Source organism: Anabrus simplex, chromosome 12, assembly GCF_040414725.1.
Source record: "Anabrus simplex isolate iqAnaSimp1 chromosome 12, ASM4041472v1, whole genome shotgun sequence".
Classification (NCBI taxonomy): domain Eukaryota; kingdom Metazoa; phylum Arthropoda; class Insecta; order Orthoptera; family Tettigoniidae; genus Anabrus; species Anabrus simplex.
Window position 1 is genome coordinate 77,373,376 of NC_090276.1, and position 72,089 is coordinate 77,445,464.

General features: G+C 38.2%; 1 protein-coding gene across 1 annotated transcript; it reads right to left on the minus strand.

The window, feature by feature from the left end:
* Window positions 1-19,195: 19,195 nt before the first annotated feature.
* Window positions 19,196-55,599, minus strand: Lsm12a (LSM12 homolog a). The gene is made up of 5 exons (XM_067156566.2): window positions 55,434-55,599; window positions 49,212-49,345; window positions 37,186-37,295; window positions 27,580-27,709; window positions 19,196-19,502 (listed from the first exon to the last, which is right to left on the minus strand). The coding sequence occupies exons 1-5, from the start codon at window positions 55,564-55,566 to the stop codon at window positions 19,431-19,433; spliced, it is 579 nt and encodes a 192-aa protein (XP_067012667.2). The 5' UTR covers window positions 55,567-55,599; the 3' UTR covers window positions 19,196-19,430.
* Window positions 55,600-72,089: the final 16,490 nt, after the last annotated feature.

Sequence of the window (72,089 nt, forward strand, 5' to 3'; positions counted from 1 at the left end):
ATATTTTTGTCAGTGGATGATTGCACAAACACTATATAGGGACCGTAGTGGAACTTATTATAGTACTCTGGCATATTTGACGACTGGGTTACATCACTAAGTTGAGTACCTTTTTGATCAGTTGAAATTTCCTTATTCTGCGGAGTTTGCCCGCGTTGATCACTCGGTGGTAATTGGGTTTGCGTCTGATTCTGAAGGAGAACTATCCATAGATTCATCGTCCATATGCACTTCAACCTCTTTACTGACAATTAACTGATCACTTGTAAGGGGCCGATGGCCCCCGCTGGAGGCGGCCATCCTTCACTTTGCACTCACTATACACCACTAGCAACTGACACGCCGCTCACAATATCACTAACCAAGGTCTGTCTAGGGAGGTCTGGTCACGCTACCACAATCCTTTGCGGTGGCGGCCATATTGGGTCTCAAATATCGTATTATCGTAAGTATCATTAAAGTCTTTGGGCGTGCCCGATGTAATGATGTGAGTTATTACTTGTATTTTGAAAGAAAATGGGATACTGCGCCGCACTAAATTGTCAAAATAAGACCTCTGACGGAATTAGAGTGTTTCGCTTCCCGAGAGATAAGCAAAGGAGAGCTCAGTGGGTACAAAATTCTAGGCGTGACAAATGGCAACCTACAGATAATTCCGTCTTGTGCGAGGTTAGTGAAGTTATACATTCGTATTATTCCTGAAGAATAGTATGTTTATATGAACGATGTTTTATATTTATAGGTCTTATTATGTATTTTCTTCTAGCATCATTTTGAAGAATCGCAATTTGATCTAAAAAGGATGGATGGACGGAAACTACTCAAGTGGAATTCCGTCCCAACAATTTTCAACGTCCCTAATCCACCCAAGTCTTTGACATATAATAGGAAACATTCCAAAGAAAGAGAATTGTCTTTCAAAACAAGCAAGAAAAGTAACAGGAAATGTGTAATAGTAGTACTGATGTTTATGAACATTTCCCTTTCATGTCCGGCTCCATGGCTAAAAGGTTAGCGTGCTGGACTTTGGTCACAGGGGTCCCGGGTTCGATTCCTGGCAGGTTCAGGAATTTTAACCATAGGCCCTAACTGGTCAATTTCGCTGGCACGCGGGCCGGGTGTATGTGTCGTCGTCATCATCATTTAATCCTCATCACGACGCGCAGGTCGCCTACGGGAGTCAAATCAAAAGACCTGCACCTGGCGAGCTGAACTTGTCCTCAGACGCTCCCGGCACTAAAATCCATACGCCATTTCATTCTATTCCTTTTCATGTAAAACTACAGACAGTAATCTTTCTAACCCTACATGCAACGTGTAAATGTTTCACAGATATTTGAAATGCTTGTTCCTGTTCATTTACCAATTACAATCACAACAAACAATAGGCCTATCACTTCAAACCAACAATTTATGTCCAGCTTGCCATCATTAAAAGAAATTCATTGATAATAGCAGTCTTATACTGTACTGTAGTTATTAATTACAGCTAAATTGCACTCATCATAAATATTCTATAGAGTAAATTATATGGCTGGACAAATACTTATAGATCACAACACTCGCTTCTAACGCACTAACCAACTACTGTGATTTAACGTATTGTAGCCTAACATAATATTCTAATGTAATCCCTAAAATAGCCTAACCTAGGTTAACTCAACTTAATAGTGACTGAATTTCTATTTCTTATGGAATCGTGTCTACCAATGGCTTTAATTTTCTTAACCATTATTATTATTATTATTATTATTATTATTACTATTATTATTATTATTATTATTATTATTATTATTATTATGTGCATAAATATTAGGACTCAGCTAAGAGCCCCGTGGTCGCCAACCCACGCTCCCTAGTTAGGAGCTCCTGACGCCCCTTTCAGTCGCCTCTTATGACAGGTAGCGGATACCGTGGGTGTTGTTCTATTGCCCCCACCCACAGGGGAAATCTATTTTGGGTTGTGACCACGAGGCCTTTAGCTGAGTCTTGACATTACTTTCACTATTCTAGCCCACCCGAACTCCCCTGGTGAACACTTGTTCTTTTCCGACCGCGACGGCATTAGCGCATTCGAGGCCTAGGAAGTTTTTCATTTCCACGCACTTTGTGGTCTTCATCTTTCTTTTGCCGATACCTTCATTTTTCGAAGTGTTGGACCCCTTCCATTTGTTTCCTTCTGATTAGTGTTTATAGAGGATGGTTGTCCAGTTGTACTTCCTCTTAAAACAATAATCACCACCACCACTTTTTACTATATAGCTGCATGGGTTATCAATAAAACAGTTAAGAGTAGCTAAGAACATCACTCTTGTTGCATATGTGCAGAATATTTTTGTCTTAGAACCCAAAGAAATACCACATGCATGGATAAGAAGAGTAACCATACCGGTACATAATTTAATGCACTCAACTCAAGAGGCATTCAGCGTTTGTCAACGTACTGGGGTAACCTTTTAGAAACGCAGTATCGGTAATTACTTTCTTAATAAAGAAAACGCTGAAGGTAATTTATTACAACTGTATTTTAGTACCTTAATTACAGTACTTCAAGTTCAGTATTTCATGTACCGATAATCATAATATAAGACAGGTACTGTACAGATTTCTAAGTTTCTGTCAATAAGATTACGTATTTGACAGATGATATTAATATGAAACACAGTAAGACCAAGTTGTAAGGAAGTAAAAGAGAAGAACATGAGCTTTTCTGTTGATTCTTGTTTCTCAAAAAAGAAAATTAACAAAAAACAGGCTCTGTTAATTATCTCCCTATTCAAATAGCTGTGAATGTATTCATATCATTTAAGTGTTATACAGTTATATATACATAACCAGTAGATGGCCAGTTAAATTCTTTATGAAAAATAGTTGGTATTTTGTTTTTCTTTCAATGTATGGCACCGAAATCCTCTAAATTCGAATACACTTGCCTTTGGTTACGCTCCCTTAAAGACCCAATATGGCGGCTCCATAAGTAGCATTCGTGACCTGACCTCCCTAGACAGACCTTGTCACTAACACACGACCGTCGTGCCTCACGGCGAGCAAGCAACTGAACTATATAAATCGATCAATCATCACCGATCTGCATTTTACTACCATGAGTTACCTTTGTTCAAAGTGGCTCTGCATAATCGACAGAATCATAGACATGAAGTCTTTATGACGAAGTAGTTAGGAACGCTGTCACTAGATAGTGCACAGTATCTTTTTTTAAACGAGGTAGTTAAGAGAGTTGTCGCTAGATGCCAGGCACGGTATGACGTTTTATTTTATTCTTCTGGTGAGTTGCTTATTACACGATGTCCTTCTGTTAAAATCCACACCTACCAATGCCCTCCTCGTTGAAGCCTGCGAAGCTCCCTTACAAGTACGTAGAAAAATACTTGCAACGAAATATTTACTTAAAAAGTTTTCATTCACAAGTCATCCTCTAATTCCGAAGTTACAGTTACTCTCGGAGTATTATTCAGTTAGGCGCCAGGGTTTAAGCAGATTGCCTGCATTGTTTCATGCATTTAATACATTAAAGTCGAAGCAGTGTACCTTAATACACAGTGCTACTTTACTACCCTATACTTTACCCTATCCGGTTTCTCATTTTAAGCCTCAAATCATTTGGCCTATGCGTCCTGGCTCTACTACATTTCCTTGTCTGCAGGGGATCGAGATATGTCCAGTTAAACGAGTGAAATTTTCTCATATTCCACGAAGCATAAACATTTTTACAGATGGGGCAAAGAACATTAATGGAGTCGGTTCCGCTTATTATATACCTTCTCTAAATTTTAGTGAACAATATGGTTTGCCTAGTGACTGTTCGATTTTTACGGCGGAGCTATTTGCCATACAGCAAGCCTTACTTTTTGTTCAGCGAAAGGGATATACGCGAGCTACAATCTATACGGATTCGCTGAGTGCATTACAATCTTTGGTTTCTGATGAGTTATCCAATAATTGGTATATTTACAATGTCAAGAGTATCCTTTATATGCTTGACAATGTCGGTATTTCCATAACTTTAGTATGGGTACCAGGTCACGTGGGTATCGCCGGTAATGAAAAAGCAGACTGTTTTGCAAAACAAGCTTCTCGTCTTCCTGTTCCGAATACTAACAATATGGTTCCAGCTTCTGATTATGTAGTTATTTTTCGACAGGAGGGACGTTCAGACTGGCAGAATTTCTTCCGACAAACTGCACAAGTCAAAGGTAAATTTTATTATCATTTACAACCAAGCCTTTTAGTTAAACCTTGGTTTATACGAGGATCTTATACTAGACGACATATTATTAACATCATTCGGTTACGGTTTAATCATGCCCTCACACCACAATATCGATCACGGTTCCATTTAACGCAAGATACCAACTGTTTGTGTGGTACAGATATCCGTAATGGCGATTCTAATCACATCCTCTTTGAATGTTCTTTGTATGCTAACCAACGTAAAAAACTTATGGCTAACCTCCAGCGACTTAAGCAGGTTTTTCCTACCAGTGTTTCTTGTTTGCTCTGTAATCCTACAGAAGAGATTATTAGAGTGCTAAATTTGTTTCTAGATGAAGCCAAGATCGTGTTATAATTTTGTCTATAATATCCAGTGAGAATTACTCATGCTTTCTCAGGTTCCATTTGAGTGATTCCTCATATCATTAGTGTATTACTTGTGAGTGCTATTTTGGATTCTTCGTGTGGGTGACGCTTTAAACGCAGTGTGATTGCAAGATTGGAAGTTTCCCGTATGACAACAGTCTATACTAGCAAAATGGGGTAGTTATGTGATATAGTGAAGTTTCGTGTTTTGTGTTTTTCTACTTGCAAGTTCAGGCATCAATTATTGAATTGAAGTGTTTTCATTTAGACTAGTGTGTTTACATGCGTAAGCGAGTATTGACTGGGTGAAATGTCGTAGACACAGCCCAATAAGCATCAGCAAGCAAGCAAGCAAGATGTCCTTCTGTTCGTAGTATGTGTATCTTGAAGTGATCTGGACACTGTCTATGAAGAAATAGGTCGTAGTTTAATGTTTGGTTCGATGCATTGTCTATGTACTATATTCATAGTATATACTAAATGCTGAGTTAATAGTAATGCGTGTTGTAAGTATAACAGTTTTGTTTAGTTTGCGACGTGCACCTTAATGTGACGTTATATGCTATGGTAAGTGTCAAATGGTTTACATTTTTAATGTCTTAAATGATAGCGTGTAGGCTTCTTCCTATATGTTGTAGGCTGTGATATCTGTAAATAGAAATGAATTGTGTAAGAAACGGCGTTTAATAGATTTGTAAAAAGTAAAGTTTTTGTATGTTGTACTTACACTGGGTTTTGACACTATGTGCGTTGCACGGCAGCACGTCGAGTTCTGTTACGTGTTAGTCTAGGGCTGCTGCTCGCGGCTGTAGGGGGGAGTAGGATTAGTTTGGGAGGTATCTTTGGGCGGTTCTTTTATATGTATTGGATGTTGTTTCTTAACTCTTTTTAGATAATTGCTTTTTAGGAGGGGAATAACTGCATCAAAAAGAATTGTTTTTTTTCTGTAATTTCATTCAAGTTAAAATTTGGATTGACGTATTGGTCTAGGTTTATGTAAAATTCTTCCATGATAATGAGTAAGGGGCTCTTGGGGTTAGTACTTAGGATTTGCATGCCATTTTCAATATTGTAAATTTGTGTTTATGGTCTTCGATATGTTGTCCTATGGCTGAAAAATGTCTATGTTTTATTGCATTGATGTGTTCGTTATATCGTATCTGGAAGTTCCTCCTAGTATGTCCTATGTAACTGGCTTGGCAGTCGTTACATTTCATGCGATAGACTCCTGAGTGGTTGTATCGATTTTTATTGTTAACCGATTTAGAATTATGTAAGATATTGGCATTGCTGCGTGTGGTTTTATAAGCTATTTTTAGGCCTCGTTTTTTAAAGATGTTCGTTATGGGATGTATATTGCTGTTATTATAGGTGAATAGTACGTAGTCCTTTTTGGTTTTTTCAGTTCTGATCAATTTGGATTGATTTTTTATTTTGTATATGATCTTACTGATCATTTCTTTTTTATACCCATTCTGTCTGGCTATTTCATGGATTAAATTAAGTTCTTTATTCAGTTCTTTTTTTTGTTAGTGGTATGTTGTAAGCTCTATATATCATACTATAATATGCGCTTTCTTGTGTGTGTTAGGGTGGGTAGAGTCTATTTTTATTGTATTGGATGTGTGATTGGGCTTTCTATATATTTTGTATGTTAAATGGTCATTGTGCCTGGTTATAGATATGTCTAGATAGTTTATGGTGTAATTGTTTTCTGTTTCCGTGGTGAATTTTATATGGGGATCTATTCCATTTAATTGTTCTAAAATTTTGGTTTCATTAGTGTGTCTATTGTCTATTATAACAAATACATCATCTACAAATCTACACCAGAAGAGGATATTATCTAGTTTTTGGATTTCTTGGTGTTCCATGTGATCTATATAGATTTCAGCCAATATACCTGATGTTGGGGATCCTATAGGTAATCCTTTTTGGAGATATATAGTGTCATGAAATTTGAAATAATTGTTGTTGATAGCAAAGTGAAGTAATTTTATGAACTCTATTTCTAAATTACCGAGTTTGCTGTTGGGGTACATATTTATTATGTCATATGATGCTAGTCTATGGTGTTGTTCTATTTTTATTTCTTTAGTGATATTGCAGAATTCTATTGAGTTTCTTATTGTTTTCTTAAGCTAAAAATACATAATGTTTTTTGAGAAATGCTTGGATAAATTGTGATAATTTGTAAGTAGGACTTGGTTTATAGTTTATTATGGGCCTCATTGGAATATTGTCTTTATGAATCTTTGGGTATGCTTTAGCAGTAGGTAGTCCTGGGTTCATTGTGATGAGTTTCATAGTTTCTTGTTCGTTTAAAAGAAAATGGGTATTTTTTAGTAAAGTTTTTAGATTTCTTTGGATGCTGTTAGTAGGGTCTTTGTTTTTAACTTGAAAAGTTTTATCTTGGAAACAAGTTTTGGTTTTGGTTATGTATTCGTCTTTATCCATGATGACAGTCTCAAACTAAACAAAATTTTTATACTTACAACACGCATTACTATTAACTCAGCATTTAGTATATACTATGAATATAGTACATAGACAATCTATCGAACCGAACATTAAACTACGACCTATTTCTTCATAGACAGTGTCCAGATCACTTCAAGATACACATACTACCAACAGAAGGACATCATGTAATATGCAACATAATCACCAGAAGAATAAAATTTTGAAATGTTTTTAATAATTAATTATAAGTTTTAACATAAAATAGTGATTACTCTATGAACATCAATGCATATACAATAGTAAAAATCTTAGTTTACGCTTATCAAATCAACAGGAACATTGTAGTGTCATGCCTCTCACATTACATAATCTTTTTATAACTGAAGAAGAGAGGATCTATTTTACCATTTTAACATACAACTTATTTTAAACGGCCTGTCAAATTGGGTCAATTTTCATGTACGTACAACACCTTCCAATGTGATGTTTTAATAATTATATTTGTATATGACAGCTGAGGATGACCCTCGAGGGGTCGAAACCGGTACTGTGATGTTGCTCTAATACAGTCGGGGTCGGAAAAGAACAAGAGTTGACCAACGGAGGTCGGACAGGATAGACGAAAGTGAGGAGCCGGGCACAAGTGGAAGCAATGCCAAGACTCAGCTAAGGGCCCCGTGGTCGCCAATCCACACCCCCAAGTTGAGAGCACCTTGTAGTCGCCTCTTACAACAGGCAGGGAATACCGCGGGTGTATTCTACAGGTGCGTCCCCCACCCTCAGGGGGACAAGCAGGAGCAAGGCCACTTGATGTTGGAATGTATTGCTGATGAACGTACAAAGTGTCCACGGTTCTCGAGTTAGGAAATTACATGGAATGACTATACTTGAAGGAGCTATGGTAATCCAAACTAGAATCTGAAGTAATTCAAATGAATCTCTTACTCTTTTTGAAAGGATAATACACAAAACCTGTCCGAGGGAAGAACAGAGACAGTAATCGCAGAACTTCTGAGACAGGTAGGTCTACTGGATGTTCACAGCGTACAGTATAGAAGTACCCCAACCAAGTTATGAGTCTGTCTTAGTTTTATGGAGAATGGAAAAGATCTGTGCTCTTCTGCTCCTAAGTAATATTTTTAGTGCACCAAGAGAAAAGTCTTGAGCCCGGCAATTCCAAGTTATATCTGTTCCCGTTGCATATATTGGCTACAATTTGTCATTTGGAGAGCCATGAGACATTTCAAAGGAATCAAGCATCGGCTGGTAGCTCTTCTACTTTGCAGGCTGTGATTGTAGCTTACACTATGTTATGTTTTTCTCCATTCCCCCTTTTGCGATAAGTGGTTATAATTCTACAGTTAAATACTAAGGAATAATAACACCCAATTTGTACTGAATTGCAAATAAACAAATAATCATGTTTTTATGTTGGCCTGGATTAATTTGTAATGAAATAATTATCCTACTGTCCCCAATCACAAGTTTTATTAATTTGTAATATGTTTCTATTATCCGGTGGTGAAAGTAGGTGAGGTGACAGAACTGCAAGAAAAAAGGAGACAGAAAGATTCAAAAGGAGAAATAATGATTAAGTTGCTCTACAAAATTCCATGCAGATTCCACAAGCTTTGGGCACATATTTTTAAGTTAATTATGAATCCACACTATCAAGTTTTGCAAATACCCCCTATTGGCCTCTCTGAGACACGAATATTGTTCTCTCTTTTTAGAAGTATGACAAAGAGAAAAATTTTGATGTCACCAGCTGGAAACCTCTTCCTCAACTCACCACCATTATTTCATTGCTGCGCCTAGAAAAACCACCATGTGATAATATTATAGCTCTCAACATCCTCACATAATGGTATTTCGAGACGCAATGAAGATTTGTATGTAGCCTACCATCCATCTACTCCTGGTCCTCCACGAGTGAAACACCCCAAAACATCGTCGTCAAGGGATGTTTTACAGTCTGTTGTAAACGTGCTCAAGTTGTTGCCCCTGCACTTCAAAGGGATGCATTCTCCACACATTTCTCCTGTTAGGTGGTGTCCTTCCAGCTGCCACACCTGCGCATTCAGAGCCTGACGTATTTTGTTTTTGTGAGGAGAAAATATTCATCAGTTGGTGAAGTCAGTCCCCCCCTTCGACAATGACCGTTTTCTTCTTTGAAACTGAGCCAGTCTGTTTGTGCCGCTGATTAATTCTATTTATATTACCTACACTGACATGTTGTGGAAGTATTCTGAGATAATGCTACGCTTCCTGGTAGTCATACACATACCGCCAAACGGGGCAACTTTGTTCGTTATAATATTAAAATTGTTCACTCCACATGGAGAAAAACTGCTGCATTACCTTAATCATGATCTTAACTTACATGTTGTAATCTTCAACAAATTAGTGCACTGAAATTAGAAATAATTTTTTTTATTAGTGTCCACTGCTACCCCTAACATTGGACATTGGTACATTATAAAACACATGATAGCTGTCTGTACACACACTGGGATAAGTTTGGACATGCTAGTATAGAGAAATAAGTTAGAAAAGTTAGCTAAAACAAATTTTAAATGAAAACACAAAAACAATATTCTTGATAATTATAATTGTATAAACCAGATACATAAATCAAAGTCAATTTTATATGTTTTAATATTCAATTTAAAGTATTTCACCACACGAGAAAAATGGCTATCTTTTCTAAAGGAAATAGTCTTGATTTAGCAGTATTATCATTTAAAATAGCAAACTTACAACTAAAATGACGAAAGATGGATAAAATGACATTTCTAGGTTAATACATTTTTAGCCCATTCATCTTTTATGCAGAGAATATAATGCATATTACTCTGTCATTCTTCATGTGAATGGAAGGTTTGCTCAATTTAGAATAAACACAGTCTATGTTCACTGTGTCTACATCCTCAGGGTCTGCCCACCGAAATCTGTTTTCTGCAATATGCCAGAGAAACATTTTTGGTGATGATCTGGCCAGCATAACTCCTTGTTTCCTTAGGACAATCACCCAGTCACCTGCTTCATATGCTTGGCTGGAGGATGTACGAATGTGCTGTTTTGGCCGAGCAGCAGTTGGCGGAGGTGTCATTGGCAGGCTTTCTGGTGGTAGCAATTGCAGGTTCTGGCAGTGTAATACTCTTTCCAGGCTGGATATTAATTTTCTTCCTTGTTGGTGTCTCTCATCGCAACTTTTCAAACATATCTACCACAGCAAAGGAAGCATACCGGTCCTCTCTTCTGGCATCTTTTCTAGCACTCTCCCTTCATCAAGAGGATGTACTCCACAAGCCCTGAATCAAAACTTCATCCTCCTTCATGTAATCTGAACATAAGCCGGTCTAAAAGCTCAGGAAAACAGTCTTTAGGAAGAAAAAAATACTTTCCAATCCGTTAGTATATCTTGTCAGTATCTGTTAAGTGGTCCAAAGTTTGGAGTAAATGTGTGGAGTTTGGGGGAAGACAGATAAACAAAATGTTCAAAGACAAACAGGTGCCAGCTTGGAAAAATGGGAAGATAAATTGACACCTACCTTCAAGCTTTTTTGCCCAAGGTACAAGAATGGCATTAAACCACCCAGATAATGCTTGATTGTATCTAGCCCCTGGCACCAGTGGTCCAATATTTCCCGTGCTTTGTGAGGAGGCAATGGATTCCCATCTGCTGATCCGGGAAATGGCAGTCTTAGTGGTATTTAAAACCCATTCAGTGTATTTGATTCCCCTTCTAGAGATAAGATTCTGTCGTCCTGGCTAATCCGATAAATTTGTCTCGTCATAGTTCAGAATGTGCGAGGCTGGCACATCATCAAGACTTTCGTTTAGGTTTTCAAAAAACAGTCTGACAACGTCAGATGAAATCTTTGCACATTCTGTTGAAATATCTGATGATAACTTATCAACACTGCTTTTCAGAAAGCTTGTTGCCCAATCAACACCTGGTAGGTTGTTCTCAAAACCTAGGAACATCTCTTCCTGAGCTGTCCAAACTCGCTTTCATGAGATAACTGAGATCCAGTTTAAAAAACTGGAAAGCATAACATAAGATGCTGAACGAATACCAGTTCCTCTTCAGCGCTGAAGATGCTCGGCCGTCCAAACACAGGAACATCATTTTCTGGCAGATTTACCCTGTGACAAATAGTAGGAGATATTTTGAAATGTGCTGCCGCCTCCCGTAATGACACTTTTTCCTTCCTGACTCCTTCAATAGCAGCAGCCACTGTACATTCTGCAAAGTTTTTATACTTCCTCTTCCCACCAGGAGAATAATATCTTGGAATTCTTCAAAGAAAAAGATGAAGAAAGAAGAGTACAATTGACAATGAGTACCCAGTAGAGGTTATGTGGATATTTCAAATTCTAACCTATTCCTGATTCTTAACCTCAAAATTGGAAGAGAACACACAAAATTATCTGCTAACTTGATAATCAACAACAGTGCAGTGAGTAAAATATAAATGTGAAATAGCATTAATGATGTGGGATTTGTGTGTGGTAACTGCCCAAAATTGCCCCCCCAAAATTAACCTCCATTATTAGGAAAGCCAACGTTTGCACAAATTTCATTACTGTTGCAAATTTATCTCAACAATATCAACAATGTATTTGTAGGATAAAACAGACAATTTTAAGCTACATTGGGGAGATAGTATAGAAAGTTTGACATACCTTCCAAAAACAGCAGAAACAATCCTGGATTCTCCTTTCCCTCCAACAACTGAACACAACAGGAAGTGATGTAAACTCATTAGTCATGTTCCTAGCAACATGACAAAACCAAAACTACCTTTTGCCATGATGAATTAGAGACCAGAGAAACACATACACACAAAAAAAAAAAAAGAAAGACCTGCATTGTGTCCAAAGTAACCCTGTCAGCATTTTCCGGGCTTGTAGGCCGTGGTCCAGGAGCGAGTGAATGTCCCGACGTTTCACCGAAGACTGCGTTCGGCATTGTCAAGGGTTCCGACTGACTTCGATAGCAGCGAAGCTCTCAGTGGAATGAAGTGCTGTTGTAATACCACCTATTTATATAGTGCAGGATACGGTACGCTGCTCGCCTATTGGCCGCCGTGGTGGGGGGGCGGTCGCTGATTGGCTGTTCTTCGGCCAATAGTTGAAGCGTTAGGGAGCCCGGTGTACATCAACCTGCCTTGGCGGAGACAGGCAGCTGATCACCCGCTGCTTTCTTCTGGCCTGCCACGGCTATCGTGTCCTTCAGGATTTAGAGCTTTCAAGACTGGAAACCAGGCTTTGTTTACCCGTTCAGATTCCTCGTTACGGTTGAAGCTGTTGGTGTGCTTTAGGATTTCAATGGCTTCCCTCTGTAGCCGGGCGTGATAAGACACAGTAGTTGACAGTACTTCGGTGTTGCTGTACTTTATGTCACGGCCTGTGAAACGTCGGGACATTCACTCGCTCCTGGACCAGGGCCTACAAGTCCGGAAAACGCTGACATGATTTGTAACGCCGGCTGTGAAAGCTTCAATTGCTACAAAGTAACCCTGTTTGATGGTATGTATTACTTATCAAACAAGGAAACCTTGAAATTCCTCAAAAGCGATACACATCGAAATAGATACAATTAAACCTGAAACAATTGTCACAGAGATTAATTACCAATGAATAACAAGAGCAAAGAAAGCATGGGGAGTGTGGGATACAAGAATTAAGCACACTGTTGCGAACCGTTGGATCCCTGCGCCCTAATTTTAGGAAGGATCATTTTGAAAAAAAATGAAATGAACTAAAATTCCTTTCATTGAAGGAGTAAGGTAGGCATAAACACAAATGTGAACGTGTAAATTTACGAATATAGCTGCTCTGCCCGAACATATTTGAGATGATAAAAATACATTATCACTGCTATAAAATATATTTGCCATGAAAATTAGCAAGTAGGCCTAGGTATTTCATTAATCTGAACTTGCAATAGGCTCGATTCCCTGTAGATCGGAAGATTCGTCGCCTCTTGCATCACTAGAATCCTCACTTACAAATTCGTCACACTCCACGTCTAAAACACTTTTAAAGATAAAAATTTCATTGTTCCGTATTGAAATTATTGATGTTAAAAATTAACATTAAAACACTTTTCACACGCGGTCTCTTTTTACTCGAATTAACACGACCGGTGGTGGATAATTCTTTTAGTGAAATGCAAACAATGCGAACACTGATGTTAGTTTTGTGATACAGTAAAACCTCGTTAATTCAAACTCTTTGGGACGCAAAAATCTAACTTCGAATAATGTGATTTCAAATTAACTGCCAACTCGTGCTTCAGAAATAACAACCCTTGCCGCGTCACAAGGACAAATTACGCTGCCTCCCCTGTGCAAGAGCCTTATAGTTTGGTTTACTGTACCGTTTACATTTTTAGATGCCTTGTACTTGGACGGAAAATACCCGACGCCCTTAAAACATCGTGGCTTATCGAGCTTTCCTATGACGGAGGAAGTGTTTCGCTTCCGTCTGCATTGCAACAGAGTACACTGATCCCATCCCCGTTTTGGCTACGCATGAAAAATAATGCAGTTTCACTGGCATTAACAGTATTGTTTCGTGTATACAAACTGATTATAATTATGAGCCACGCTTTTTCAGCAACTGTTGGTATTGTCAGTGTTCGCGGATTCTGCTTCTCCGCACACTGCCTGGTTCATGATATTGTGGCGTTCCTTAAAAACGCTGAATACAAAAGAATGACAATTTCACTCGAACTTAGCAACTGTCGACACACCGAAGTGAAAGAAAGTTCCGGAAGACTCATTCTATCGTAACATGGAGAAATTTTGAATTTAAATTACTCTGTAAAATGCTATTTAAAAAAAAAATAAACATAGTTTTAAATTAAAAGTCTGAATTGTTTTCTGTTTAAATATGACACGAGAGCAGTTTTCTTCCATCTGCGGTTACACAAAGCGTAACTGTACAACATCAAAGACTTGCCAACCTTGATTCAAATAAAAGTTGCACCCCAATTTCGTGCCTCATTTTGTTTTAAAAAATATGCAAGGATTATTCGCGTAAATACGGTATATTGCCTCATTTTTATTTGCACGGTACTGTACATACAGGGTGAGGGATATTCAGGCCACATAGAGGAGCTTCCCGCTAGCTGCACACGTGAGGTGTGTTACAATGAAAATATAAACAACACACATTTCATAGACATTGCCCACCCACCAAAAAGTAATGTGCTGTACTTGTTCCTGAAAAGGCTAGAAACAGAATCCATTTCCTTTACGCGTGTTCAGGAATGATCTTCACACTTCTTCACACTTCTTCACGCTCTCCAAGTAACACGAAGTATAAGGCAAGATGTAAAAGACAACAACAACAGCTAACTAATGCAGCTGTTTGGATTCCCCACAAGATCTCAATTGATCACACAACAGAAGGTAAGCGGCCTCAGGCCCACTCCTTGGTTTCTTGGTCCAATGACCAAAGCAACACGTTACACAGGCTCACAACACCCAGAATGAACCTTCATCACTACTTGCCCATGAAAATAGCTTTATTATTATTATTATTTACATTTTATGGCCTTCATTGGACTACTCTATCCAACTTTATACAAAGAATTTTTCAGTTTCTTGTCAGCCCAGTACTTCTTCATTCTCTCTGATCTTATCCTTCTTTCTTCATCGGAAATCACCCATCCTATTGTCTGTTTGTTGATTCTGATTTGCAGTCTGGTTTGTTTGTCTGCGAGTTTCTTGATTTTGTCGGTTTTGTTCTTAGGTCTTTCACGGTAATTTGTAGTTCATATCTTCCTTGATTTCTGTAATCCACTTAATGTTGCACTTACTATTCCATAATTTTTCTATTATTCTCCTGATGATCCTGTTCTCTGGTGTCCTGATTAGAAGTCCACAAAATGAAATGCGTTACTTCCTGATTGTGCTCATTACTGGTTCTATTTCCTTGTAGACTGTTTCATTAGAAGCTACTGTCCAGTGTCCAACTTTTTGGTATGATTTGTTGATGCAACGTTCTAATGATTCTTGTCTCTATCTTGAGTATTTTGTCTATTTGTGCAGTGTTAGTTGTTTTGAAGATGGTTTCGCTTGCGTATGTTATTTCTGGTTGAGTGACTGTTCTGTAATTTTTTAATTTTGTTGTTATTGACACAGGCCCTTCTTGTTGTAGGTATTCTTGGTGACATATTGTGCTCTGGTCAGTTTATTTATTCTGTTATACCATTCTGGCTTTTCACTGAGGTTATATGTTATGATTTCTCCCAGATATTTAAATTTATCTACAATTTTGATTTCTTGGTTTCCTATGGTAATTTTTTTTATGAGTGGTGGGTCAGTAAACATGATTACTGTCTTTTCAAAAGATATTCCAAGACCAATTTTCTGTGCTATTTCCTGTAGTGATATAACTTGTCTGGTTTCCTGAATATTGTTGGACAAGAGAGCAAGGTCATCGGCAAAACCTAGGCAATTTATACTTATGTTGTCTTTGGGTCTTCCAATTCGGAAGTTCTTTGGGTTACTCTTGTACCATTCCCTCATTATATATTCCAAGGCACAGTTGAACAGCATTGGTGACAAGCAATCTCCTTGTCTTAAGCCTGTTTTTATGATGAATGGCTCAGAGGATTCCCCTCTGAACTTGACTTTTGATTTAGTGTTGGTTAAGGTGAGTTCAATCAATTTGATTAATTTTGGATGGAGCCCGAAATTTCTTAAAATTTTCAACATTGAAGGTCTATGGATATAGTCGTAAGCTTTTTTAAAGTCCACAAAGGTTATTGCAAGAGGTTTGTTTTGCTTCTTGTAATATGCTATGGGTAATTTTAAAGTGATGATTTGTTCTGCACAGCTCCTCCAAGAAGGTCTGAAGCCTCCTTGGTATTCACCTAATTCTTCCTCTAGTTGTTCTCTGATTCTCCTGTATAGGATTCTGGAGAAAATCTTGTATGTGCAGTCTAAGAGAGAGATACTTCTGTAATTATCTGGATTGCTTTTATCTCCTTTTTGGTGGAGTGGGTGGATTATGGCTGTGGTCCAATGTTCAGGGAACTTTTCTGTTATCCACATTTTTGTTAGGGCCATGTGTAAGGATGTTCGAACTGTATCACTGGCATATTTCCACATTTCTGCGAAAACTTGAAATTAGATTTACATTCAATGTAATGAAATTTGTAACAACAATCCAAATATGACAAACCTTGAGACAATTGTATAGGCTGATGATGCTTATGAATAAAAGCGAAACATGTCCCGGTAAATTAGTGTTGTAACATTACAACTTAGCAACACAAACTGTAATTTGTATTGAAAAGGTGGATCAAAATAACCAACAAATTGTTAATATATCATAGCATAGTTCAATACGGGCCTAAAAATGAGATTAGTTACATGTAATAACTTGGTCTTCTCCGGAAGCCTTATAATTTTTCAACTCTTTGAGTGCTGTTTCCACCTCTTGGATTGTTGGGGGGGTTTATGCGTTCAGGCGGGGTTTTTGTTGTGTGTCCTCCGCCGCCTGCAAGCTCCGCAGCCCGCCCATCATCGAAGTTTCGAGAGACCACGAGGTGGACTGCAGTGCGCTGACGTAATCGTCTGTGACGTCAGCCAGCGCTATAAATTGAGCGACGTTTCCGCCTCTCCAGGCACTCCCACAGTGTCCAACGACCAGACTACACCGTATATCAGACACGGAGGAACTCTCTTAAATAAGTATTCTGAACAGGTGGACTAACTCTGGCCGGGAGTTTTCACTTCAGGACATTGCCTCATGCATCCTGTCCTAGCATTCTGCTAATCATGAACTTTAACACAAGTTCCCTGCAAGTTCTCCGACTTCAATCGAAGCATTCTGCTATTCATGAACTTTACCGCAAGTTCCTTGCAAGTTCTACAACTCCTAACTAGCATCCTGCTACTACAAACTTTTTACATGTTCCACTTGTCATTCTACCAACTACAGACAGTCGTCAACTATCACAGACATTCATCCATCCGAGCAGCCTATCTTAGCAAGATAAAACTCAATGTACATATAAATATTACTGTGTATAAATGTAAATAGTTTCAGACCCTCAGTCTACTAATTTATGTTATCACTGAACGTGTGGAGCACATTAAACATCAAGAGAAGTTTCATTCCTTTTGTGTACATACTGTATGAAAATTTCCAAGTAATAAACTTTTATGTTGTGTCTTGTATATCAAGTTCCTTTTATACAACAGTTTTGATGGGCGTGTCTGCATTAATTGCTAAAAGTTCCTGAGGTTCTTCACAATTCAAAAGTTTAATGAATGCTTTTGCCATGATTTCGGCATTTTGCTTGTCATTGTGTGTCGTTTTTCCATCCTCACTTTTCAGCATTAATGTGCGAGGGGCAAATTTTTGTACTTGTCTTCCAAACATTTTGTAAAAGTCTCTGGAATTGGTTTTCTTCTATTGAGTTGATTAGATCTTTCTGTGATTGTCTCTTGGTTTGCCTGATAATTTGTGTAAACTTTTTCCTGACATTTTTGAGGTTGGTTGCACTTTCTTCTGTTATGTGTGTTTGAAATTTTAACCATGCCTGATGTTTTTCTTCATAAATTTTGTCACATTCTGAGGTCCACCAGGCATGTCTTTAGCATGGGGCTAAATTTTCAGCTTGTTGCCTGAGAATTGGAACCAGTCCTAAGTTATCTGTCAGTTTTATGTTTTGTGTGACTTCTCTATATTTATCATTCCTAATTAATGGGTGTGGATCAAAGTTCCTCTTTTGTTTATTGCGCTTTGGTTTCTTTTTTAGTGGTGTGAACTTAATTTTGATTTTGACTATGTAATGAACTGAACCTATATCTACTCCTCTTAATACTTTAACATTGTAGATTTCTCTGTGGAAGGTTTTGTCCATAAATACGGGATCCAGCTTTATTCAACAAATGAATATTGTTTGTGCACCGATAATTGTTCTCTAGCTATCTACGATAACTCTCCTCCTTAACACACCTAGTCACGTTGTCAGGAATACATCCTTCACATCAGTAACTTCAGAATCCTGTATTTATACCAGTAGGCTGAATTACTGTACTTCTCCGAATCCAAAATGACTTTTTCTCAAAATCTTGTATGAAAAATCAAGGGGCCATCTTGCATTCGCAACCTATCATTGTAATCTACCACGGTAACCACGGTGCTTCCCTTACCCCCCTGCACGCGCATAAAACTCTACTTTCAAGGTCTGTGTCTTTATTAGGCCTACAGGCTACATGCTAGCTGCGGCAACCGGTTGTACAGTGCCTCTGTGTAACGTCACTGGTTCTCAGGAAATAATACAAATGTCCCTGTATTAGCCTCTACAAAAACATTTCTCAAATCTGCAGAATGGCATCAAAACATTCTTAGAAAGGTAGTCAGTGACAGAGTTATAATGCGTCTACTGTACCTGACACTTAGTAAAATTAACAGTTTTACAGACAGCAACAATATTATCATGATGGATCGTTGTATTGGAAAGACATGTGAAACAGGTATTGCCGGCAAATTTTCAATGGGTTCTCTTCGATATCATGATGACAATTTGAATTTAATGGTTATGAAACTTGCAGAAATGAATAATAATTGTGCAGCCACAAGAAAATACGGCATAACTAAAGCCAACGTTCGGCGTTGGCGTGAAGGCAAAGATAGTCTTAAAAATGTGTACTGTATACGAAAGGCATTCATACGATTTCACAAAACAATTTTTAAGCCTGATTTAATTTTTGGAAGGAAAAAAGTGGGAGTCGTCTTGCATTCGGGATCGTCTTGGATTCAGAGAAAAAACGTTATCGCATCAAAATAGTAAACTACAGTTAGTGTCTCCTGTAGCTAGATCATTTGAACAGTGCTTATAAATTATCTTGCCAGAAGAGGTCCTTGCTCAAGCCGGCGGAAGTACAGGAACCCACCAACTACAGGGCTTCAATCTAAAGACAAACATTTGGAACATCCTGTACCAGACTGACAATATTTTTGTCACATCTTGACAGACATGATAAAACTCACCTGCCATGATGCAGTGTAGCCGCAGGCGACCGCTCAAGTGCAATTTCTTACACAGTAAAATGAGGGAACTAGTTAGGGTTCTTTCTGAGAAGACTTTGGTAAATTAATTGAAAAATCTAAATTTATTGCAAATTTCCCTGAAAATTTCAGACTCTTTTTGACGAATGGGCAATCTGTACGCATGTTTGTAACTTCAATATATGTATATTTTATGAAAATGAATACAGTTTTAAATCCAAATTACAATGAAGCGGGTAACTGAAGGTAGTGAGGTGACCAAGGAAATGCTACATGACTATGATACTGATGAGATGAGAGGGCACGGCTCTGGTCTTTGTTCACTGCGGCGACCCGTGGGCCCCCGACGCCGTCTCTGCCGCCGCCGCCATATCCTTCTGGTGCTTCTCTACCTGAAAAACACGGCACGCGTTAAACCGAGCACGCAACATGGCTACTTTTCCTTACGACTAAAGAGCAATAATCATAAGGTCTTTACTATAAACTCAGAATATGAGGTCATATTTACTCGTCATCACATAATTTATGCACCCTGACCATTTCACTTCAAAGTGGGGGAAATTTGTCGCACCTATTTTCTCGAGTATTTACTGTTCAGTTCCACGAGAGTGGCAAGTAGCATCCTTTACAAACTCCGCAGCTATCCTCCTACATAGCTTTCAGAGGACTTACATTCGACAAAAGATCTCACTTTGGTATATTTTGAATTATGCAATTCAGACGCCAAATTATGGTGCCTTCACGTACCTATAATCAGAATGAAATAACTAACGATCCATATCAGCAGACAAAGAAAGAAAAAAAATACAAGAGAAATCAAATGGGGAGGCTGCTTCTTGGCTTTTAAAATCTAGAACTGCAGAGGGTCTGTAATTTTCATTCAGGTCCGTATGTCAGATGGTCAGGAAATTACATGCTGTTCGTAAGAAACTCAACAGATGGTAGAAGCGCTATATTTTCCATGATAATGGAAGTTTCACATTTCTTTATGAAGATTTCTTCAAATCTGATTGACATTCATTTCAAACACAGGCATATTTTTATCTGTATTCTTCAAAGCACAATCTGTGAAGTAAACTTCCTCGCACTAAACACGCTACCTGGCAAGTTATCCAGTAAATTGACTATACAGTAGAACCCCTTTTTAATGAATCTCAGGGGGATTTGATATTTTCACAGAAAATAGGCTCTATATCACAAGAAATAATAATAACTTTATGTCTTTAACTAATGTAATGTCAAGAAATAATAAATGAACATCGCTAAAAACTCAAATTAACACAAAAAACAGAAAATATTTACAAAACAGCAGACTAAACAAATTCCTTAGTGGACCATGGGAAGCACAACCTGCAGCACGGAAAGGAGAAATAGGTATTACTGACTTGCTATTTTAACTTGAAGGGACAGAGGCCTCATGAGAACTCTGAGAAGAAGCACATTAACCTTAACTTTCTGAAATAGTCCAGTACAGTAGTTTGCTTTTCTTGCCCAGATGTGTCTCAGTTCTCCCAATTTGGTAGAGACTGTTGATGGAGGAGAAGTACTGGCGGACAATATCCAGTCCCTCCACTTAATGCTACAAAAGTTTGTTCTGCAGGGTCCTCTTCAGAACTTTGTCTCTTTGCATCATCACAAGTAACAAATTCTTTGATGTTGTGGCACTAGACCTCCCAATCTTCTCCAATGTTATCAGTAGTGTCATCTGCATTAAAAACTTCTGAAGAGGCACCAAACCTTGCATAGCCAAAGCAGTTGTGACTATTGTCGCGGCCACGAAATTAGGCGGGTCAGAGAAATTATGCTGTTGCCAAGGTTATGTAGCAACTGGCGAAGAAATGTCTAACTGAACACATCATTTCGGAGCGCGAGGCAAGTTGTTCTCTCTCAAGCTTCTGATGTTACTTCATACAATGTTTCAAAACAAATTATACTACAAGCTTCAGAAAAGACTGCTGATTTCAGTGGTATAACTATTGTCCATATAAACCACTTTAAATAATTATTAAAAATAAAATCTTGAATGAGTAAATTTAAATCCGTAGAATCATGTATTGAACATTTCAGTAAGCAGCCAAGTTTTTATTTCTTCAGCCAATAAAATTTTGTCTGCGGGAAAAATGTAAAAAATCGCCTGACTTATATTTTTTATCTGAAATATATTTCCGTGAGTCTTGTAATTTTCCTGGAAAATGGCCCGGAAAGCGATCATGTAAATGTCGCTAGCCGAGACACTTCGGGGAGCGTGCACCAGCACAGGCTGCAGGACCCTGTAAATACTTTCGGATTACATATTAATTCGTATCAGTTTTATTACATTATAAATATTTGAATACTGTATATTGTACCAAGTAATATAGGAAAAGAACTACTTTAAAGAATAGGTTTACATTAATTTACAATGAAGTAAGAATCTGTTTCTGGCTTCAAGGCAGTCTTAGTCGCTGTCATCACTCATCTCACTACCTGTCGAGTCGTTTTTTACACTGATGATGAATGGCTCCTTTCTTTCGTCCCTTACTATTTCCTTGGCCCAATCGTCCGTTTGAACATCTTCCGCGCGATTGAAGCATTTTTCCCAATCTGCACCAGTCACACGGTCGATGGCTTCTGACGCGAGTTTTTCCACGCCCTTTATTTTGAATGTCTTGTTCCTCTCTGCCACTTCTCTCTTGACTTGAGCCCAAATCAATTCACATTCATTATCCATTTTAACTGCACTTACGATGCGAGCTCAACAGCTGCTGGACAGGGAATGACTCGGGTAAGGTGGCCTGGAGAGGATGGGCTTCATTTTGACAGCACTGCACGATCAGCGTTGCCAATCCGTGCCCAGGGGTAAGCGACTCTCGACCATCTGTCGCTTCGCCGTTGCCATATCTGACGATAGCGCAGTTTTCCTCACCCGCCTAATTTGGTGGCGGCAACAATAGTTGCCATGCTGCTACAAACATATGCATGGCTTGGAGTATGTTCAATTGCATTTCCCCATTTCTTTCCATGAAAGAAACAGCTCATTACTGGGGCCTTCCTGTACTTCACTTTCACAGAATGAGTAGTGCCAAGTTCCAAAGGCTGCAGGTGGCTAGTGTAGTCAGGGGGGAAGAAAACCACTTTGATATTCTGCAGGAAAGATGTACCTGAAGGATGAGCTGGACATCTGTCTATCACCAGCAATGTCTTCCTTCCTGCCAGTCCCATCTTAGCATCCATGCTTCGTAAAAATTTTAGAAATATCTCCAATGTTATCCACGCACTTTTGTTAAAATCATATTTACATGGGAGTGTACGTGTGTTCTTGAAGCATCTTGAAGTCTTAGTGGGGGTAATTTTTCACCTCTGTCGCTGTTAACACACAACAATGCTGTCAGTCTTTACTTTCTTTTGACTCTGTGGCATTTTTCTCCGCGAACAGCGTATGTCTTGGATGAAAGCAAATTGTAAAACACTCCCATAATATCCTTCAAGAAGTCGAGGTAACGTATTGTTTTTCCAGGACACAATGCCGCGTATGTTTTGGAACGAAATATTGTACCATTTTTTAAAACATTCAAACCAGCCATTAGAAGCACGAAAATCAAACAAACTCAGCTTAAGTGCGACTTCACAAGCTTTTTGTTTAAGTATGTTACCGTCAATTGGAGAGTTCTTACTTCTTTCTCCCTCGAATCATTTCATGAAAATGTTTTCCAAGTTCCTCAAACGGTATAGAACGTATATTCTTCTGTACATGATGGAAAGGTGATGGCAAAGTATTTTGAAAAACTTTATAATGAGGATGACTGCTCAGAGGAAGAAGGAGAGGAGAAAAACAAGAGGACTCTACAACATGGTTGGAACTTGAAAGGGCAGTGAAGGCAATAACCAAAGGTAAAGCAAGTGGAAAAGACAAATTCAATGCTGATATGATTAAGGCAGCAGGAAGCATTGTACCATTGTTCAAAATAGGAAGAAATGTGAAAATTATCAAGGTTTAACCCTATTATCAAACGGGCTAAAAATAATGGAGTGAGTCATAGACAAAAGACTGTGGCATATAATAGAAACAGAGGAAGAACAATACAGCTTTAGACCAAATAGATCAACAACAGACTTCGTCCAACTCATTGGCTGAATGGTTAGCAAACTGGCCTTCGGTTCAGAGGGTCCCGGGTTCGATTCCCGGCCGGGTTGGGGATTTTAATAGCTTCTGATGAATTCTTCTGGCTCGTGGACTGGGTATATGTGTCAGTCCCAACACTCTTCTCATCATATTCAGACAAAATACCACACTACCAATCACCACAGAAACACACAAGAGTGATTACATCCCTCCACATGCAGGGTCAGGGTTGGCGTCAGGAAGGGCATCCAGCCAGTTACAGGACCAAATCCACACGTGCAACACAGTTCGCACCCGCGACCCCACAGGTGCGGGAAAAAGTGGTAGAAAAAGAACAAGATCAAAAATAGACTTGATATTTACAGTGCAAACGATAATGGAAAAACATCTGGAAAGGAACAAGTAATTCATCTTCGTATTTTTGGATTTGGAAAAAGCTTACGATAAAGTTAAGAGAAAACATGTATGGGAATGCCTACTGAAAAGGAATGTACCAAAATCATTAATTAACAAGATAAAAATGTTGTATCATGAGAGTAAAAGCAGTGTACTAGTGGGGAGTGGTGACTCCGAAATATTTTATACAAAGAAAGGTCTCAAGCAAGGAGGTGCACTGTCGCCATTATTGTTTTTATATTGATGGATGAAATCATAAAGCGTGTAAAACAGAGTATCGGTAGTGAGGAAGTGAATGCTTTGGTATTTGCAGATGATGATGTGATTTGGGGAAAGGGAGGAAAGGAAGTACAAAGGAGGCTGGACATTTGGAATGAAAATCGGAAGGAGTTTGGAGTGGTAATTAGTAAAAGAAAACTGTAGTCATGCACTGTGGAAAAGAGAAAAAGAGAAGCAACGTGAACATGACAGAACGGTTAGAGAATATAGAACAGTTTTCATATCTGGGTAGCATTATTAATAGAAGTAATGAAATCAACCCTGAAATTAATAACAGACTAAGTAAAGATACAACATTTTATCATCAAGTCAGAGAGCTTTTATGGGATTTCAAAGTAACCAAGAAAACAAAATTAACATTATATAAACAGTATTTCATACCAATTATTACATACGGACTAGAAACGCTGGTAACTAATAAGAGAAAAGATAGTAAGATCCAAGCAGCAGAAATGAAATTTTTAAGAACATCAGTTAAAAAGACAAGAAGAGATAGAATCCAAAATATTAAAATCAGAGAAGAGCTAAATATAGAACCGTTAGTACAGAAGATACAGAAAGTAAGACTGAGATGACCGAGCTAGATAGCTGCAGTGGCTTAAGTGCGATCAGTATTTTTCAGGAGATAGAGGGTTCGAATCCCACTGTCGGCAGCCTTGAAGATGGTTTTCTGTGGTTTCCCATTTTCACACCAGGCAAATGTTTCCTTCCCGCTCCTACCCCTCTCCTATCACACCGTCGCCATAAGACCTATCTGTGTCAGTACGATGTAAAGCAAATTGTAAAAAAAAAAAGACAGATGGGTTGAACATGTAAAAAGAATGGGAAAGGAACGGGTAGCAAGAAGAGAATTGGAAACAGAAGTTAAGGGAAAGAGACCCGTTGGAAGACCGAGAAGAAGGTGGATGGATCAGATTTGGAAGGACATTAGAGAAGCTGGATTGGATGTGGCAGACTTAATGGAGCAGGAGAAGTAGAAGGAGAGAAAGGAGTGGAGGAGGCTTGTTAACCACATCCGGGCGACTGAAGTGGGACATTGATGATGACTTTTTCCACAGAACCGCACTCCAATTCTGCGGTCAGAATTGCTTCCTCCTGTTTCATGATGCCAAACAGCCTAGAGGGTGCCAAGTCATATTTCTTTGCCATTTGTGACAAAAGGTACCTGGTTACCCCTTTCATCACTACTGATATTGATCTTTTGTCGAAGAGTCAGCTTATGTTTAGCAGCCATAAATGAATGTAGTCCGCTGTAACTCGCAGTACAACTCATATCACAGACGCAAATGTAACTCGTATCACAACTTGCAACACAGAAACAAAAAAAAAAGGAAATGAAGCTGGAGATATTCTTCACTCTGCGCCCTCCGTGTGATTCCTAAGCGATCGATGTCGCAAGACGAATATGCCTATCTGGTGTAACAGCTACAGGTTAAGGCAGCTGACCTCACTGGAGACATAACCATTGAACTATTGTTAGTGAAGATTCTCTTTTTCAGATAATGAATGGGCATAGGATATTTAATTTCATTATGGAATTATTTTTACATTTTTAATTTATTATTATAAACTGCCATTATTATGATGCTGTAAAATATGACGGCTGAAATGTCGCAGGCTTCATGTATGATATGAAATTAATAATTTTTATTAATATTCTATGTTTAACTAGCAACCTACCCCAACTAAAATGCACCTAACTCCCAAAACGTTCATGCAAATTACGTACTTTAAAGATTATTTTAATCCTTAACGAGTCCTAGAGGAGGTTAAACACTTTATTTGGATGTAAAACTTGGGAAAAATCTCTATTTATTCTTTACCACCGATTATGGTTGGAAATGCCCTCGCCGACTTGGGGTCTCTTGATGATGTTTCAGGCAGCGTTGCACACATCGCTAAAGGAGCGCTTTCATTTAGAGCGTTAATTTCGGACTGAAACTGCGTGAAAACTGTACTTAATTAACATTTAAAGCAAGTTAAAGTATCTTATTGAAAATTTTTGTTATAATAATAATAATAATAATAATAATGCTATTTGCTTTACGCCCCACTAACTACTTTTACGGTCTTCGGAGACGCCGAGGTACCAGAATTTAGTCCCACAGGAGTTCTTTTACGTGCCAGTAAATCTACCGACACGGGGCTGTCGTATTTGAGCACCTTCAAATACCACCGGACTGAGCCAGGATCGAACCTGCCAAGCTGGGGTTAGAAGGCCAGCACCTTAACCGTCTGAGCCACTCAGCCCGGCAAAATTTTTGTTACAACAGGATGTGCAATCATAATTTATGTGAAATATATTCCTTAAAAGCGGACCTTACATTCGTTAGAAGGGGATTTAAATAACATCGTGCTCATGGAAAATTGGGCTGGCAAGTTAAAACGGAGTTTTACTGTATTACTCTTTAACAAGTTCAATGCACACAGCCCGATCAGTTACTACACTCGAGACTCGGCTGCACTTGCAGATCATTCCAGGCAGCTTCTACAGGCGCTGCCAGTGTGTCGTTCTTCCGTCTGGCCTCCGTCAAAAAATATTCATTTCTTGCCGTTTGGCCACCTGAGGCCTATGGAGTCTCATTTTCTTCCCTTCCATGATTTTTCCCTCCCTTACTGTGGCATTTGTGATTTTGACAATCATCTTAATTATCACGCGTGTTTTTCACTGAACGGTAAAAATCTAAACTCATTAACATATTATCAGACGGAAACTGCATTATACATAACCTTTATTATTCACAGCTGTTTTGGCCCCCCTAACACTGCTATGTGTCACGACTTTTTAGGAAGGTAAATTTTTAGGAAAATGTTTTTAGTGTAATTGTATAGCTCTATTGTAAACTGAAAATACTACAGTACAGTAAGTCCTGTCCGCATTACCAATTTGCGAGAGTAAATACGGATTCCTCTGGAGCAATCTGTGGAAATTCACATTATCTTCATTAAATGGCTGGCAGTCACTGCACAATGCTACTTTTTGTACAAAACTGAAGTATATTAGTTCAAAATGGTGTGTGAGCCGTATATGGCTAACCTTACAACCTCCCCTTCTATTGCTTTCAACAGACACTTTTTACGTGTGACCGCACATCCAAGCTTCCTGTTTTAGATTCCTGGAGACTTTGTTTTTTGTCCGTGAAATGCCCGGGGTTACCATTTGCTCAAGATGAGCTTCATTTATCCCCCAATCATACATTAAACTCTCGTCCACATCACACTCTCTTCCTGCAGCAAGACTGCTAATTTCCTCAGCTTCTTCAATAATATGGACCTCTTCTTTAGACCCATAACAAGAACTCGCATCCAGCCTTCCTCAACATGTGATACGACAAACTCACACCAGGCAAATGAGACAAATACACGACGCGCTTCTTGCAAGAACAGAGCTGGCAACACACTGGTTAGTTTTCTGTATGTCAAAAGGCCAACTTTACCACAAATAATACATGCACCCCAACTTTTCACTGCCAAATTAAAAAAAAAAAAAAAAAAAAAAAATTATTTGCACATGTCAGCTATTCCTGAATCTCTCATGTCACAACAAACCGGCAGGCAAACATTGAAGTGAACTTACTTTCAACTTTAGTAGACGAATTCCAAGATAAAAATGAAATATGACTAAAAAAATTATAATTTTATTTATATAGAGAGTGGATATTATTGGCACATTTGAGATGTTTTAGACTTACCACTTTCCTGATGTGCGTAAAGGCTTTGCTTTCCGTGTTGCCTCTAATGTTATCCAGTTTATACGGTGGCGTAATGGTAACCTGATCGAACACAACTATGTTGGGACCCTGCCAGCTCACTTCGGTGATGCTGAAAAGACCAGCAGACACAGGTTAGATCAATCAAGGTGCTCAATGGTGAAACAGACACGTATATGCGAGTACGCAGAAATACTTGCAAACAGTGTAGAGTGCTTATTTGATAAAACTACTTTCTAGTAAAAATTTTAATTATTTCTATCTTTCATGCAATGTGAGTTTCTGAAAATTTACTGAAATTAAAACACTGTAACACTTAATCATTAAAGAATGTCCTATAACAGGCAAAGTAACTGAACATTTTGTAAGTTATCAATACCTGCATGTTTCTATGATGTTATGCAACATTTAGTTATTGAGAGAGATCTAAACAAAAATGTTTTTTGATTATCCTGTAAAATTAGTTAAATCAGACATACGAGGTTTACAAATTCTGCATGCACAGCCATCGCAGTGTTTGAAATTAAAAGAGAAAGGAGTATTTTCTGTCAAAGATGAAGTCTACTAAAAAATATGAAGTCAGAAGGCAGAACTATTCCCCGCCTCTTATTAAAGTTTCCTCTACACACGGATTATATTTAAAACAAATTACAATATGTATTAATGGCATGGTAAAACATTACTAAAAAATAAAATTTCACAATACACTCTGCTCTTATTATGCAAAACAAAGGATTCATTTTTAAACAGCACAGAGAAACTCAAGATCCACTTCTTGTTGACGCTATTGGACAGCATCCGTTAAAACTATTTCCACGCAGCGAGACTATAAATAACTGCTCAAAATGGTGTAAGCAATCTTGATTAAAAAGGTGTCCTGAAGTCTTCACATTTTCTCTCTGCAGAAGACTTCAATGCTGTTACAGGTGGATTTATTTTCGCCTTGTTTTGGAGCCGTGGGATAGTCTGGTCACCAACTTTTTCATAGTCAATTTCAGAGGACAGAAGGTTACTTTGCTTCCTCCTCCATGGCGACAAGATAGCACGAAACACTACTGAAAACTAAACTCACGGAACGGCATTCCTAAATACTGGAAACAGGAACAAGCTTCCTGATATTGGAACACAGTATGAGAAACATAATGAATAAGATATCACAGCCGTCCACTGTATGAGCAAATATTAGAACTTGGTCCCAAAGGCAACAGCAAACTGTGCGGTCTGGTTTAGGAAACATTTTATGTAATGGTACATATTTTTCAGTGACAATCTCACTACACTGTAAAACAGGAGGTAATATAATCTGCCTTATCAATACTACAAAAAACACCTGTTAATACATACAGCAGAGTCTTCATTATCCTACCTAAATGGGACCTGGAGTACATCGGAGCACAAAAAATGTCGGATAATACAGAATAACTCTGAAAATGAACAAAAACAAACAGGAAAGCTATACTGTATTACTAAAACAATGACATGTTTTACGGTACTCTATTGAATTATCAATTCAATTATACAGTACATGAAATATTGAACGAAAACATCCCAAACGTCTTACGAAAAGAAATTTGTCAAAAATGTCTGCTTGCCTCTGAGTCAAGTTTTCTTGCTGCGAGATCCCGCCATCGACGAACAATCAACACATCCGTTGCGCTCGTTTCCGGCTGTTGCTCAACACAGGTTAATGCCATTTCCAATGCACTTAATCCTTCACTGTGAGTCATAGTTTTCTCCTTTTGTTCTGCAATGCCTCGTTCATCATCATCCTCAGTTTTGTTAGCATTCACAAAATCAATAATATCAGTGTCAGTTCAAACAGCTGATCTTGTGCACACCAATTACATCTTGAGTCATAGCATCCTTACAGCCAGGAATGCAATTCAGTAAGGTAACAATGTTTTCCATGTCTTCTTGGCTCACATTAGGAGGTGATATCACCACTTCTAAGTTGCTCTTCATTTGGGTGTGATTGAGAAGAAGAACTTTTCTGGGGAGATTGTTTGAAGCTAGAAATTTTCTACATCTGGAACAAACAGTCTTTAAAGATGTCAGCAGACATCCAGGCAGCCTTCTGATTCTTGTAATGGCCTGGAAGAGCATTAAGAGAAATATTTTTAAATGCCCTAGGCTTCTTTGCTTTACAGACCATAAGCAATTTTGCTTTTAAGTTTTGCACTGGGGGAGCAGCAAGTTAATTCATGTTCCTGTTTCTCTGTAGGTCTGTGTTAGTTATGTGTTCGCCGACCAGATAATCAAACCCCATGGCGCCACAGTCCTACCTAGCCTCAAGGCCTGCAGATTACGAGTTCCCTCGGTGTCAGGGCGACAAATCCTCTCGGCTGTTATCCTTGGCTTTCTAGGTTCGGGCTGCCATGTCACTCTTAGGTAACCCCTCGCTGGACCCCGAGCCAGTCCTTACCTAGCCAGGAACCAAACCCAGGACCTACCCGTAAGTTGTAATACAGCAGCTGACACCCTTCATAACCCGTGTGCTACTGCGGGCCCCAAAATAACCCCGTGAGTTAGCTTATAAGCAAAAGGAAAATTATGTTACTTGCTTACTGTAGACTGGCCAGGAGTGGAGCTCCACGCGCTGCTTTACTGTCTGGCTGCTTAGGGTTACAGCTTCTTGTAGTGATACCACATGTAAATTACAACCTTCAGACGGTAGATCACTACTTTTTTGAGACCAAGGGTAGGTTGTTTCTCCACTAAAAACATTTTTAAGTCAAAGAGAAAGCGAGAATGCCGCTACACACCAAGGCATAACGTCCCCATCAACAGCGTCATGTGCCCTCACTCCACAGAGGTATGGCTTTTGGTACGCAATCTAGAAGACTTGTATACCACCGTCTCTCCTGCTGACCAATATCTTTCTACCAACGGGACTCAAACCAGTTAACCACTCCTTAACAATCATGGCAACCAGGCGGGCTTCCTTTCGCTACTCACATTGCCTATTGCTGGTCATTATTGCACGTACATCCCTATAACAGTTTTAAGCAATCCTATAAGCTTTTACATATAACTGTAGGCTAGTATTGGAAAGATAGTAAATATGACTCAATTTGCTCTTCAATCAGTGGATCCACTTTAAATTACTTTTTCCTGTGTGACATAGCGAATTGTTAACAGGCATATTTAAATCATCTCTTTAAAAAAATGATCTGAAATACTTTTTAACTGCAAACCAAATGTGAGAAAAGCTAAAGATCTCACTCCGGAAATTAAAACACTTTTAGCTAACACTGATAACTCTGTGTTTCAGAGTCAACAGTAAACACAATCAAGAAACGTTATCACCAAAACGAGTGGGGAAGTGCTTTGCAAAGGAAATTTAAAACATCATTCTCTTCTTCACAAATAATGTATTTACCAATAACTTAATTTGAATGACATCTACTTGAAACAAACAGTTGGTATGTTGCTTTTTGACTCAAGATTAAGAATGCACATCAGCTGTGGCTACCAGGTAAAGGGTTGTGAGCTCTTATTTGGAAGAGTTTTCACAACCTTGGTAGGGAAAAGTTCGTACATTCATTCATTCTTTCTTTCTTTCGAACCGGCCAAACTTAGGACCACGCCAATACCACTTCACTTCCTTCTAATCATCCCTTCTTCCTTCCTCTTTCTCCACAGTGCCTTCATTCTCTCAGAATGTTGCGCTCTTCTCTCTTCAGTCCATCTTCCCCCTCTGCGCTCTTTCTTTTATTTAATTTTCTTGTTTTCAACATCAGACACTAATCGTGGGGTACTTCTGAATATAAAACGGGGTCCGTGATTATATTTGTAGATCAGCCACAGAACTCTTTTAACTGAATGCATGCAACACCAAGGCTGTATATTTGAAAGATGTGGATTCCTAGCATTGTCAACGTACATGCCAGCCGGGTGCAACCTTACCAGGGAGAAAGGTTGTATTCATTTTTATTAATTATCTTTTTTTTTTTTTTACATGTGTTTGCCAATTTAAACAGAAAGCTTTCTTCTGCCAAAATTTTATTCAAATTTAAGTCACTATTACCTTTTTGTGACAAATAAACAAACAGTTTCTCCAAGGTAATCATGTAATTCCCTTTCTGAACTGTGTACAGTAATTTCATGCCCTTTTCCATAGTCATAAATTATGATTGTATTATGCATAAAAACCTCTCAAATGCCATGGAAAAAAATTATTTCCAGAATGTATTAACAAGGTGCATTTACAGTATTCAAATAATGCACTTGGATAACTCACCGGCAAACATAAGCTCACGCAATGAAATCAAAAGAAAGAAAACATTATTCAAAGACGAGGAGAAATCTATACTGGCTCCCCTGTGCAACTGCTTTATTCATTGAATTACTGTACTGTATGCATTTTAGATGCCTTGTGCTTGCACGGAATGTACCTGATGCCCTTAAAACAACGCGGCTTATCGAACTTTCCTATGACGAGGGGAGAAAGTCTCTGGCCTCCGCCCACATTACAACAGTACAGTGACTATACTTGTACAATTTCCTGCCATGGCACTTCTAAGACCCATTAATGCATGCACAGTTTAAATTTTTCAAGTGGCATGAAAAACACTATTTCAGAAATGTATCCAACAAGGTGCATTTATATTATTCAAATAATGCACTTGGATAAAACAATGGCAAACATAACCTCGTGCAACAAAATGAAGCAAAATACAATTCAAAGAGGAGAAAAAAATTATGCTGGCTCCCCTCTGCAAATGCTTTAGCTTTTGGATTACTGTACTGTTTGCATTTTTAGATGCCTTGTACTTGCATCGAAAGTGCCTGACGCCCTTAAAACATCGTGGCTTTTCGAACTTTCCTATGATGGGGAAAGGAAGTCTCTCGCTCCCGTGTGCACTGCATAGCAACACAGTACATTTCCCAGCTAACAATTCTCTCCTTTAAAACTGTAAGTACCGGGCGAGTTGGCCGTGCGCGTAGAGGCACGCGGCTGTGAGCTTGCATCCGGGAGATCGTGGGTTCGAATCCCACTGTCGGCAGCCCTGAAGATGGTTTTCCGTGGTTTCCCATTTTCACACCAGGCAAATGCTGGGGCTGTACCTTAATTAAGGCCACGGCCGCTTCCTTCCAACTCCTAGGCTTTTCCTATCCCATCGTCGCTGTAAGACCTATCTGTGTCGGTGCGACGTAAAGCCCGTAGCAAAAAAAAAAAAAAAACTCTAAGTCCGTTCGGCCTCAGCATTTAAAAAAATAAAAGAAACAAACCATGCAGTTTCATTGGCAATGACAATATTGTTTGGTGCATACGAATTGATTATAGGCTATAAGCCACGCTTTTTAGCCAACTACCGTACTGTCGGCATCGCCAGGGTTAGCAGATTCTACCTCTCCGCACACTGTCTGCTACGTGATATTGTGGCGTTCCTTAAAACGCCGAATATAAAATAATTACGATTCCGCTCAAACACAGCAGATATGAAGCACACTGTAGACACGCCGAAGTGGATGGAAGTGCACAAAGTTACCCCTGCATGTTCCAGAAGATGCGATCTTTCATTAAGCGGAGAAATTTTGTATTTAAATTACTATGTAAATTTTTTTTTTTCCAAAATGTAAAGGCAGTTTTGAATTAAAAGTCTGAATTTCGGTAACAGGACCAACATTGTTCTTCGAATTATGAATTATCCGTATTTCGAACTAAACGATTTAAATAACATGCAAAACCGTACCTCATGTGTCCGGGACTGAGAGCTGCTTCGAATTACGTGAGATTTTGAATTAACCGATTTTGAATTATCGAGGTTCTACTGTATTCAACAAAGGGGAATTCCACCAAGATTCGACACGCTAGAATCAACACATCACCAACGGCAGCTCCTCGAAGGATCAGGAAAATGGCTGTTTCCTGTCACTTTCTGACAAAAATTCAAATGCTATGTCTTATTTTGATATCTTTTTTCCTGAAGAAATGTGCAGGATGATAGCTAGTGAAACAAATCATTATGCTGCTGAATTGTTAGAACAACATTTGGATTATCTAAAGACGTCCTCACAACAGAATGAAAATGTTCAAATCTGTACATAAGGAAATATTAAAAAAGGGATTAGGCATTATTTTGAATATGGGTTGAAATCCCAAAAAGGATGAAAAGAAACACTGGGACACTAGATTTTCCCAGTATGTGCCATTCTTTTCAAATGCAATGTCCAGGAATGACTTCCAATTAATTAACAGAGTGGTACATTTGAATTCAAATGCCACAGCAGTTCCAAGGGATTCTTGGCACAAGGTGAGACCATTGCTAACTTCCTAAATTCTTTGTGGAAGAAATCGTATATTCCTGTACAGGAAGTGTCACAAGATGAATACTTGATTGAAATGAAAAATAGAGTTGCTTTCATACAGTACATGCCAAACAAGAAACCTGCTCGATTTGGCATCAACAAGTTTGAACTGTGTGAAAGCAAAACTGGGTATGTGTTGCACACTGAGCTGTACATGGCAGGTGACCCAGATGGCATGGCACAGAAAGTAGCTCCTGAAATTGTTGGTAAATGCAACCTATAAATAATAAGGGGTACCATTTGTTTACTGACAACTTCTATACAAGTGTCAGTTGGCAGACGTCCATCAGAAAGGGGTCATGCTCACGGGAACAGTCCAAGCAAATTCTAAGGGCCTTCCTAAAGAGCTCATGAAAACAAAACAGCAAGCTGGTGATGTCCTCTATTATAGAAAGCAGGAGGTGCTAGCTAGAAGATATACAGAAAGCCTGTATATGCCATGCTGAAACTGAGTTGGTGAAGGCAAAAAACGGTAAGGGAGGTACACTACAAACATGGGTGGAGTAGATCTGAAGGACCAGAAGGTGCATCATGTTGCTACAAGGAGACAATGGAGAAAAATCCTTCAAAATTTGCTTGACAGGACAATGTTAAATTCGCACATTTGCCTACTGTGACAACACTGATATCTGCCTCCAAATGAATTGTCACGACTACATTGTTGAAATAGACACTGGCAAAAAAAGACCAACCCCCAGCTAGGCCTATTATACCTCTGAAGCCATCACCCGGGCCATCTGGAGACAGTAGCCATTACTATTAGTGATGGGACATTCGATTCATTTTACTGAATCGATTCATTCGATTCCGTTCACGTTACTGAATCGATACAGTGATCCGATTCACGGCTCATTGGTCACCGCTCCTACTGCATCTGTGTAGTATGTGCTGGTAAGACAGCAGCAACAGCATTCAGTGCTCGCAGTTGCCATCTGGTCTTCATACTATGAACTTTCTTAGAAAAAATGCTAGTTACTCTAATACATCGAAGGTTTCTGGCGACGCAGGGTGGGAAAGGTTAGGAAGGTAGCAGCCATGGCCTGAATTAAGGTACAGTCCCAGCATTTCCTGGTGTGAAAATGGGGAAAATACGGAAAAACCATCTTAATGACTGCCGACGGTGGGATTCGAAGCCACCATCCCCCGAATGCAAGCGCATAGCCACGCAATATTAACCACACGACAACTCGCTCAGTCATTTAAAAAAAAAGTTTTTCTATCAGCTGAGGATTTTTTTAATCGTCATATTTTGTATAGGCTACCCGAGATGTACAGTAGTCCGCTGGTTTTCTGATTCAACATACTGTTATTGCGTCTGTCCACATATGATTGAAGTCTTGTGCAACGATGTGACATATGAACTGAGAGAATATCGAGCCGTTCCTCCCAATATAAAACAGGTACTTTTGAGTGGTCATGAGCATGACTCATAGTCATAGGGCAGGCTAGAGTCGAGTTTAATTGTCAAATGTCAACTAAGTTATAATACTAAGATTCATTAAACTAATAAATAGTATAACCTAATAGCCTACCTACTTACTAGCTACTTCAGAATTATGTTGTGACTACCTTTTTAACACTGCAAATAAATCCATCTATTATTTAAACCTCCTTGTAAGAAGAGGACAGTGAACGCAAATGGGTATTATTTTCAAATGAGCTGAGCTCGAGAGTCCATTATAGCATACGATTCTTTCAGTGTAGCATGGCTCACTGTATGCCTCGCTGCAGCAGAAGCTCGGCTCTCAGCGTGTCCAGTGAGCCGATAAGGAGTCGTGTGCATCATGTGTCTCACTGAGCCGCGCTCGTTCACGATTCTTTCGATGTGCCATGATTCACTGTCTCGCTGCAGCGGAAGCTCGGCTCTCCGCGTGTCCTGTGAGCCGAAAATGAGCCGTGTGTATCACGTGTCTCACTGAGCCGCGCTCGTTCACGATTCTTTCGATGTGCCATGATTCACTGTCTCGCTGCAGCGGAAGCTCGGCTCCCCGTCAACGTCCAGTGAGTGCGCCACTCAGCACTGTCCGCTGGGAGTAAGCTGAATCGTGTGCCGTAAGCTCGCCGTTCCTGTGAATCGATTCACTCGGACACTTGAATGAACCGATACACTGCTTCGAATCATGCATTCAGTAGCCAACACTAATTACTATGCAAAACTGCCTGCACGTCAAGAGTGAAAGTGTGCGGTTTGTGGTCCAACAAAGAGGGGAAGATCATCACACTGGTGCCCAGGGTGAAATGTGGGAATCCATGAGAAGTGTTGGGGACAATTAGAGCACTATCACAGACCAAAAGGACTTAAAAGGAAGTTGCAATGTGACTAAAGGCTAGGGACCCAAAAATTGTTGAACCTCTATGTAGTGTTCAATTTGAAGGTTCTTCAGTGTTCAGAACACAGGCACAGACTTAGAAGCTTGAAACATTGTGCGATGTTAGTTCATGATATTTTCAACAAATTGTATATTCCAAAAGTATTTACTTACCAGAGGCCGGCCCCGTGGTGTAGGGGTAGCGTGCCTGCCTCTTACCCGGAGGCCCCAGGTTCGATTCCCGGCCAGGTCAGGGATTTTTACCTGTACCTGAGGGCTGGTTCGAGGTCCACTCAGCCTACGTGATTAGAATTGAGGAGCTATCCGACGGTGAGATAGCGGCCGTGGTCTAGAAAGCCAAGAATAACGGCCGAGAGGATTCGTTGTGCTGACCACACGTAATCTGCAGGCCTTTGGGCTGAGCAGCGGTCGCTTGGTAGGCCAAGGCCCTTCAAGGGCTGTAGTGCCATGGGGTTTGGTTTGGTTTGATTTAATTACTAGGCAATTTTTTTTCACAAAAACACCTCAATCTCTGAATCTAAAAATAAAGAATAAATTTAAAAAGAAGGCTTCTGTCAAAATGTTTTGAAATACAGTATATATCTTGTATTGATGATGCAAATAATGCACAAACCTCCTCTTTAAAATGCTGTATCATTCATAAAAATGTGCCCATTAAAAGTGACTAAAATTAATTATTACTCCAACAAGTAATTATCTACATCATTCGCCTGGCACTACAGACTACTGTATACTGCATGGCACTTGTAGGGTTAAATAAGGAAAACCATATTTATATGGCATGGTCCTAATAATGTGATCACAGAGTGGAACTCTTGTCTTCAAAGCGGGCGGGGCTCTGGGAGGGGCTAGTCTGGAATAACGTACTGGAAAAACATTTGAGAAAACTTCCCATTTCAAGAGAAAAAAAAAATTGCACAAAATAACCAAGATTCACGATACTCACGTCCTGGAAATGGCCAAAAAGAGCTTCTGACCCTCCGGAGAGACTCCAGCAGCCAATGACGTTACAAGTCGCCGCTTCTCTTCGACTTGATTACGCACCCTCGTGTTTAGCTGGAACCCAATGCCAAATAAAAATGTCAATACAGGCAAAACATACAAACTCGCAAACGGCAACTGGTACTCACCCTCTGTGCACTCAAGAAAACACTATTTACACATGTCCAAACTGCCGAATTTTAGCAATCCATACGACTGCTTCTACCGAAATAAATTTCAGCAAGGCAACCAACCATTACAAAAAAGTAGTAAAATTAGCTGTCAGAATGTAACTATGTACGGCTTCGCTTCATTTTTCTAGTCATTTGTGATGTGAAGAATTGGTCTGTCCATTTCTTATATTATACAGCTTTACGCATTGATTTTCAGCGCAAATCTGGACCAACAACTGCCAAATCACCCTAGTTTTGTTGCATTTTACCACAAGACCACACTTTTATGTGAAATGGCTTTACTAATTTGAAAATGCAGGCGTTTATCAAGTATTCAAGAAGAAATATTTTCTCCATACTGACATCTAAAACACAGTTCTGCTACATTACTTGTGTCATAACATGCAAATCTGAAACTGAATGAGTGATGATAATAATAATATTATTAGTTTTATGTCCGACTGACTACTTTCACACTTTTCCGAGACGCACAGGTGCCGGAATTTAGTCGCGCAGGAGTTCTTTTACATGCCCGTAAATCTACTGCCACCGGGATGACGTATGTCAGCACCTTTACATACCACCCCAGTAAGCCAATGCCTTAACCGCCCGAGCCACTCAGCCCGGCAAGCATTAGCATCCTAGGGTTGCTCAGACTTAAGGCTAGTAAAAGCCGCTCTACTGCAGCTCAGCGCTCGTCCAACAGTCCGTCAGCTCTCCTGGTACGATTCAACTCGACAGAGCGGAGCTGGCACAAGCTGCAATTCCTCCGCACAGAACTATGTTTTACAGTACTAACGGCTCATTTCATATCACCAAGAAACACTCATACAAGTGACACTTCAACACAGTAACTTCTTGGCTAACGAAAGTTTGAAACTGACACTCGCATTAGGGCTAGTATAGTAAATGCAGGGAAGTCCCTTCGAGGTTATGGCTCCCCACTTTGGTGTTAACAATTTATTTAAAGTAAATCAGATTTGGCTTCGATGTTTGGGTTGCGGTAGCAGCAAAATGGATGGAACCTTCCCAAGCAGCAAAAAACAGGTCTCCAGTATTTCAACACAATACTTTCTAATACAGGTTCTTTTCTACACCACAACAACTGATTCTACTTATAGGTGAGCTCATTTTCAAAAGGAAATAGGGTACCAGAACAAAAAGAGGAAAATGAATGTCAAAATTCCCCTTCGTATGTAAAAATGAACTCAGGAGAAAGACTCAAGATAGTTATAATTCCAGATCAACGGTTGCTAAATGGAACGACGACAATGTTGTCAAGTAAACAAAGTTTCAGCTTTTCCAGTTTGCATTGCGAGGAGGTTTTCAACAACAAAGAATATGAATGTAGACCAATACAAATCTTTCCATCCATAAACTCTGAAATGGTACGTTTTGATAGGTCCAATCAGAATATTAGTACTGGGTTTCATTTAGAGTGAAAATATGGTTATTATCTTCCTTATTGTGCACTGCACTGAGGCATGTGAACAGAACGCTTGGCAGAATCATAAACTGGATCTCCTTGGTTTTGGAAGATGGGTAGCCATTGCTTTCCTGGCAAAATTCTGAGGAAACACCACTCCTAGAAAAGGCTGATTCCAGACATGACCATGTGGATTATATGACAGCGAGGACCAGAGAGATGAAGATCTCCGGGAAATGCTCTTAGCAGACTTGCAGCAGAGAGTGTGGAAAGAGGGAGGCACAAGTAATGGTGGTCAAGATACAGGGAAGGAAAAGGATACAAATTGGGAAGAACTAACATGCTAGAGCAAGTGCATCAGTGACAGAGGAGGACAGATAATGCCTCTGAAACTGAAGTATATATCGCTGTCTGAGAACAAAATGGTTACAACTATGAAAAAAAAAAAAAAAAAAAAAAAAAAAAAGCATTTTTGATATGTTACCATCAATGTATATTTTATTTCAACCTCTAATGTACTCATGGTAGGAAGCACTTAATGTTCTGACATTAGTCCCTTTGCTTAATTTGAATGGGTCATTTTCAGAAGTAACTCTTTTTCCAGATTATAAAAAATGATGTAAGAACTACATACACAGCAGTTGTGTAACAAGTGTATTTTTGAAAGGCAATGATGTAAACTGCTAAAACTTTAAACTCTTCTCCTGAAAAATGATGGATTTTGAATTGCAACCCATATGTTCTTGGGCAACGATATCCAACCTTTAATAAATGCAAGATGAATAAATACTAGAAAATACCTGAAAAACAAAACCATTAATGGCAAAATGACATCAGCTTCTACCAACACAATTTTCTGAATACGTGTACAAGTATTTGTTGAAATTCTGTGCTCAATGCCTTAATAAACGTGGAAATGTTCCCTCTTCTCTGAGCTGTGACGCAGTCTATCCTGATAGATGGAGTGGCGAAGCTATTAATTAATGGGTAGGCAGGAAATCTTGTTGAGGAGTTCCATAAGTAGAGTTTTCTTGGTCTAAAATGGTCAATCACATGGCCCTTCAATACTTGATCACTCATCAATTCCTTCACAAGCATTTTCTCGATACAAATGGTACTGAGACTGCTGAGTCTTTCATTGTTCATTGAATTACGCAAAAATGTTTTTATCCTCTTCAGAGTGATCATACTCCTTACAGAGGACGCCGCGGCCACAGGAAATATTTTTTGCTAGCGGCTTTATGCCGCACTGACACAGATAGGTCTTATGGCGACGACGGGATAGGAAAGGCCTAGGAGTTGGAAGGAAACGGCAGTGCCTGGTGTGAAAATGGGAAACCACGGAAAACCATCTTCAGGACTGCCGACATTGGGATTTGAACCCACTATCTCCTGGATACAAACTCACAGCTGCGCGCGCCTAACCGCACAACCAACTCGCCCGGTACAGAAAATGTTAATATTAAATTAATCAATTTTAACACTCCCTCATACACTGGTTCGAGATCATTGAGGACAATATAATGTAAATTTTTTGAGGGGACAAATGTTTTTCTATATCGGAATAAATGTTAATCAATTCATTTTCCAATCTTTCCCTATTAAAAAGGGATAAATGTTTATAAGACTGCTCAGTTCAATAGCAGGGAAGCTCTCTTTGTAAACTATGAACTGATTTGGATCTAACAACTCAACAAACCGGATGCTTTCAAAATCGCCAAACCGTATTTCCATTTGCATAATGAAGGTGTCACCACCAAACAAAACACACGTATAACAAAAAGGTTCCTGCTTTCGGAACAGGCTGTTAACCACGAATATTGTGTATACCAAGAAAATTTATATTTTCTCGCTACTTTACCGCCAAAATACTTAATAAGTTAATAACCAAATTAGGCATACATCTTTTGTATTTGGCTTCACACTTCTCTTCGTAAGTCCAAGATGAGAACGGTTTACGTTTTAAAGAGTTCAAAAGACTCAAGTTCCCAAAGGGGGCCTACATCACATATCATTTCAATGCGATTTTCAACCGGATGATGTCAGTCTTGTTTTATACAACTAACAGTCCATGTCTGAATTGTTACAAATAAAGCCAATAACCTAATGCACGGATTTCCCACTAATTCCAAAGAAAAACACACAATTAACAATACGGTTCCAGTACTTCATTGTCACCTTCGCGCTGGGAATTACTACGCTCTCAAATAACACAGGAGGCTTGCCTCTCTGGGGTCTAGACCTTGCGGAGAGCGAAATGCAGGCGGTAAACCTAACTTCCCTCCACCATCCCGCGCCAGTCTACAAGTTGACTGAGGGAAATAAAACAAAAAATCCTGGATGAGACAACTTACAGACTGCCTCCCAGTCAGAACAAGTGGTCTGCTGTTGCCATCTAGCGGGGCGATCAGTGAAGCACATCATCTGCTGTCATCATGTAGCACATATCAAAGAGATTATTGTTGATTTAACACAATAACAACAGCAGATAAATTTGTTACGATATTTATGTTTAATCATATTTCTTAGGGTAGGCACTGCCTCAAATGACTCGAAGTAGTTTCGCCACTGATTTCAACATTCAGTAAGACAATGAAACAGGATTTTAAGAGAAAATATTTTTATACACTTGTTTGTAACATTCATCCATTCTTTTATTAAAAGATGTGAATTCTTCTTTCTAAAGCGAGGCATGTAAGCCTGTTTTCTTTTTCTAGTATTTATTGACTTTGTATTAGTTTTTTTTTTGCTAGGGGCTTTACGTTGCGCCGACACAGATAGGTCTTATGGCGACGATGGGATAGGAAAGGCCTAGGAGTTGGAAGGAAGCGGCCGTGGCCTTAATTAAGCTACAGCCCCAGCATTTGCCTGGTGTGAAAATGGGAAACCACGGAAAACCATCTTCAGGGCTGCCGATAGTGGGATTCGAACCTACTGTCTCCCGGATGCAAGCTCACAGTCGCGCGCTTCTACGCGCACGGCCAACTCGCCTGGTGTGTATTAGTTTTGACAGACTGGAAAACTGTATGGTTTTATTTTATTTACTAGCTGATGTACCCGTGCTTTGCTACGGAATTCTGCATTGTAGCCTTCATGGAATTCTAGTGTACCGTTGTGAGCAAGATTGTATTAAATTGCATAGCACTTAAACGTTCCCCTACAAACGCGACGGGGAAGTCACCAAACGTCTTTTCTCATGTGAAGACTGAGTTAGGGAATTTTCACTGTAATGGTAGACCCGCTTGCATACCATCAGTCACAATCAGGTTGGGGAGTTTTCATTATAATGGTAAACACCCACTCTCCACCTGCCCCTTTACATCCTCAGAAAGACTGTCTTAGTGGTTTTCCCAACTGAAATGAACATGGGTCATTACAATGACATCAGTAGGAATGGTGCGATTAAAAGCAATGCTTTCATATGAAATACTCGATTAAATGAAACACCAGACATTTTCTCACTTTTAACGAACAGGACTACACTGCCGATCTAACAGTCCAAAGTTCCAGAGCTGGAATGACCAAGCTGCAGACAGCCATTGTTCGTGAACACTCTTCGTCTTTCTTCAATGGGGAGAGGGACGAACAGTCGAGACTCCCAGGGCAAAAAATATGCCCTTTTACTGATCTGTTTCCTAGTAGCCGAGTCGGAAAATATCAATTCACTACACTGGCGGCGGAAAAATCTGACTTGGAAGCAAATTTTTCCTCCAAGCCAGAGGGGAAAGCCCCTATTCACTGATAATTTTGGAATAAAATGAATGTAGAATTTAATAAAAGTGAAGAGGAAGAAGCTTTTCTTAAGAAACAGCTCTTTTCAGGGTTGAATTTCGAGTTATTTAGTGAATTGTGGTGCTATAATTTGGAATAGGCCTAAATTGTTATTCTAGACCAGGCCATACTACTACTACTACTAAGTCAGCCTCTGCCTTAAGTATGCACACTGCTCATTCAAAAAACAGCGCGTCAGAGTAGGGATCGAATAACTGGAATACTATGAAGAACCAGTGTGTTACGTACCAGCTGTATCAGAAAATGTATGAACCAGAGGAATGGTGTGCTAAAGAAGAAAGCTTTCTAACTCCCAGGCTATTTCCCGCCAATATTCAGTCAGGCTGTTATACTCGGTACCCAGTAATCCCATCTTTCGGAGTTGAGAGGCAGCATAAGAGACAAATAACATCACAACAAACAATGGTCAATGTAATGTTATTGTTGATCAATGTTATGCTCTTTCGATATTGTAGGCCTTCAAATTTAGATTTCTTCCGACTCTGAAATACCACTCATCATAGTCGGTAAGGTAAAACTGAATAAAACATAAATAATCGGAAATTGTATTCTATGTAACTTTTGTTATGTAGTACTTTTCGATAAGACCAAAAATATAGGCCTAGGTATTTAAAAATTAAATTCTAGGCGCCTTCCCCTACACTACAATTTCATCCAGGGTGAATAAAATAGTTTATAGCGTAGACTGTAGTTTCTTATTCCCCGTCTCTATATATCGATTTTCATTAAATTCTGTTACCCCATTTTCTCGTGGCTCGGAATCGATATGACTTAGCAACAAAAATAAAAATTCATGAATATCTGTGTTATTATAGCCGGTACGGTCAAAATTGATAAGACATAAATGGTCGGAAATTTAATTCTATATAACTTTGGTTATATATGACAAATATTTAAGAATGAAATTTTAGGCCTTCCCCTAAACTACCATTTCACTCAGCGTGAATAAAATTATTTATAGCCTATACTGTAGCGACTTATTCTCCGACTTTGCATACCAACTTTTATTAAGATAGGCCCACTAATAACATTAATATTTGAATATTAAATTTTATGCCTTCCCCTAAACTACCATTTCTATCAGCGTGAATAAAATTATTTATGGATTAGATTGTAGTGACTTATTCCTCAACTTTGCATACCAATTTTCATTAAATTCTCTTTAGCCGTTTTTCTAGTGATGCGTGTACATACAGACAGACAGAAATTACGGAAAAGTAAAAAGTGCATTTCCTTGTTACTGTGGACATGACTGATATAGAAATACCATTCTTTTCAAATTCTGAGTAATGTACAGACAAAACTCTTATTTTTTATATATATAGATTTACATAGTTTACGCCCACATTGGAGCACTTAAATCAAACCCAAATACATTTACGTTAACAAAGAATTAACTGAAGATTTAGCTAGCATCATCATCTTCCTTTCACAAAACCTCTTCATTCTGGCTGCCCTTTTGTTCATCAGATATGACATATTGTTTGTGTTGTACAGTTTTTAATGACAATCTTATTTGTTTGTTCTTGAGAATCCTTTTTTCTTCTCTATTTTCAATTTGCTTCATTGTAATATTCAGCTCTTCTAAATCATCCTGAACTTCTTTAAACCAATTATTTTGTTTTACTTTTCCAAAAGTAATTAAATAGTTGTTTTATTATCCTATTATCATTTAATCTAGAAAGAAGACAGAAAAAGGCAATTCTTTTTCTCATCGTATCTATTATAGATTCACTTTCCCTATAAGACCTGGGCAGGAAGTAAAGAGAATGCTGAGAAACGAAGAACTGATATGAGTGTAAGGAAGAAGGAAACAGAGGGATAAATCGGTGCTAGGAAAGAGATCAAGGGGAAGAAGGGAAAAAGAAACACTGTCATACAGAAGCAAGTTTGTGGGCTCTATGATGCATTTGAATATTTTTGTTCTTCGGGTAAGTACATCAGTTTTGCTATTTAATTCTCACATCAAATCCGTAAAATAAATCAGTTAAGCATAGAACTTACGAATAAAATCATTCTGAAATGTCTAACACAATTTACATGCTTACTCCGTTTTACAGGACATCCACCCGACACAGATTTGAGATTCTCTAAAACTCCTGTGACCCAGTTAGAGGACAATATGAGCAAAAAAACAGTTCTGGGTACATATGAATTAAATAAGTCTACAACGTTTGTGCCATAACCAGTACTGAAAACAATGCCTTACTTGTTAACACAATGGAGACGGACATATTTGAATGAGATATCCTCCAGAAGTTACAAGTTACTATTCTCATTTTGGTTCAGTATTGAAGATGACGTATTATATAATATTTGTGATATATATCCTCCGGAAATCACAGGATTTTTAACAATTTAAATGTGTTTTTTTTTTTTTTTTTTTTTTCAAGGTTAGGTAAAGCGATGACTGTCAAAACTGTTGGAGTATTTAGAAAGACCTGACTTTCCTCTCCACAAAAATGTTTTAATTATTATAATAGTACAGCAGTTGATTTTTTAAATGTTTGTGAACATGGTATGTTCATGGTATGATGCTGCTATTGGATACCAGTGTTAATATTTTAAAATTTTGCAAATATTGAGAACAAATCAAGTAAAACATACCACTAGCCTACGCGGTCAACTGGTTTACAAGCAGTAATTAGCTTTAGTATGGTAGGCCTTGAAACAACCCGGCATACACAAAGAAATGCTGAAGAACCACTGCGTTTCCCTCCTGATTCTCTTTCCACTATTCTTTGTCTGAACATACTCTACAGTACCTAGATGCTGTGGTGGGCGGAATGCCTCCCAGTCAGTCGCGCTGGCTACTGGGCTGTCAGTGCCTCCCGTTTCCATAAACTTATTTGCTATTTCAATCATAAAGCCCTCTAAATATACTTTCTTACGATTTGAATGGGTTTTCTTGTAAATTATGAATGAACTTACAACAGCCATACAAAAGATATGGAAAAATACCTTTTTCCACCATGTCAGTTGCTTACATTGGATCTGATCCCACAATCCACTCCTTCCCCTTGGCGCCCTCGCTTTGCGCTCTCTTCAACTATTCCATTAATACCGGGTCTGTACCTTTGGAGTGGAAAGAAGCCAACGTAGTGCCAGTTTTCAAAGATGGAGATAAGGAAAACGTAGATGATTACCGCCCAGTTTCTATAACATCAGGGGTCTGTAAATGTATGGAACGTCTAGTTGCTAAATGTATGTTGGATTTTCTCAAGGAGAGAAACCTGCTGAACTCAAACCAGCACGGCTTCATTCCGGGAAAATCCTGCACAACACTTCTAACAAAAGTCATTGATGACTGGCAGTTCTCTTTGGAGCAGACTGATGTCTCACAAATAGACTGTGTGACTCTGGACTGGAGCAAAGCTTTTGACCAGGTGTCACATCAAAGACTTCTGTTAAAACTTAGCAACTACGGCATTCAGGGTAAACTGCTGTCATGGTTGAGGTCATTTTTGGTGGGTCGAACGCAATGTGTTGTGTACGGAGGAGCCAAATCAGACCAAACCACAATTACTTCTGGAGTAATTCAGGGCAGTGTGATAGGGCCCCTCCTGTACACGATTTATGCTCTCGACTTACCGGATTGTGTAAATTCGACCATGGCGCAGTATGCCGATGACACAGTCATTTACAGAGCCATGAAAAACAGTGATGATATTGTACAATTCCAATCGGATCTGGATAGTATAGCTCTGTGGTGTGAGGTAAATAGATTGTATATAAATATTAAGAAGTGTAAATATATAAGACTAAGCAGAGCTAAACAACCACTCCAGAACCAACCTACTCTATGTGGAATCCAACTGCCGACTTCTAACTCCATCAGACTGCTCGGTATTCACATTACGGACAATCTGAAATGGAATAAACACGTGGAGGAAGTGAGGTGTAAGGCATACCGGGCGCTAGGTTTCGTCCGTAGATGTCTCTCGGGAGGAAGAAGTAAAGCCCTATGAACGGCTTATATTTCCCTTGTGCGGCCCATACTATTATATGGCCTTCCTTCCTGGCATCCAACTACAACGGAAAATATGAGGAAACTAGAAGGTATCCAGCGACGAGCAGAACGTTTAATTAACAAACACATCCCCTTAAACACAGCCAGGTCATTGCCACCAGTGAACTCGTTATGTACACAAATAGATGTAGCCTTCCTTAAGAAATCCCTGACAGATAACACACACCTCTTCCCTTTCCACCGCCTGCAGCTCAATTACCGCTCTGTTAAAAGAGGCCAAGGAGTTACTCTTGTCCCTCCCTTCGCTAGAACAACCTCATATTTAAATGGGTTTTACTCAAGGGCTGCTCGTACGTGGAACCTTATACCATCTGAGGTAAAGCTACTTCCTCTTCCTCACTTCCTCCGCGAAGTAAAGAAAATGTATATGTAAATATAAACCTATATGTGATGTATATAACTTGTATAAATTAGAATTGCTAGAAGGATGGGTGCAAGTACAGGTGTATGTGGGCGAATGTGTATGCGTGCGCGTGTGTGAGTGGTTGTGAATGAGTGTGTATACAGGGGTCTGAGTGAAAGTATAAATGGCTGGGTGTTCTTACTCTAATATTTTCAGGATAAATCAAGATAATTATTATTCTAAGGGTACAGTGTTTGTAGTGTAAATATGTAAATTTAAAATTGTCTACATAAGTTTGTATGTAAATATTCAGTAGAGTTTATGTACACACGTGGAGATGGAGGCACTTCCGTGTATGTGGGGCTTGCCCTTTCTCCATCTACCACCCCTAAATTGTACATGTACAATTTAAGGAAAATAAATAAATAATAATAATAATAATAATAATAATAATAATAATAATAATAATAATAATAATAATAATAATAATAATAATAATAGTTCTAACATTAGATCGGGCTTTTCTTTGTTTATGCTTCCTCCCTTATATTTTATCTGAACACTTGTCATTTTAGCCCCGGGTCTTGATGAAACACAATAAATATCCCTGTGTCTTTCCACTTGAGTGCAACAAATATTGTTTACGTCTGAAATATACTTCACCCTTTCTCAATGACCTTGTTTTGAAAATTGTCGGCAGGTTTTTCCTATTTTTTGAACAGTGCCAACTGCCATTGTTTTTCTGCTCCACAAATGATGAAACAATGGGACACTGGTAAAGAATCTATCCATATAAAAAGTGCAACCCTTGTTGAAATAAGGGCCACATAACCAATTTATTAGTTCCTGAACCGTGTTATTTGTTCCCCAGCCGACCCTGTATAAATTTTGCAGTTGAAAACATAAAGAGATTCTGCATCACTGACAATGTAAAACTTGATTACATATTTTCTTGGCTTATTCTTTATGTAAACACGGACACCTACCCGGCCTCGAAAGGGCATATGCCCTCATCAACTATCAAATTTTCAGTCAGATCGCTCAAAATCTAACCCTAGATAGGAGCAACCTCAGGAAAGGAGCTTGAAGAATCGGCGATTTTGCCCAATAATCTGCCAACTTTGGCTTCGCAACCAAACACATATGAATGATTATTGCAAAGAAGTGATAAATCTCCCTCAATGTAACTGTAGTCCAGGAGCCAAAGAGATATCTTTGCTTTATCTGTTCACTGCAATTTCTTTTCTTTTTTACTGCAACTCTTGCATAACGATTTGTTTCTGATTTTATGTCCCTAAAAATATCTACGTTCAGATAATTACTAAAACATTCCCACGCATCACTTATTATCCACTGGAATTCTGACTACTTTTTTCTTGAAATACAGGTAATTGAAGAAGATTATCAATAGATGACCATCCGTCATCAATAACGGTCTCTGAACTGCACGCTTCCTTTCTTTGTTTTGATGTTTTCCCCACAGTTTGTAACTCGACGACGGGCTTGCATCGGGTTGCTGCAGCTTGTCATCTGTACACAGGAAACAACCCAAATTATTAGGGACCCGGAATAACACTATATTACACAACCTAATTTGTACCTATTGAATTTAGCTAAATAATAAGTTTATTTGCCTGAAGCGTCAGAATCATCATGGTCACTTTGTATGAAATCATCATCATCCTCCTCCTCCATTTCAGAACACAAGTCTTCCATAAGAACATTGAATATGGCTTCATTGCTTAAATTTTGTGCGCTTGAATTAGACATAATAGCCACAAACGAACCAGCCTCCCGAACACACACCGTTCCTGTCCGTAAGCACGTACTTTCTCGCGCGTTTCACAGCTGAGTAAACGATGACGCAGCCACAGGCTATGTTGGAACGCAGTTGTGTTATCAATGCATTGAAAGAACTCTTGACTTCTGCTCATAACTAGTAAACTGTGTGCTCACTACAAGCATCAAAAAGTGTCCTGGTGAAGTAAGAGCTCGCTGGAACAACGGCTTCTCTTTCTAGCCACAGTGAAAATATATGCCCGTAGATTCTTCGAGCGCTGTCAGTGGCAATGAAATCACGCACCCGTAGAAAGTACGGGCGGCGTCTCCAATGCGTTAACTAAGAAGATATCTGCAAACTTTGTCCACATGAGCCCAGAGTAAGGCAATGTTCTCTTATTGACAAATTGCACCCATTAAAGAAAACAGAACAATGTGGAGAACTTACCCTCTGAAGATTCAATGACTGTGGGGCTTCTGGAACAGTATTCACTTCGCACTTTACTTGAACGTCGCTCACTAACGCCAAATTCACGATGTGAACGTCATTGAGGGTGGGTCGTCCATTCGAGGCAGGGCATTCTGATCTCTGGTCAAGGAAACTTTCACAATACAACACTTACTTCTACCATCTGACAGTCAGTGCTGGTCAAGATTTAAACACATTTTTAAAATTAGTTAAATAAAAAAAATGATGATGTTAAAGGCTGAACACAATACAAGACAACTTTTATTCTCAGTTGCTCAATATGATTCTCAAATGACCAGTTAATGCTTTTCAAGAGACCACTACTTCTACTTAACCTTGAAATTGTGAGCTCTGTAAGTGAATATGATTGGTGAAAGTAATTTTTTGCAACAGCTGACAGTGAAATAGGACAATCTGAAAGAAAGAAAAAGAGAAATTTCTCAATTTATGACAGGCACTGCATCAGCATTACTTTTGGTGCAGTACATTCACAAGTTAGATTAGGGACAGAGGAAACTTTCAAATAACATTTATAATGATACAACAGACAATCTCATATGATATAACATGACATTATAAAGTAATGTCTGTGTAAGTTGACCACTTTTAGTTACAATTGAGCTGATCAAGTTCCAAAACTTTTTAATAACCTGTGAAAATGTATTATTATTATTAAACAGAATATAAAATATGGATCAGAAGTCTAATTTTGAATTATTATTATTATTTTATTATTGAGGGTGCAACAGGGCAATGCATTCAACCAGAGTGTAAGGCCAAAAACATGCTGGAGTTGTTCATCTTACTGTGTAGTGATGAGGGAATGAACTAACAGTAGCAAATGAGTTGTCCATTTCATGACCGTATCGATAAGTATAATCAAGAAGTTAATATAAAGAACCACCTAATCGATACTTTATTTTATGCCTTAGGCAAAATAGAATATATATTAACACTTACAGGACATGTTTCGACCACTTAGTGGTCATCATCAGCTGCATAAAGAAGAAACTAAGATGAAAAAACATTAGGACAATAAGCACAAGTAATACTCTTAGGTTATAAAGAGAAAATCGCTGTGTTGACTGTTTAGTGTCTCCTTTGTTATCAGATGGTGGACATCAGATCAGAACATCTTGCCTCTCATTCTTATTTGAAAAAGATGTTTATTCTGCGCCGTCCAGAGGGTCTGTCTTAGAGCGATGTGACACATTCTGACAGTTCGTGCAAAACTCTGGAGAGAAGGGGAGTAGAGTATCGTCGTCATCTAACATATCATATGAGGGACGAGGGAGATTAGGTTGTGCTTCTGCGATGTCGTGTTTGATTATATCTCTTGTTCGTCTTGTCTGTTTCTTGTCTACCCATTCCAAGTATTTACTGATATACTCGTATAAGATGTTTTTTGCTCGTTTTCGTTAAGATTCTGTCCACCGTTTTCTAATTTATCAAGAACGATGTGGATGTTTTCCAGGTTGTTCATTAGACTTCCTTTATTGATCATACAGATGATTTGAAGATCCTCTCTGATATTAGTGAATATGTGGTTAGTCTCCTTCATATGAGATCCCATGGCAGAGAATCTTCTGTATTTTTCTGCATTGATGTGTTCTTGATATCTAATTAAGAAGTTCCTTCCTGATTGCCCCACGTAAGTTCTTTTGCACTGTGTACACGTTAGCTTATAAATGCCAGAATTCTGGAATTCGTCATCCTTAAGTTTATTAGCTTTATTGTGGTTAAAGAACCCATGTTTCGTGTTGTTGGTCGAAAAAGCTACTTTGGTGTTGTGTTTCTTGAATAAGTTGGTGATTTCGTAAATCCTCGGGTTATTAAAGGTGAATATGACATATTCCTTTGCCTTTTCAGATGGCTGTTTAAGTTTAATTTGTTGTTGATATTTGCAATTAGTAATGATTTTATTAATGAATTTCAAACTGAAACCGTTATATAGGGCTTGTTGACGAATGAAAGATAGTTCCTTCTTTCTGTCTGTTTCTGTTAGCGGTATTTCAAAGGTTCCGTTGACGAAGCTGTAGTAAGATTTCTTTTGTGAGATAGGATCTAAAGAATAGCTTTTGATTGTGGTCAGTGTAAAGGTGGGTTTCCTGTATATTTTAAACTGGAAATGGGTAAATTTCTGAATAGTTTGGATATCTAGAAAATTAAGTATGCCTTTCTCTTCTTCTTCAGCTGTAAATTTTATGTTTGGGTCTAAATTGTTTAAAGTATTTAGAATACTATGTTATTGATTTCCTTATTAATTATGGCATAAGTATCATCAACATAGCGTAGCCAGAGATCAAGTCCTTTAATGTGGCCTACTATCTGAGTGTGTTCCAAATAATTGAGGTATATGTTAACTAAAATACCAGAAGGATCTTCAGCGTAAAATTAGACAAAGTGACGTAGTTATAACGAAAGCCGATAAAGACGGAACAATGGTAATCTTGAATGAAACCGAATACATTAAGAAAATGGAAACTTTTTTCACTAACAACAAATTTAAGGTAATTGAGAAAGACCCCACTCTAAGATTTCAAAAGAATTTGAAAGGGATACTGAAGCAAAGCTCCTTCCTTTTTAACGACCTAGAAATTCAGAAACTCATAAATATGAATCCAGGAATGCCTAAAGCAAGAGCTATGCCTAAATTACATAAAAAGGACGCACCTATGAGGCCTATAATTAATTTTTGGAGAAGTCCCACATACAAAATATCCCAATTTGTTCATAAATTCTTGACCCATAACTATGTTTTTTATATCAAATCTTCATGGTTGTTAAAGATTTTAAGTTAACTTCATCTCACGTAACATGTTCCTTCGACATCAAGGACATGTACACGAACATCCCTACTAAAGACACCACTGAGATTATAAAAACGAATTTATTAGTTCCCAAACGTACCAGTATACCAGAAATAGAAAACTTTATAACTATCTTGGAATTCGTTTTGAACCCTTGCTTCTGCAATAAAAAATTCTTTGTAGCTTGTTTCGCACCCAGCAGCTGCTTTTCAGTATAGGTCTTCTTGAAACACACTTCCCACTGAGATGACATTTTCGTTTTCAGAACTATAAGCGATTCCAGTTTAGATGTACTTAATGTAGGCCTGAATTCTGTCTGAATTTTCCTAACAACACTGAAAACTCTTTCTGTGGGAGAGTTAATGTGAGGTACACTTAATACTGCAAATACAACATTACTTAAAGTTTTATACTTAATTTGACCACTTTCATTTTTAAGCTCTGCAATGTTGCCCCAATTCACATCAATGTTAGGTCCATCAGACTGGTAAACTGCAAATTCCTCTTGAAGTTTGTCATGTTCACTTTCCTTGACCAAATTTGGGAATCTTCAAACAAAATATTCAAGAGATGAACAGGAAACCTTCATTCTGATATAGAAGTCTACAACTTTGGCAATATAAAGTTTTTGATGCACACATGGTTTTTTGAAATATTATAGGCTATAGAGTATTCAGAGTATTTTAAGAAGAGATTTTTTAATATTATTTAAAACTGACAATTCTTGCATTTTTAATTTAAAAGTCTGCAGATTAGCTGGCGCTGATGAAGAGAATGTGCTTCTCGAACCATGTACAACGGATTAATTAACATGGATTAAAGAGTATTTTTTATTAGTACTGACAAGGCAGACACACAACATTACTAGCGATTTTTCAGTGTTGTGATAATTAGATAAAAGTCATTACCAGCCAAAATAAACCATAATGGTTAAAATAATAAATTAAAATTCAGCTGTCAGTTTCTCCAATCCTGAAAATAAGTTACTTATCAAATTGTATATTATGTAACTGCCTCTGTAGATCAGCGATAGAGTGTCTGCTCTGTATCCCAAGATAATTAGTTCAAACCCGGCAGAGGCATTTCGATTTTTGAAGGGCGAAAAAAAATCCAGGCAGCATTCCATGTCGTACGATGTTGGCATGGAAACTATCTCTGGTGAAACATTTAATATTTACCTGACAAACTTCATTAAAACTCAGCCACAGATGCCCAAGAGAGATTCGGCTTACTCTGCCATCAGGTGGAGTAAAACAGGTCAAAAGTGATGTTGTGACAGCCAGATGGTGAGCCGAGTGGTGGTGGTGACTACTGTTTTAAGAAGAAGTTTGACTAAGCAACCACCCTCTTTTAACACAAATCAGAGGGAAAATATGGAAGAGTTATCAGCCAAAGAAAGACAAGGGCCACAAAGGGCGTGAAAATGAAATACTCCCTAGGCCTCGTTAAACTTATACCGTCAGAGTCTGAAAGGAACAAGAGTTGACCAAGGGAGCCCGGATAGGATAGATGAAAGCAAGGAGCCTGGCAGGAGTAAGTGTAAGGAATGCCAGAACTCAGTTAAGGGCCCCTTTCAGTCACCTCTTACGCAAGCAGGCAATACCGTGGATGTTCTTGAACCGCACTCACCCAAAGGCGGACACGATAGCCAAGGCCATATATGATTATGATTACAGTATTATTATTATTATTACTACAGATTAGTGCATATTTATGCACGTCCAACACACTGGCTGGTCAGTGTTGAGACCTTCGGTTCAGAGGGACCCGGGTTTGATTCCCGGCCGGGGTCGGGGATTTTAATCTTGTCTGATTAATTCTTCTGGCTTGGGGACTGGGTGTTTGTGTGCCCCAACACTTACCTCTTCATATTCAGACAATACACTACAAACCATCACAAAAACATGCAATAGTGATTACATCCCTCCATATAGGGTTGGCATCAGGAAGGCAATCAGGTCGTAAAATAATGCCAAATCCCTATGTGCGACACAGTTCGCACCAGCGACCCCACAGATGTGGAAAAAGCAGTAGAAAAAGAAGAGTGCATATTAATGCACATATTCTGGATCATAATAAAGATCCAGTCATATTGTTACAAGCCTATCAAGATATTCACATTTCTTATGGAAAAATACCCTTTATACAGAATTTATTGCAGCCAATGGCCATATGTTACAATAAATAAAGAATAAATAGCCAGTCGCATAATTCTTTCAAGGACTTCCTTCTGAGCACTTATCGAGATGGTATCGATCACAAGTAGGCCTATTATCACAGAGAGAGCATACACAGTTCACGGTAGGTGTAGAAAACTTGGTTGCGCGGCATACTTTATGGTGAAAACTATGTACCACAAATCTAGTAACACTTTAATACCTTATTTTTTGAATTAATCATACCTACAGAGCACTTGTAACACAATTAAGAGACTTCCAGTGAAGAAGAGATGTTTAAGTATTTTGTTAGAAAATAAAAGCCCACACATAATTCTGATGTTTTAACTTAGAAAATCACCAAACAACTGACTAAATGGATATCATAAGAAAATTCTTCATGGAAACACTTTGCTTATCAAAATACGTTGTCACAGTTCCTCATTTATACTTTTGTAAGAAGATTCTGCATGTACTACAGACATTCACATCATTTCCTATCAATACCCCTTCTGAGTTCTTGTTTAATATATCAAAATATTTTAAAGCATATACCATTTTCAATCAATTTAACCCATTTCACACAGACACAGTTATGTTAGGCAAAAACAGCATTACTATAGAACACATTCAAGGATAAGATAAAGACATATTAAGCAATATGCATAAAAATAAACACGTGCATTTTACATAAATAACACTCGACCCTTTTTAATTCTTCTAGCGATGGGTGCTTAAACCAAAATAAAATCCCCTTTCACCCGCCGCTGCAATAAATACTTATGGATACCATTCTCGTTCCAAAGTTCAGTTCTCATAAAATGACCTCTATCAAACAAAATCACGAATTGCGCACGTTAAAAAAGGGACAACCACGACAAAACCATATCACCTTCAAATAAACAGCACGAATTTCGCGCACAGACAAAGAATGAAAACTAGAAAAGAAAGAAGTAGTCCACTTAGAGGAACGCCTCCTTTTTCCAGCTTACAAAATATTGCAGCTCTCCCTCGTAACAGCCCAATTCACAAAAAAAGACAAATATTTATAAAACTGAAACGATCATAACCACCAACATTAAAACCCAAAGGATATTGCATGAAACAATTCCAGATGATACCAAAACATGAGGTTATTAACCACTTCGTTTCCATGAATTGCATCACCGCGGATTGTTACCTATCTCCATCAGCAAGCATGTGCGTGGATTTAAGTAAATTAGTTCAAAGGATACTTAGAATAAGCATCTTTGTTTGAGGATCAAATGCAAGCACTTCTCCTTCGATTTCCTTATTATAACATGTCTTACAAACTACAACACTTCCAATGCTGAAACATTCATTCACACCTGCCATATTCTGTCTCATTTTGTCTTTTGTTTAGGAGCACAACGCAACCAAGTGACACACACAGAAACTAAAGACAAGAGCCTCTCGGATTTCGCAATAACATATCCTGCTCCAAAGAGAATATCAGAGAAGCAGTTCAGGGGCAAGACCAACGAGCTAGACTCTTTCTAGCTCGTTGGGCAAGACGAATAGATAAAACAGACGTGCTACTGGATCACCTCTTGAAATTTAAAGCCGGCCGTGATATTTACTAAAAATGTTGAACACTCCTTCATTTCACATTGTGTCCACACTTAATAAACATGTTAAACTTGACTTCCTTTTTATATATACAGGTAGTTCATTATATAAATTTGTGGTAATACATTTAGGAGGTGTCTAGTATTTTCAGACAAGGACAATGGACTCCGATGAAGAAGATTACCGGGCGAGTTGGCCGTGCGGTTAGGGGCACGCGGCTGTGGAACAATCAATCAATCACTGCTAATCTGCATTCAGGGCAGTCGCCCAGGTGGCAGATTCCCTATCTGCTGTTTTCCTAGCCTTTCCTTAAATGATAGCAAAGAAATTGGAAAATTATTGAACATTTCCCATGGTAAGTTACTCCAATACCTAATTCACCTTCCTATAAACGAATATTTGCCCCAATTTGTCCGCTTGAATTCTAACTTTATCTTCATATTGTGATCTTTCCTACTTTTAAAGACACCACTCAAACTTATTCGTCTACTGATGTCTTCCCATGCCATCTCTCCACTGACAGCTCGGAATATACCACTTAATTGAGCAGTTCGTCTCCTTTCTCCCAAGTCTTCCAAGCCCAAATTTTGCAACATTTTTGTAACGCTAATCTTTTGCCGGAAATCACCCAAAATAAATCGAGCTGCATTTCTTTGGATTTTTTCCAGTTCTTGAATCAAGTAACCCTGGCGAGGCTCCCATACACTGGAACCATACTCTAGTTCGGGGCTTACCAGAGACTTATATGCCTCTCCTTTACATCCTTACTACAACCACTAAATACACTCATAACCATGTGCAGAGATCTGTACCCTTTATTAACAATCATATTTATGTGATTACCCCAATGAAGGTCTTTTCTTATATTAACACCTAGGTACTTACAAAGATCCCCAAAAGGAACTTTCACCCCATCAACGCAGTAATTAAACCTGAGAGGACTTTTCTTATTTGTAAAACTCACAACCTGACTTTTAACCCCGTTTATCATCATACAATTGCCCATCATCCATTTCACAACACTATCGAGGTCACCCTGCAGCCGCTCACAATCTTGATACTTATTTATTACTCTGTACAAAACAACATCATCTGCAAACGGCCTTATCTCTGATTCCACTTCTTTACAGGTATCATTGATATATATAAGAAAACATAAAGGTCCAATAATACTGCCTTGAGGAATTCCCCTCTTAATTATTACAGGGTCAGATAAAGCTTCGCCTACTCTAATTCTCTGAGTTCTATTTTCTAGAAATATAGGCACCCATTCAGTCACTCTTTTCTCTAGTCCAATAGCACTCATTTTTGTCAGTAGTCTTCCATGATCTACCCTATCAAATGCCATAGATAGGTCCATCGCAATACAGTCCAATTGGCCTCCTGAATCCAGGATATCTGCTACATCTTGTTGAAATGCCACAAGTTGAGTTTCAGTGGAATAACCTTTCCTAAAGCCAAACTGCCTTCTGTCAAACCAGTTATTAATTTCGCAAACATGTCTAATGTAATCAGAAAGAATGATTTCCCAAAGCTTACATGCAATGCATGTCGAACTTACTGGCCTGTAATTTTCAGCTTTATGTCTATCAACCCTTCCCTTATACACAAGGGCTACTATGGTACTCTCCATTCATTTGGTATAGCTCCTTCAACCAAACAATAATCAAATAAGTATTTCAGATATGGTAGTATATCCCAACCCATTGCCTTTAGTATATCCCTAGAAATCTTATCAATTCCAGCTGCTTTTCTAGTTTTCAACTTTTGTATTTTACTGTAAATGTCATTGTTATCATAGGTAAATTTTAATACCTACTTCTTTAGTATTACTCACATCCCCTATCTGGACATTATCTTTGTAACAAACAATATTTACATACTGCTGACTGAATACTTCTGCCTTTTGAAGATCCTCGCATACACACTCCCCTCGTTCATTAATGATTCCTTGGGTGTCCTTCTTTGAACCTGTTTCTGCCTTAAAGTACCACCTATACATACACTTCCATTTTTCACTAAAATTTGTATGACCACCAATCATGCTTGCCATCATGTTATCCTTAGCTGACTTCTTTGCTAGATTCAATTTCCTAGTAAGTTCCTTCAATTTCTCCTTACTTCCATAACCATTTCTAACTCTATTTCGTTCCAACCTGCACCTCCTTCTTAGTCTCTTTACTTCGCTGTTACAATATAGTCGACCTTTGCCATTCCTTACCACCTTTAAAAGTATAAACCTATTTTCACATTCCTCAACAATTGCTTTAAACCCATCCCAGAGTGTGTTTATATTTTTATTTACCATTTTCCACCAGCGATCATAGTTACTTTTTAAAAACTTCCTCATGCCTGTTTTATCAGCCATATGGTACTGCCTAATAGTCCTAATGTTAATACCTTTCTTTCTTTCTTTCTTTCACATTTATCTTTAACTACGACAAAAACAGCCCATCTATTACTTCGGTTTCTCTATAGAGCTCATCTGGTTTTATCAGCACCACATCCAAAATATTCTTCCCTCTAGTTGGTTCCATCACTTTCTGAATCAGCTGCCCATTTCATATTAACTTATTTGCCATTTGTTGTTCATGCTTCCTGTCGTTCGCATTACCTACCGCTACCCAATTGGCATTTGGTAAATTGAGATCACCCGCTACAATCACGTTCCTTACGTTATCGTTTCGCACATACCTCATTATCTTATCAAATAATTCTGAATCTGCGTCAGCGCTGCCCTTTCACGGTCTGTACACTCCAAAGACATCAAGTTGTCTATTATCTTTAGAGATGAGCCTTACACCCAGAATTTCATGTTTTTCATCCTTAATATTTTCGTAGCTTACAAATTCTTCTTTCACCAGAATGAATAGTCCTCCTCCTACCAATCCTATCCTATCTCTACGATACACACTCCAGTCCCATAAGAAAATTTCTGCATCCATTATATCATTTTTCAGCAATGATTCAACTCGTATTACAATATCTAGTAAGTATATATCTATTAAATTACTTAATTCGATTCCTTTGTTTACAATGCTTCTACAATTGAGAACTAACATTTTTATATCATCCCTACTTGATTTCCAGTTCCCTGTTAGCTTAGCACCGCTCCCAAGTCCACCCCGTTTCCCTGAATATACCTGCCTATAACCCTTCTAAACAAGTTTCCTAACTTATATGTACCACTGCGGATTAAGTGAAGGCCATCTGAGCGCAGATCCCTGTCTCCTACCCACCCATTAGGATCTAGAAATCTCACTCCCAGTTTCCCACATACCCACTCCATAGTCTCATTTAAGTCACCAATCACCTTCCAGTCAGTATCCCTCCTACACAGTATTCCATTTATAACAATCTCCGCTTCCTTAAACTTCATGCGTGCTGCATTTGCCAGATCCCACACATCCCCAACTATGTTGGTACTTATACCTGCTTGCATTACGTTGTTAGTTCCAACGTGAAACACTACCGCCTTCTCCTTTCCCTCTTCCTTCTCTTCTAATTTCCTCAATATTTGCCTCAACCTGATTCCTGGATAACACTCTACCCTGGTTCCGTTTCCTCCACACACTTTCCCTACATGTCTAACGATGGAATTCCTCATGACCAGAGACTCAACCCCACCCACCTCATTTAAGCCCCTCATCTCCTTGTCAGCCCTATCTTCTCTCACTGCTGCAGAAGCTACTTCCTCCTCCCTTTTCTCCATCCCATGACTCTGTTCCACCTGTCTTTTCCTTTTCACTACACTACATTTCCCTTTCCTACCCTTTCCCTTCCTCCTACTTCCACACATCTCAGCAACAGTTCCCTGTTCCTCATCTTCCCTCAGCTGTTCTACCTGCAGTGACTCGTACCGATTTCTCACAGACACCTGTCCTGAATTCTGATCCTGAACAGAGCCCTTAGCCTGCAACCTCCTTCGCCTTAAAATATTAGACCACCTGTCTTCTACAATTCCCCAATTTCCTTCCCATTCCTCCTTTACACCTACTGTATCCTGTACATTATTTGAGGAAGGCCTACTTTCTTTCCTGTCTTCTGAGAGAATCCTAATTATCTCCCTCAAACTCTCCAACTCCTCCTTTATACTCCTTAAATGCCTGGTCACACCCACAGTTTCTATTTACGGAATAATGGGAAGAAAAGGAAAAATAAAATAACTTATTCTGTGCAAATAAAAATGAAACGAAAGAAATATTGCCTATAAAAATGAAAGGAAAGAAATATTGTCTAGGATAGTTCACAAAGATCACACAACAACAAGGTAATTAATATAAGCTACCGGTACTACTACACTACAATACTACTTATTGGTACGATTTTTTTCTACAACACCCTAACAGAATGAAAATCGCTGTTAATTACTGAAAACCGAAAGTAATACACAAGAATTAGGTCTACACAATTCTAAACTTCAGTTAAGTCTACCCTAATTACTGGAACAGAATTCTAGTAAGAGAGTTAATACAGATACAACAGATGCTATAGATACTACAGATACTATAACACAAATATTTCACAGTAATAGAATAAATACACTAATTTATAATAAGATACCTACTATAATACACTACAGTGATTTTAAACTATGTTCAGACGTATCCTAATTATAATACAACAGGTTATTACTAAACACAAACTGAAATGGAAGTTATAATTAAAGTTTGAAATTCGCAAGAATACTCAAAATAATAGAATAAGCACTCTAATTTCTAATAAGTCACTACAATACACTACAATAGTTTAAAAACTACGTTCAGACGTATACTAATTACAATAGGTTATTATTAAGCACAAATAGAAATGAAAATTGCAATTAGACCTAAAGTTTGAATTTCGCAAGGACTACCGTACACAAGGATTACCAACAAAGTTAACCGCGTAGAGAGAAGATTATTTCTTTAGTATTACTTTATCCTACTATGCTCTAACAGAAATGAAAACCTTGCGTTTGTTTAAATGCTTAAGTATGGAAAGGATTGCCGCACACAAAGAAAAACACGAATATAACAGGCAAGATACTATCTAATACACCGGTACATTATCTTCACTACAATTCTCAACTGAAATGTGGTTATGCGATTATTACTGCTGGTGGATTACCTTTATTTTCCCTACTCCACGGGACGGAGAATAAAAGTATCCTTAATTAGGCCTACTGAAAAATACGAGGTTGTATACAATAATTTCTCAAAAATATTTCTGTCAAACTACTTCCACTACTCCAGGGTCATGAATTGCAATTACGGGGATATATGAATTTTATTATTATTAACTAACCGCTCATGAATACTGAAAGATCGAAGGAGCGAAATATAAATTACGGATAGGCCTACTTTAACTACCTACTCAGAACTACAAATGATTCGAATACAAGATCAGCAGATTTTTATTTATATTTACTTGACTACACAATTTTATACACTCTTTGTTCACTACTTAGCCAACAATGCAATATTTGAATATGAAGAGCGACAATAATCAATAACAATACAACGACTGTTAACTATTACCGTGTAATCTCTTTCACTTCTTTTTAAATGGAAGTTTACAGGCGTATCGTGTTTTTAATGCAGTAAATTATTACCTTCGCGATAGTTTGAACGGATATCTGTACGAAATACCAGAGAAGATTCGGCGTAAGTTACGATACTATTCCTTATGGTAATCTGCCTTTGTAAGTATTATACCAACGAACCTACAGATATTTACAAATATTTTAAAAGTTAATATTATTACCTAAGTATTTCCGGAACCTAAATTCGAAACAAGGTACACCTAGCTAGCCTACTTAATCTAGAAAAATTAATTTACTGAAGACCAACTGAATTACTTGTTATAAAATTTAAATAAATATCACCACTCCCAATTTCTAACAACAAGCACTAAACACCACTACATAAATAGCACTAAATGAATCACAAATACACACAATTAAGCTACTTCAATAGGTTATTAACTACTTTATCACTACAGTAATGCAAGAGCTCTCTCAACAGCCAACCGTTCTCAAGCGCACCCAACAATGCATTCTGTGAGCTTGCATCCGGGAGATAGTGGATTCAAATCCCACTGTCGGCAGCCCTGAAGATGGTTTTCCATGGTTTCCCATTTTCACACCAGGCAAATGCTGGGGCTGTACCTTAATTAAGGCAACGGTCGCTTCCTTCCAAATCCTAGGTCTTTCGTATGCCATAGTCGCCATAAGACCTATCTGTGTCGGTGCGAAGAAAAGCCACTAGCAAACAGAAAAAAATATGAAGAGGAGTTGGCGTTTGTTATTGCCACTGTTGCTTCTCGTTTGATTTAGAAATACAGTTTTATTAGGCACATTTTCTCCCCTCATCCTGCTCATTGCTTCAAAAGCAAACCACTTTGAAGTACCAAACTTCGTCCGCTCCCGCCCCCGACTGTTCTGAACTTTTTACAATTCTCAACTGTACTGAGAGCGGAGGTACGCTAGTTTTTTCGATGCACTCACGGGAACAATAATAGATAATTTCGAGTTCCTGTAAACTGTCGGCTTTCTTTGCTTTATCTCTGTATTCCTTTGATGAGTCATCCCACAAACAAGGTCCATCTATTATATCATTAATGTCCAGAGTAATCTCCTTGCTCCACTCCATTTCTGAATGTAAATTTTAGTACTTACCGGTATAGAGCAGAAAGAACGACTAACGTGCGCGTAGTGTATTTGTAGCTTATAACAAAGAGAATGAGTATTGCGGAGTGTTGTAACTATAATCCTCGTTCACGAGAAGTACGCCGTTTGCGTTATTTAGGCTATCTGTTGGACTGGAAGAGCACGGAAGTTGCCGAAGCTGTGTCGACATCTCACGAACAACGAATTGACTTGTCATGTTTTCCACTTGGATCGGAAAACACGCCATGTTAAGAGTGTTAACCTCAACATTCTGAGTTAACATGCGAAGTCAATTGGAAGACACAATCACATTATACATGTCAATTGAAACATGTTAAATTTAACATGTTGGTGTTAAATGTTAATCAGTGGAGACCGACCTTAAGAGTGACGTGTCTGGGGGAACCGGTGCTTGATAAAATGTTCCTTTATTACGTAACCCTAGAAATATTGTGATAGATACCCGCACTGGTCTGTAAACAAAGAGTAGAACAAAGAGGATGTATGGAGATTTGACTTGTATTGTACAGTATTGTATTTCATCCAACTGATCATACAATGATATAGCACACGTCAATAATCATATTTACAGTAACAAAAGAGAAAACAGCAATATACACTCCATGAGAAATAATGAGAAATTATATAGTAAAAAAGCACAGATAGGTACACAAAAATACCGATACATAAGTTAAGTTTCAAGAGCTAAGTATTCTTCAACAGAATAAAAGCAATGCTTACAAAAAATTGAATAATTCTTTCTTAAATTTTGAATGTGGTTTTATACGCTTAATGAAGTCTGGCAATTTGTAAAAGAAATGCTATCCTGCATATCTGAAGCATAATTCATAAAGCTTAGTTCTGTGTTGCTCTGTGTGCAGACTGTGTGTATTTCTAGCGTTATACCTATGCACATCTGAGTTTATGGTGAAATTGATTACATTCTCTTTCATATATATACAAATGTTTGCAAGATATAAAGGCTAAGCAATGGGAAAATAGAATAAAGTTTTAAGTATTTCTTGTCGATTGTCCTCCTACCGACACCGGCCATTCCTCTAAATATTTTTTGTAATATAAAGATGACTTCTCTATGTCGTAAGTTCCCCCAATAAATTATTCCATAGGTTAATACGGGATGGACGAATGCAAAATTTATTTTTACAAAAGCCTCAAAATTAAAACCATTTTTCAAATAAATTCTACTAAGTTCTTTCCCTATAAACTCTATGGGCCGGTTGCAGAAGCGATGACTAGTTTTACTCCTTAGACATCGTCTACCTAAACAACGTCTAAATCAAGCACGATCTTCCATTGCATAAACAACGTTCAGACGATGTTTAACTAGACATCGCTTAGAGTTTAAATTTTGTTTTGAAAACGTAGACAGAAGTCGTTCATGTAACTCTCTGCTTGTCTCAATCAATGAAATTCGTCGGTGCGCGCGCCGGACGCCAGTCAGCTGTTTGTATTCCCACACATTACTCAAATATGGCTGACTTGCCCACAGACATGAGTATCGCCGTCGGTGGAAATCTCATAATATTATCGACACTAAAGCGACACTCCACCGTACGGGGAAGTGTAGCTTTCATTATAGCATTTTTACAGTGAGTGTAATCTACTCATAAATACCGTAGCTTCGACGAAGGGAAGATGAAGCAATAGTAATGTGTAACCGAGTGCGTTGTACGGGCCATATAGATGTAGCTTGAATTCTGGAGATCGAAGATTTGAAATGCATCATCGGCAGCCGTGAAAATTGTTTTCCGTAGCTTCCCTATTTTTATACCAGGAAATACTATGGCTGTTATTATGTCCACGGCTCTTCTTCGCCTGTCCTCTTTAAACAATACTCATCACCACTTGCCTTTTCCTATCTGATAGTTGCCGAAAACTTATACGATTATATATATATATAACCCATACAATCTACTTTTTAGTTTTCACTATTATGTGTGTTCACTTGGCAGTAAATATAAGTGAATCCCTCCCGGTTGATGTATGTGACAGTCTTCTGAAGATCGGGACACGGAATTCTGATATGTATGTAGCCGAAGTGATCTATAATTCCATGGAAATTACCCCCATGTATATGATAAAATATATCGGTTGCCAAGAATTGTATTTAAGTTGACAGTTACCGGACTGTCACTTTGCCAGTCTCAAGAAACACATCTCGAAAAGCGAAACCTTATTTTAAGATCCATCTCCCCGTGCATGTCAAACGAATTGCTGCGATTTAGCAGCGGGCACCCACAGAGAGGCCGCCGGACTAACCTTTCTTCCCGGAATCGTCTCAACATGATAATACAAATTATATATTTCATGGTACATAACCTCTGATCGTTATTCACTCCTCTCATTTGAGGTTAAACAGTGCTTTCGGCAGTGTTTAAACATGAGCGGTTGAAATCGGTTTTAGACAGTGTCTAAGTGACAAATAACGTCTCTGCAATGCGTCTGCCATACTTAGGCATTGTTTAACAGTAGACATAGTCTAAATACCGTTTCTGCAATCGGCCCTACGTTTTTCCCATCCACAATCCAAGAAACTTTGTTGTTGATGAGTGCTCAACTATGGTCTCTCCCAATGCTATTAGAAAATGTCTATATTTAGATTAATCTGATGGTGACTCCTAACCACAGAAGATTTTTGTTTATTTAAGATTAATTTATTAACTTCAAGCCAGCTCAGGATATTACTCACTAAATTGCCTGCCTTTAGTAGCAACCCTTCAGAAATTTCATCAGCTATAAAAACTGCATTATCATCTGCAAACAAAGTTAATTACACTCCTTGCATATTTTCGACCATTTGGAATACATCATTGATAATTACAAAAAAATAACGGTCCTAACACTGACCCCTGTGGAACACCATGATCTAAGTTGCTGATACAGGAATACACATTCTTAATTTTTGCTCAGAACAGTAACGGTATATGATATTTCAACAATCTGTATTCTTTCACCCAAAGATGATTTGAACCAGTTAAAGGCCATTCCCCGAACTCTATACATGTATGAGTCTGCCAAAAGCAAACCGTGGTCAATTATATCAAAAGCTTTCGTTAAGTCTAAGAAAATACCAAACATCCACCCTTCCCATCCAATGTGTCGTTTACCCGTTCAATAAGGTTAATGAATGATGTAGTAGTAGATCTATTTTAAGAAAGCCATTTTGGCAAATAGCTAATGTATGATGCTTCTCTAAGAATTATAGTAGTCTATCACACACAATTCTTTCCAGTGTTTTGGAGAATACAGATGGGAGGCAGACAGGTCTATAGTTACGGGCATATTCTTCACTACCCTTTTTATGTGTCGGAACAACTTTAGTTACCTTGAATTTGTCTGGAAATTTACCAGTGGTTAGTAACAAATTTATCAAATAACAGAGAGGCTTGATTATATACTGGTAACAGCATTTAATAAGATTTTTATTACCCATTTGTTTTATTATTTTGTCTATATCTTGTTCAGTCGCAGGAATAAGAAACATGGATGATACATTCCAACGAAATGTACTCAAGCCTGTTCTTATCATTGATGTTTGAACAATATTCGTTAAACACAAAACTGCTTTTTAAAAATAGTTACTAAAGATTTCTGCAAATTCTTCTGGACCAATGACTATCTTCCCCGCATTTGTAACAGTAATATTCGTTTTTGTTTGAACTAAAGTACCTTTCTCCTAATTTTATAACGTTCCACATTGAACTTTTTAGCTCATTCTCATTAAGTAATACTATATTTTGGCAGTCTTCAAATCTTCTTAACATATTTTCTTATAATTCTTATAATAATCCTTCAATTCAGATTAGGTAGACTCGCCATAAAAATTCTGGTCAGAATAGCAGCTACTCCTGATGAATACTATCTTCGTGCCAATGGTCAGTTTTCATAAAATGAGCTGTAACAACTAAAATCACGAATTGCGTACATTAAAAGAAGTATAAGCTTTGTTTTTAATTATCTGGCTCCAGACGAAACGAATATGATACGCGCCATGCGGGCTCCCTCAAGGAATTTGCACAAAACCTACAGCAATAATAATACACATTTAATGCAACTACATCAGATACATGAATGCAATCTATATCCATGTAATATAAAGGACTTCCTATAAGAATACAAAACTAATTAATGTATTGTAACCGTACAACAGGGTTACAGACTCCATTCTGTATTTATTATTATTATTATTATTATTATTATTATTATTAACCTGATTCATTAGATTTTGTATATTCTGTTTCTCATCATTTAGACTGTAAGAATTAGGTATCGCGTATATTATTGTATTTAATCATAGGTTAAGTGAATATGTTTGTAATTATTCTGTATTGTAGTAAGTGAGATTTGTTGGTTTCATATTGTCATGCTGTGGCTTGTAACTTTGGCTAGATGAGCTGGCATAGCATTTTGCAATCGAGGCTATGTTTAACTGTGCAAGGAGATTTCCCGGTGACGCATTCGGCATAGTCATTCTCGGACCGCTTGGGTACGCTTAGACGACACATGACTGATGACATCAGTGCGTGGACACGTGATTGCGACCAAGTGTCATTATTCGCCAGCTACTGTATGTGGAAGTGGAAGGGATGAACAGTGAGTGGGGAGATGAGTCGTCATCGCGAGGAGATATAAGGTGATGCTACGGTAGGGAGAGGTACTCAGTTCATCAGATCTACTCAGTTCATAAGCAGTTGATATCGTGCAGAGCATATGTAACAGTCAGATGTATCAAATGGAAGAAGTGGTCTTAGTGTGATGGTAAGAGCTAAGAGTTGTGTTTTCAAGAGGTCCGGTAATAATCGAGGAGGTCTACAAGTGGTGCTTGTATCCGAGCAGAGACGGGTACTATGCTGATAAAGAAACATCATCTTCTTGTGAGGATGGACTTCACAAGATGTCTCCATAATATTTTCAAATCTCTTATAAGATATTGAGTGGACGTAATTACATTGGAGCTCTCTACACGCGTACATGGTATGTAGGCCAACTCCTTGTTATATAAGAAGATTACAACAGACGGCTCCCGACTTCAGCTCACAGGTTTTCCCAAGAATTTTCAAGTTCAACAGCGGTGTATGCAGACAACAGGTAATTAAAGCATCAGACATGTTATGCATTCATAACATGAAGAAGAATGTAATCAGCGGCGATATCACATCTCACTTCAAGTTCATGCCAATAGCTTTTTTTGTTTAGATTAAATTTTCCTTTTCTTTGTACCGCAAATCTCACGATATATTTCTTTTGTTAAATTAAAAGACGTAAATTATTGTTCATTGTGACGTAAATTTAGTCATAAACTCAGTTTTATTTTTAATTATAATAAGTGATTCCAGTTCCATGTACAATCCTCAATTGTGGAAATGCAACAGTAATTTAATATTGTCCTGATCCATATCCCTGTATATTGCCAGATATGTGAGTTTATCACCTCACGCCTTGAGATAATTGATATAAGAGGTATGCTCTACAGAATTTTGTTGTTTTTCTTAAAAAAGCAACTGGCGCTCAAACAAATGTTATGTATATTATGTGGAAGATATGAAGGTATAAGAGTAGTGGTTGGAGTAGCCACAAAGTGTCGCCAGCAACGTGGGACTCGAAAGGTTCAGAAAAAGTGTTTCTGAATGGCAATATACATGGATCAGTTCTTTTAATAAATACGCACATGTTAAATTCACCGAGTAATGTTAGGAAGGTCATTTTGTTGAAGTTTGTATTTAAGGGGTAATGTCAGAGGAAGTGCAAGGGGAAATAGCTTTGAGATCGCGAAAAATTAGTAGGAAACCGAAGATGGACAAGGATAGCAATATGCAGTCAGGTGATGAGGCTGAGGTTATTGTGTCCAAGGAAATCCAAGGTGGTAACATAAATAGGAAGTTGGTGACTAAGGTGGGACCTACTGAAAGTCAGAAAATAGTAGAAACTGAGGAAAACGCTGTCACGCAAGATCAAAGTAAAGGGGTGATTGACCTGGGTTTATTTAATTTGCTGATGTCCAAAATGGCTGAGCAGAATAATATCATTAGTGAGAAAATTGAATCTCAGAATAATATTATTAGTGAGAAAATTGAATCTCAGAATAATATTATGAGTGAGAAAATTGAAACGGTTATTAGTGAGAAAATTGAATCTCAGAATAATATTATGAGTGAGAAAATTGAAACGGTTATTACTGAGAAAATTGAATCTCAGAATAATATTATGAGTGAGAAAATTGAAGCGGTCATTAGTGAGAAAATTGAAGCTCAGGGTATTAGTATTAATAAGAAGATCGGTGATGTTAGTAATAAGATAGATCATAAGGTGTTAGAAATAAGTAAGCAAATTAATAATTTAGAAAGTAAGGTAAATAGGGAGTGTAGTGACATCAGAGCTGAGATGGAATTGGGTCGGAGCAATCTTCATACGGAAATAGAGCAAGTTAGTGAGACATGCATCAAACAAGGGCATAAGATTGATGAATTAAGTGCCAAGATCGAGTCTAATAAAGGAGAAATCAATGAGTTAGTAGAAGAAAGGTTTGAAAAGATAACCAATACAGTGGGGCAAGAAACTAGGAAATGTATTAGTAGGGTAGAACATGTGGAAAGAAAACTTGGAGAAGTAGGTGATCTAGAGAGTGAACAAAAATCATTATCACAGAAGGTGAGAGAATCGGAAGAAAAATTACAGGAGAAGTTAAGAAAAATTGAAGAAAAAGCTGAGGAAACATTGGAAGAAAAATTTCTGAGTTGCCAGAGAGTACTCCAGAAAGAAGTGCGTGATAGTAGAAATGTACGTGAAATAATTGTAAATAATGGTTTAATCACTAGAGATCATGACTTACCTAAGTTTTCTGGGAAAGAATTTAACCCGATGGAATTTATGAGAGTAGTAGAGAAGAAATTTGCTGTTCAATTAAGAGACAATATTATTAGCTGGGAAACTGTATTGGAGATCTTATCTAATGCTTTCGTAGGAGAGACTAAGTCTTGGTTTCAAGTATATAAAAGCTCGATGTCTAGTCTAACTGAATTTAAGGAGAAATTCAAGGCTAAATTTTGGAGTGAAGGTGTTCAGAGTAGAGAGAGAGAGAGAGTAATGTTTGGCAGGTATAATTCTAACGAGGGTGTTAGAATGACTGAATACTTTTTGGCTCATGTTTTGGTGTGGAGAAATTTAGAATGTATTGGACCTGAGGCTGATATAGTTAGACTTATGGCTAAGCACTATCCCGATAGAATAAGAGAAGCTGTTTGTATGCAAAGAGTGGAGACTATTAAGGAAATGGAGATTTTGTTGGAAAGTTTTGATGCTTTAAGTAGTAGCTTGAATAATAGTAGGACACCTAATAGGAATGTAGAAGGAAGGGGTAACCAATCTAATAATCAGGACAGGCCTATGAATAATCGTAACTACAGAAGAGAATATCAGGAGAGACCTAATAATAATTTCCACAGGGAGAGAAATTATCAAAATAGTTCGGAAAATTTCAGGACTGGGAGGCGTGATTATGGTAATCAACCAGAAGCTGGGAGGCGAGAGAATACAGGCCATAATAATAATAATCATGACGCTAGAGGAAATAGGCAACAGGGAAGGCCGACTGAGGTGTGTAACCAACAAGTCGTCACCGAACCAAGTACTTTAAACGCGCAACGGACTGTATAAACAGGTCACTGAGACAGTCCGTAAATGGTGAGTTCACGTATAAGGTAGATAAGTATGGTAATGTCGACCAGCCTATAGTTGTAAGTGAACATGATTGTGACCTAAGTAGCAATAATTCAAATATTTTAAGTGACGACTTAATCGTAGACAATAAATTTTATAAGTGTAATTTAAATTTAGATATAAGGCAAGATTTGTTAAGTGATCTTATATTAAGTAATGAGGAGAATTTAAGTAGTGTTACTGTTACACCGACGATTGAACTGCTGATATGGGGCAGAAAAGTTAAGATTTTGTTGGACTCTGGTAGTGAGAGGTCATGTGTAAATTCCAAGCTGTATGAGGAAGTTTTGAGAGAGAAGTATGAGGTAGCGGAAATTCCAGTGAGGAATACGTTCATCGTAACAGCTGTTGGGAACAAGTCTCAAAGAGTGAATAAACAAATAGCTGTCCCCATTAGCATAAGTGGAGAATGTATTTTCCAACCATGCTTAGTTGTGCCTAATTTAGTTTATGCCGTTATTTTAGGTACTGACTGGTTAACGTGTCACAAGGCTAAATTAAATTTTGATCTGTGTAATGTCAATCTTATTTGGGGAAAGAGTAGCAGGGAAGTCAGTTTACCATATGATGTTTTGTCAGAAATTAGTGCGAATAAAGTGTGTTCTAGTACGGAAGGATCTTGTGAAATTCCTAATATTAGGAAAAATATTGATGTCTGCCATGTGTCCATACAGAGAGATTCTAGAGATGAATTGTATGAGACAGTGGAGAAATGTAATTTAGCGGAAAGTCAGAAGGACGAATTGTGTGAATTATTGATATCACATGGTGATGTTTTTAGTGACCGGTCTGGTAGAACACATCTTTACGAACACAAATTTATGTTCATGATAATTTTTGTAATACTAAATTGGATGAATTTGAACTTGGTGACAAGGTTTTACTCAGAGTGCCACTCCCGTCATCAGCAGAAGCTGGCCAATTTTCTAAGTTTTTCTTGTTATATTAGGGATAATTCACCGTAGTGAAACGGATTGGGAAATGTGCTTATTCATTAGAAGACAAGGAAGGAAATATCGTAGGCACATACAATATAAGAAATCTTAAGAAATATATCATGTGAGTTTGTTGATTAATTTTCATTATTATGTTAATTCACCATGTTTTATGAAGCTGGCATTGCGAACAGGACTTCAGTGAAATTAGCGTGTGTTGTGATATTAAGTGAAGCATGGCAGTGCAATAAACTCCAGTGCTTGGAGACAGTGTATATAATGAAATGTCTTCGAGAATTACTTTTGAACACTCAATGAACGTTTGAAACGACAGAAGTGAGAAAGAAATGTAATCTGTATGTAAATAATACTGTATAATCAAAGTGAAAATGATAATTGATAAATGTTTTATATGTGTAACAACGAACATCCAGATGGATGATACTATGTACCAAATTTGTAAAGGGCATTTTTATACATGTATCTATGGTGTACTCGATTTCAGGTGATTGTGTAGATATTTCATGAATCAATCGATTCATTTAATCGATTATTTCATGAGGGAGGCGTTCTGTAACCGTACAACAGGGTTACAGACTCCATTCTGTATTTATTATTATTATTATTATTATTATTATTATTATTATTAACCTGATTCATTAGATTTTATATATTCTGTTTCTCATCATTTAGACTGTAAGAATTAGGTATCGCGTATATTATTGTATTTAATCATAGGTTAAGTGAATATGTTTGTAATTATTCTGTATTGTAGTAAGTGAGATTTGTTGGTTTCATATTGTCATGCTGTGGCTTGTAACTTTGGCTAGATGAGCTGGCATAGCATTTTGCAATCGAGGCTATGTTTAACTGTGCAAGGAGATTTCCCGGTGACGCATTCGGCATAGTCATTCTCGGACCGCTTGGGTACGCTTAGACGACACATGACTGATGACATCAGTGCGTGGACACGTGATTGC

Coding starts and splice junctions, on each gene's coding strand:
- Lsm12a (XM_067156566.2), bottom strand. CDS start 55,566: ATGAGACAGAATATGGCAGGTGTGAATGAATGTTTCAGCATTGGAAGT. Junction 37,296..49,211: donor AGTCATTGAATCTTCAGAGG/GTAAGTTCTCCA, acceptor ATTGGGTTCCAG/CTAAACACGAGGGTGCGTAA. Junction 27,710..37,185: donor TTTTTGGCCATTTCCAGGAC/GTGAGTATCGTG, acceptor TGGTCTTTTCAG/CATCACCGAAGTGAGCTGGC.